Source organism: Agelaius tricolor, unplaced genomic scaffold (genome assembly GCF_023055355.1).
Source record: "Agelaius tricolor isolate 1412-34295 unplaced genomic scaffold, bAgeTri1.0.p SCAF_9, whole genome shotgun sequence".
In the NCBI taxonomy this organism is placed as follows: domain Eukaryota; kingdom Metazoa; phylum Chordata; class Aves; order Passeriformes; family Icteridae; genus Agelaius; species Agelaius tricolor.
The window spans coordinates 2,601,470-2,673,558 of record NW_027269269.1 but is presented as its reverse complement, the minus strand read 5'-3'; the positions used below and the strand labels follow the sequence as shown (position 1 = coordinate 2,673,558).

At 41.5% G+C, this 72,089-nt stretch overlaps 1 protein-coding gene across 2 annotated transcripts; it reads right to left on the bottom strand.

The window, feature by feature from the left end:
* Positions 1-35,471: 35,471 nt before the first annotated feature.
* USP12 (ubiquitin specific peptidase 12) lies at positions 35,472-68,433 on the bottom strand. Of its 2 annotated transcripts, XM_071434020.1 has the most exons (9): positions 68,093-68,433; positions 57,222-57,302; positions 51,634-51,847; positions 48,396-48,622; positions 43,277-43,353; positions 43,014-43,097; positions 40,471-40,668; positions 38,634-38,712; positions 35,472-38,092 (listed from the first exon to the last, which is right to left on the bottom strand). In XM_071434020.1, exons 1-9 carry the CDS (start codon positions 68,138-68,140, stop codon positions 37,991-37,993), a joined length of 1,110 nt encoding a protein of 369 aa, XP_071290121.1. In that variant the 5' UTR covers positions 68,141-68,433; the 3' UTR covers positions 35,472-37,990. The 2 variants fall into 2 exon arrangements, with proteins under 2 accessions (XP_071290121.1, XP_071290122.1); XM_071434021.1 differs by lacking the exon at positions 40,471-40,668.
* Between the last annotated feature and the right edge of the window lie 3,656 nt (positions 68,434-72,089).

Genomic DNA, 72,089 nt, shown 5'->3' with positions numbered 1-72,089 from the left:
TGATCAACTACCCTCACGTTGTGGTACCTCTGGATTGTGTGAACTTGCTCTGCTCCTGTTTCAGGTTGTGTTATTCTACAGAAATACAAAGGTGCTTTAAGTGCTGGCATTTCATGTAGCACCACTCAGAGGAATATGGGCACTCACTCTGTTGTGTGGCAGCTCATGGAAAATGCAGCAGCTGGGGTGTCACTTTGTGCACACTACTGCCCAAACCCTGCGTGGGTGGCCTTTCAGTGAGCCTCGGCACTGAAGGTGACTGTAGGTCATGAAACTGCTGTTCCAGGGCTTGCTCTTGGAAAGGATTTGAATCAGCTAAAGTAATGAGAAGGACTGGAGCCTCCTGCTCCCAATTACACTGCTCCAACCAGGGACCTCCACGGGGGAGATAATTAGGATGTGGGAAGACAACATCATGTTAAACTACCTGCACGAAAAATTCTGTGTACCTGAGTGACAACACATGCACAAAGATCTGCACACAGAGCAAGAGGTTTGGAAAACTTAATTTAAATAGGTACAAATCCTGGACTGGACTCACCTGCAGTTTGTCTTCTGACCACAAGACAAAGGGTGGTGCTGACAGTGCCAGGCCTGCAGAGCTGTCATGAGGGCTGCACCCTAGAGCAGGCACACGAGGCATCCTGCATGAGCCTGTGCAGCCACAGCATGGGTGTCTGCTGCACCGTGGCTTGGGACTTCTGGAAAACCAAAGTGCTGTGTGACTGAGGGTTTATATGGGCCCTATAAATCAGACAACTGCAGACTGCTGACTGTTCTTCACTTATCTGTTCTTTTCAGCTCTTCTCTCCATCCCAATTCTAAGAAAACTGCTTCCAAAGTTAACCCTTATCCTTTCCTGTTTCTTTTACTCTCTTCCTAACTCTTCCACTTCTATACTTTTCATCTGTATTCTTCTGCACTATGCCCTCTGCTAACAAATGTCATCAGTTGCATCATTGCCTTCTCACAGATCTGTATCAAGGGAAGAGCAGACCTATTTCACCTATACCCCCAGATGTCCAGCACAGTGTAAATCATCTTCTAGCCTTCAGGAACAGCCCAAAAACACAACACAGAGAGTGTGTGGCAGTCAACACCTTTGGTGCACACTAACACCCTCATCCCACTCATCAAGAAACTCTTTCTTCAAGATCTAAAGACAGCTCCAGGGACAGCTTGGGGGAAGGTTTTGTAACCTTTGTGTCCCCACTGGACACAGGCTGCTTTTTCTTAGGCACCAGAGAAGCCACAGAGCAGAGAGCTGCTGGAAGCAAGCTTTGTTCTTGCATTCATAAAACAACTCCTAATTGCCCTAAACTGTTCTTTCCTGGGCACACAGTGCCTTTATACCTTATTGACTGCACAAAAATAGCCCTTTGCTGAACAATATATATATATATATATATATAATATCTTAAAGATTACTGCCTGTGATGTAGTTGGTAAAATGGAGTAGAACTACAAGTTAATTATGATCGTTATCCTTAATGAGTAAAATTTGCTCATTGCAAACTCCTGAGTAAGACTGAAGAAGACAACAGATACATGCATCCAAAGTAATTCAGTCCCCAAAATTTCAAAGGATTTTGGGATTATACACCCAGTGAGCTGGCTGTAAGTAATGAAAAGACTTTTGTCAATAGTATGCAGCCTTCCTTGTCCCATTAGTGTCGAGTTCCTGCACAGAGCTGTCATTTCTGCAAAGTGCAGGGATTTGAACTGGCAAACCAACAGAGGAGGCTCAAAATTGTACTGGTCTTCCACATGTGCCAAAAAGAAAAATCAATACATCCCTTTCCTGCTCCTATGAAAGTCACACCTTTCCATGTTCTGAAGAAAGAAGGATTCCATCCTGATTGCAGCACACTTTTCTGCAAGGGCTTAGCCTCCTGAACCAGAGAAACTCCACTGATCTGTCTCCCACATGATGTGGCTGGTGCCATTCCTTAGAATTGCAGGAGATTTTAATGAGTTTCTGGTACTGAAAAGAAGGAACCATTTCCTTCATTTATGCCCTCTTACTTCCCTGAGTGACTGCATGATCATGCACTTACTGTAGAGTCACAGACCCATAGGATGGTTTGGTTTGGAAAGGATCTTTGAAGAGTATCTATTGTATTTTCAGTGGCAAGGTTACTGGGTTTACATTCCTAATTCCATTTCTTTATGGATTTTTTTAATGGGACACTTTCATGAGATTGGAAGCAGACACATACCCTGAGATTCACCATCAAGAAATGACATACAGGATTCAGCAGAATACTGGCTAATCAAAATGTTTGACAAAATGGTTCTGACTCCTCTTTGTTTTAAATTATCTACAATTTAGGAGAGCATGAATAGAACAACACTTGAATTCTTGAATTAATTCAAACTTGAATTAAGTTCTTGCTGAAGTTCAAGGCTTCAGCAAGTCATAAAAACTGAGGAAGAGCTTCCAAAGACCTGAAAAAAAATTATTAATTACTTAAAGACCTGTGGGAGAAATCTTTTCTGTGTGCATGAATCTCATAAGATTTGGGGCTTTGGAGACTTCTTGTGTTTGGCACAGTTCACTCAAGGCAGGGCCTCTCCTTGCACCATCCCCAGTGACCTGACTGCTTTTCAGTCCTGAATCCACGTTCTTGCAGATAGCACATCCACATGGCCTCCTTATCACCCAAGGGAAATTCACCTGGCTGCTTCCTGCTCACCTGTGTCCCTGGAACTGCCCACTCCCCCTTGGCCGATGGAAGCAGGAGCTGCTCCCTTTTCCCAAGGAGTACAAATGCGCGGCCGTGCAAGGCCCTGTATCGCGGGCTCTGAACCGGGGCCAGCTGGCTGCCTGTCAGCACCCAATCCAAACACTGGCCAAGGCTGTGCTGCCTACAATAAACCCCTCCAGGGCTGCAAAACAGGTCAGAGATCTCAAAGAGTACGGCTCTGCTTGGATAATGATTAACAGCAGGGTGGCAAAAGTCCCTGAGGCTTTGGCTGGCTCTGTGTGTGTGCAGGCACACACGAGCCTGCGTCAATGGGGAAGTTTATCTGTCCTGAGCCCAGAAAACTCATTGCAGGGGCAAAGCCTCTCTCCTAGTGGGCTGTGCATCAATCCTTACTATGGCCCAGTATTCCTGATTGTCTCTTGTGTTTTCCTCTCTGCACTGGCAGAGAATTCCCTGCTGCAGCATTTTAAACAAAGAGCAGAAATAATTACAAGGGACAGGTTTAGTCTTCCTATAACTTCTGTAACAAAAATTTTCAGACCTCCTGAGAGAAAAATCTGCAAAACTGACCTGAAGAGACAGAATATAATCAGGAATGTTTTGTTCTGTGCCAGTAAATGTCCTTCAACTCAGCAGTGCTGTTAAATTGCTACATTCCAAAGCAAAATATCTTTAAAATTATCTGTGTATCCTGTGCAAATTTTGCCCTTCTTCTTAATTTCTACTTGTTATTTTTTAGAATTATAGATTGTAGGATTTTTTTTTCCCATGGTTTACAAAGCACCTTATAATAATTTTTTGAAAAACAGCTGTTTAAAAAAAAATTCCAACTTTACTATGTAAGCAGGTCACTCCTGGTGTATAATCTGGAGTGTGTCTGCATGTATCTATATACTCATGTAATGGATCTATAATGGTGTATAAATGTGTTTTACTGTTAGATGGACAACTGTTTGAACGAAGAATAACACTGGTCATGCTTTGGTTGAGGGGACCAAGAGGACCCAGCAAGAACAATGCTGTCATTCATGATGAACTCTCTTCTGAAACTTTTTGCAGTAGAAATTTTCCAAGCATGGTGATGACAGCCACTCTGCAAGTTACAGCGGACACCTGCTGCCAGCCTGAAGCACCTGGAGCAGCCAGCTAAAGGGCAGCAAGCCCTGCCAAGGGACAGGGAGCTCCATGAGGAATGCCAGGTCAGGTCCCTTGTAATCAAGGGCCCTTTCCTTCCTTTGTCAGGATCTTGACAGGCAATCTGATTTTAGCTTGAGTTTCCTCTATCCCAAGCCAGTGTCAATAGAAAAGCAAATGGATCAAATGTGAATGGAGACTACAAAGCTCACAGGTAATAGCAGATAACACTCCTTGACCTTCCCACTCATAAAGTTGCATTACTTCCTCCTCCACAATGAAGATTATTTTTTATGTAGTATTTACATTAGTTTATATGGCTACATCCTCAAAACCTTTATTCAGCTATGTAAGGTCCTGCCAGAGGCCAGGTGTGGGTTTGCAGAAGCAGTGGGAGATGTGGCCCCCAGTTAACACAGCCAGCTCTGGTTTGTGCTCTTGCTCATGAGCTCAGGAGAGAGACTGGAAGGCTGCAAGGAAAAGAAATGCCCAGGTCTTAGACAATAATTGGGGACTTGGGTGAATTCAGCTCTGGGAGAGACCACTTCATTTAGCTTAAGCACGGCGAGTGGGGGGAGCAGGAAAGCAGCTGAACCCAATTTCAGCATCAGAATATTTTATGCACATTGTTAAAGTCTTCTTTTTTGTGCATATGAAAGAGGAAGATCAGAGCTGAAGGAGCAATCACTGGAATTAGGACTCCAGCTTTCCAGGTGCTTTCACCAGCTGATGAAAAACAATGCTTCTGAAATCAAGGGCTGATGTGGGTGTAACACTGGAGGGAAAAACATGCTTTCCAAATGACTTTCCTTTTATTCTGTGCTCATCTGTTGCAGGAATATCAGAAAATTTCTTTATTCTGGAGAAATAAATTAAATACTGTAAACATTTCCCCTTTTAAATAACCATTCTGCTAGGGATCTGATTTGTTTTTTAAACTCTGCTGACTGGTTTATCTCTGAGGAAATAAATGGTTTAACATGCTTTATGCTGTTACTTAGATTAATTAGCTAGTGTTTACATGGCTCACTAAAATATGTAGAGCTCTATAAATGTTCCTACTCTTCAAATAAAAATGGCTCTGGGATCTTCCTGGAAGCCAGGTTTTATACCTTGCAGTATCTGATGAGCTATGAGTAACAGCCTCCTCCTTCCTTCCACAGCACTGCTTGTGTTTTCCTCTGCTGCCTGTATTTCACACTTTTCAGCCTCTTCTTAGCAACACATTTTCAAGGCAACAGAGCCTTCACTTTTGTCACTAAGCCTCGATAGTGTCTCACATAGAGACACAACCACACAGTTGTGGGTTTAGCTGATCTGTGTTGTGGTGCTCCTCCTGCAGATGCATGAAGGGAAGCAGTCTCACCTGCAGTACAGCTGGGCTCTGCCTAGTGCAGATGTCTGCAACAGGTCAGAAAAGTCACTCCTATGATGCCAGAAGATTTTTATTTTCTATGTATTTTTCACATATTTGTAGCTCTGTAGACTATTATTTATATAGTTAACTATATAATTATATATAGTTAACTATATTATTTATATAGTTAACTATATAACTATGTATTAGTTATATAGTTTACATTCCTGGAATCCTATTCTAATCTTGCTTCTTCTGTGAACCAAGGCCATGTCACTTTTCTATGTGTTTAGACATAAACAGTGTGGGGCTAGAAGCAAGGTGGAAGGCTTCAGCAGGGGGCTAAACCAAGAGGGGAATGAATTCATTAAGTACTTCTAACTGGGGATTGTTGTCAATTATGATAATTTGCCAAAGCCCTTTGTCATGGGGGCACTCTGCCATAAGTGCACCTGAAGGACCTTCAATAAACGGTAACTGCTTTTTTATAATTTTAATCTTTTTTGGCTTGAGATTTTAGGGCAGAAAAGGCATCACCTAAAGAAGACTCTTTCCCCTCTAAAATGCTCAGGTGACCTAGAACTGTATTTTGCATTCTTCTCCCTTCTTATGTACACTGACTACCTGCACAGCAGGCAACACAGACCTCTTCTGGCAAGATGCAGATGTGGATTGAAACTTGTTGAGGCAGGGACTGAACTCATTTCTCCATCCTCAAGGTGTGTGCTAGCCACAGAGCTGGGCAGGAAAATTCAGGGAAATTATTAGAGGACTTTGTCTGTAGTTCATTAATTCTGGTGTCACCAGCACAAGGGGTCCAGCCTGAGCAGCAGATGTCCCCTCTAGCTCTAGGAAGGAAAAAAAGGGGCTATGATTTGTGTCAGTTTTCATAGCTATATGTTTCAGTGATGGATGTTAAAGAAGAAGGTCACTATTCCAAGGACTGTGCTAAGAATTTAGGGGGACCTGATGTTAGGATCCAGGCTGCCACATTAAATGAACACCGGACCCCACATATCTGGAGACTTTCCCATGTATAACCCAGTCCCTCTGTGAATTTAAGACAAACACTTAAATGTTGCATTGTCCTGTGCCTGCCAGCCCAGACTCTTTGCATTTCACTGCACACAGCTGGATACTGCAGAGTGGCTTAAGTCTTTGACTCAGGCTGTGTCCATTGCTTGGTTCAAGGGAGACCCAGAAGTGTGGTTTGTTACTCTAAGGATATGTCCAGCCTTTCCAACATTTCAGACATCTCCCTCCCAAGGATTCAGCAGGCAGTGTCCTGTGTTCAGTACACAGAAATTTGCATTTGTTATCAGCTGTTTGAGAACGTTGTGTTTCTGTAGGTATGAGAATTTGCTCAGTCTCTGGTGCTGCAGATTTTCCACCTGCCACACTCTGGTCCCCACTTGTGTCTGTTTGCTCTGAATCCACCTCAGTGGGATACAAACACCTCCAAAGATTTCCCTTGAGCTTAATGATTGGCACATGTTGGCCTTACTTAGCATTTACACAGTGCTATTGACAGGTGACAAGGCACATTACTTTATGGCTGGAAAGATATGGAGAAAGCTGACAAAGGTGAACAAAAGTACAGAAAGTCTTCTGTGTATGGGAAAAAAAAAAACCAGAGAGAACTCTTTAGCTCCCCAAAAGACAGGAAATTATTCTGGCAGGTTATAAATTACAAACAACAGGAAGAAGGTGAAGAAACCACCCATCAGCCTTTTCTAACATGGGAGCAACTCACACAAAACCAGCAGGCTGCAATTTCAAGGAAAACAAAATGAGATTAATTTTTATGCAGTGCAGAATTTATGGAGTTGCACAGTGTTTAGATCTGTGATGTTCCCTGTGAGAGGACTTCATGGATGTAAGGTAAATGTGCATGGGTTCACATATGGTTTGGACATCCTCAAGGAGATGAAATCCACTGAGGTGTCTTAGGTCCCTGAGCCACAGATCACTGTGCAATAGAACAGATATTTTTGAAATGTCTCAATATACTTGCTTGGTTCTTCTATTTTCCCTTGAACCACTTCTTTTGTTTTTTTCCACCAGCGATGGGCATCAACACAACTTCAACAAGACTAAAATAACCTCCTTCTCTCTTCAGCCACTTGCTGGGGACAGGGTGCTGGGCTGGCCTGGTAAGGCTGCTCCTATGACCTCACCATCATCCTTGTGCCATCCTAGTTTAGTGACTAGCTCTTCCCAATACTTTGAGAACTGCTCCAGAGCTGGATCAGGTAACTCCCATCATACTCCAGCTGCTGGATTTACACACAGCTAATTGCAAATAATCACACAGTTGAACAGGGGACTGAGATGCACTCTTGGAGCTGCTCTGCTGCCAAGGGTCTGGCAGTGCTCCTTGAACTCAGGGATGCTGAGGATTAGGAGGAGGAATGCAACCCCATCAACCTGCCCTTCCACTTTTTCACCTCAGGAAAACAAAGGGTGAGTTTCTTACTAGGCCATTTCATCTTTGCCACTTGACCACCTGTTTTTCCCTTTCCTTCTTTCCCATTTTCCCTGAAAGCAAGCAAGTCCTTACAACACCACCAAAATGTCGGCAACACAGTAGCATTTTACCCTCTGAGCTCCAAACTCCTAACCATTAAAGCCACTCGAGCCTGGCCCCTGGTCCTGGCTCCACAGTCCCACTGTTCAATGCTGACTACCCAGCAGCACTCATGTCCAGCAGAGCCAGCAGCAGCATTGCCTTGCTACAGGGTTTCTACAAGTACACTTGCTGCTTTCTGTTCCTCTGGACCAGTGTGCTGTGTTTCACCCTGTCTGAGCTGGGGTTAACCCAGCAGAGGAGGCAAAGTGGTTGTGGGACAGATTTGGAGCTGCTGTGCTCAGCCCTGTGCCTCCCACAGCCTGCTTGCCTACAGACTTGCCTTGTGAGTGACTCCAGCATCAATGGCAATAAGCCTGGCTCCAGCTCTGCTTTTGTCTGGAGGGTTCACAAGAGCTCTCACTTGTGCTGGTTCCTCAGTGTCTGACAAGCCATGAGCTCAGATACAGCTTTTGCTCAGAAAAGTTGCTGAGAAGGGTCCTTGTCTCTGTCTGGCTATATGCACTTTCATGACATTTATACAGACACAATTTTCTTTGAAAGCTCTGTCCCTCTGCCAGGTCAGACTGAACTCAGCCAACATTTTACACTCAGCATGGAGGGGACATTGCCAGCTCAACCTCTCTGTGTGCTCAGACCAAAGAAGGAAATAAGTAGTTACCAACAATAAACTTCCCATCTTGGAGGGCAAGTGAAGAAAAGCCAATATGGGTCAGCTCCAATTAGATATCATCCATGGGGTCATTTATAGGACAATGGGTAACAGTTTTAAACTAAAAGAGGGAGATTCAGGCCAGATACAAGGAAGAAATTATTAACTGTGAGAGTGGTGAGGCACTGGCACAAGTGACAGGGATGGAGATGTCACAAACTCCTGTGCTTCCTGTGCAGAGGGCCCAGGCCTCACTGCTCACACCCAGCCTGGTGCACAGCGAGGCTTTGCTGCAGAGCAATTTACTTTTGAAAATAAGACACTTTCCCCAGCACAGTGATGACTCCAGGGAAATTGTAGAATCCATATGTATGTCAACTGCAGGCCATTGAAAAACAGGGGAGAGAAAGTTCTGTCAGAAGGCAGGCAAGCCATTCTATCCAAGCAGACAACTTACACTAATTAATCTATTTCAGCCTATTATTCTTGATCTCTGATTGATAAAAAGCAAAAATCTTCTCTTTTTTTTTTTTTTTCCATAAAGGGACATAAAAATATCTGATGCCACCTCTTTCTATTTGACTTTGACTTCAGGAAATCATGATCATGCTGGGAACTTCTCTAGTAATTCTCTTAGTGCTTGGAAACCAAATACCCTGATGCCTTAAAAATGCCATCATTGGGCAGGCTAAATAGGTAAACATGTATTCATGAACCAGAGAGCTGGCAGGATGCATTGGGTAGAAAACTCTTTAAGGGAGAACCTCCTTAATAAAAGACAATTATAACAATATGTGACCATAGCAACAGCAAAGCTGCATGCAGAATGGAAGAGGCAAATATTCCCTTTAGCAGATGGATGTCTCTCCTGCCTCCCATTGAAATTATGTGCTGAAAGACTAACATCAAAGATTTGTTCAGAAAATTGTTATCTTAGAATGCTCTGTGCATACACCACTCCCCTGAGCCTCGGAAAAACCTTTTTTTTTCATTTTACAGTGCAAATGCTGTTTCATGGGATGGATTTGGATTAGTTTTTAGAGAGCAAACCTGGGAAATCTACAGGACAGCAGCGTTCTCTCCTGCTGGATCTCCTTTGGAAGTAATGTTGGATTTCCCCACCATCCCTGAGCTGATCCCTGCAGTTCACTCCTTCAAGTAGTTTAGCATTTCTAAGCTGGTGTAAAAAGAGGAAGGTTATGAAAACAGGGAAACAGAATTCTTTGAGAAATAAATAAACAGCTGCCTGTGTTTCTCCATGCTGCATTTGTTCTTCTTGGAGTGACAGAGGGCACAGGAGTTTCCCTTCCCTCTAAAAAGCAGAGCCACCAAGCAGAAAAAAACCCCATCCCACTGGCAAAAGGAGGTCCTGACAGCCTTTGGTTTTAGTATTTACTCTTCCCTTTCGATTCCCTGCACGAAGAATTTCCAGGTGACCCTGTGTGAGTCAATAAATAATATATCATCCCCAGGTGAAAAAAACCTGGCTATGTCACAGGCGCCTCTGAGTCTGAGGCTGGCTGTGGTTTATCTCTTACCTTCAACGGGCAGTTCAGAAACATGACGACAATCAGATAACCAGAAATGAATAAGCACTTCGATGGCTCAGTATCTCGCTCCACAAGTGACAATAAAAAGCTCATAACTTTTCCAGTGGCACATTTGTGTGTGCAGCAGGCAGGGGAGGCAGAGTGGCAGGGGCTGCTGAGGCCAGAGGTGTGGCACGCACTGCTCACCCACAGGTCACACATCTGCTGCTTAAAGAGGAACCCACAAGCACAGGTCTCCACAAAATATTTAGGCCTCCCTGTAGAGCTGCAGACCAGGCCTAAAGCTGTTTTTCTTCATTAGATTGCAGACAAAAAGGGCTCCCATGCTCTTACCCTTTTACAGGCAGAAAAAATGGGGGTGATGTAAAGGTGTGGCGGGGACAAGGTTAGAATCCACAATTTGTGAGCCCTTCCCCATGTCCTGAGCTTGTCCCTCCATTTGATCGGCCTGACTTCTAATGGGGTGTACAGCAGAAGTTTTAAAGTTTTACACAACCTCAGGGGAAATGAGGCATGTCTGTTCTACTGGAAATGGGAGGTGGTGAGGTGCAATAGGCACTGGTGTGAACAGTGGAGCAGATCTGCAGCAGCTCTGCCGGTGGGGACTTTAATTTGCCTCTGAGTGCAAATGTGCTGCATACGGACAGCAAGATGGGAAGCAGAGGGGATAGAAATCTTACGACTCTCCAAGAAGTCTTCTCCAGGAGTGTGCAGGATGTGACTTCAGTCAATTTTTCCGTGGTGTGAACTTCATTAACACCTTTTGGGTGCATTATTGCTATTTCCGTGCTAATCCTCCACCGAAGGAATCATTGTGCATGTTCTGCAAGCAAGCACAGACATTGCTCTCCAAGGTTTTTCAGGATTTCCAACCCTTTTCAGACTTGAGGGAGTAGGAGAGGTTAATGACTGCTTGGGCAGCAATGGGGACCGGATTTTGCACATCCAGGGAGGATTGAGGAAGCAGCTGTGCAGGGCTTGGCTGCCCACTGGGGTTAATGCACGGCGCCCGCAAAGCGTGTCCGGGCGGGGCTCAGCCGTGCTCCGCTGACCGGGAGGAGCCGAGGGCACCGGGAGGTGACACCGGGCAGCAGCAGCAGCAGCAGGAGCCGCCCTGTCCCATCAGGTGGCGCTGCGACACCGAGCGAAACCTGCCCGGGCCAGGCGGACACCGCGCTCCCATCAAAGGTGCGGCAGCTCCCGCATCGCCTTCATCTATGGATAAACCTGCTACGGAGGGCGTACGGGACCTCTTGCTGTTGTTTGCCCAGCTGGGTGGTGGGTGGTGGGGATGGGAGTTGACTGTGGCCATGGCATGCTTGAAGGACAGCCAGAGCAGCCAAGGCGCTGTGGAAGGGCTGGGATGTCCGGGACATCATGGTTACAATTTGACCAAAGGGAGAAGAGTGAGGAAGACAGGGAAAAAAAAAGAATTAGGAAAATATGGTCATAAGGGGAGGGCAGAAAATGTTTCCTGAAATCATGGGGTGGGGCGAAGGCTGGGTGGGCGTGGGAAAGATGCAGGAAGGCCAAGAGCTGGAATTATTGAAGAGGGATTTCCTAAGGCATGGGGGCGAAGCAAGTGGCTGTTGTTGGTAGTTTATCCCTCCTCTTCCACCCAAAAACTTTATGCTCTGTGGTACTTCTTAGGCAAAACAAAGTGCCAGGGCATTGGTATGGTCTGTAAGTGTTGAGATACTCTTCTCCTCCCCAGGACACAGGTCCCCATGCACCCATCTAGGCTGCACCAGCACAGAATTAGACCAACACAACTGCAAGTGGGAGTGATTGAGAGCACCCGTTTTTTAATTCTCAGGGACTGTGTGTCCTTTCCTTTAAAATTGTAAAACCTTGTTGAAGAGAAGGCACATAGATGTTATAATCTGTCTTTCTGCCAGTGCTGAATTATTCTTAGTGAACATTCTTATAGCTTTATTTAGTTACATTTTATATGGCAAATAAATTCACTAATCCATCTTCCAGAAAGCTCAGCAGATATAGAGCTTAAGCTCTCAAATGCATTTCTTGTTTTCTTTAAGATGATTTGGGCTAAAGTTTAAGCAAAACAAGAACAAAAAGGAGTAGGCTCATAGGTCTCAGTCAGTGTGGACTTTCAATATTGGCAATAGACTGCTGCTGTTTGAGTTCAGTCTGATGCAATAACTCCAGCTGACATACAGCAATATCTCTAAAAACATTCAGTGTTACAAATGCAGCCAATAGGAGAATGACCAATCAAAGAAATACTCTGACTGTCAGGTTTGTACTTCTTTGGGGAGTTGCCTATTAGCATAGAGATTGCCCTTTCTTTCGTACATGATGTACTTTGAAAACTTTGAAAAGCCTGAGAGTAAGTGGACTTAAAATTGATACACTGAGGAATCAGAATCTGAAGAGTGATGTGAGAAGTGAGAGCCTGGGACAGAGCCTTCCTGGACAAGCAGACCCAAGCTGATGATTTGAATGACTTACAGAAAGGGTGAGGAGCTTGGCAGCTGCAGCAGGAGGGGATGTGCTGTAGGACTCTGCTCCTGGACCCACTCAGATTTGCCAGTTAAAGCATGGGGTTACTCAAATGAGGAATGAAACAAGAAAGGGTTGTTCCTTCTCTCTGAGGAATGGAGAGGAGGTTGCATGTGTGGTGGCATTTCCCAGGTGCTCTCAGTGTTCTCAGCAATGTCTACTTTGTCATAGGTCTTGTAGCACAATGGTGTGTACAGCCTGCTCCTTCCTCTCTCCCTTCTTTCCCTTTCCAGAGCATCTATGAGCAGTAATTCCCCTCTGCTGAAGCCCAGGAGACTCACACAAGCTTTCCTGAGGCTGACTGTGAGGATCTGTGGCCAACAAGCTGCTGCAGGACCCACAGGGACACCCCTGTGCCAGTGCCCATGTATCCCGACTGCTGGCTGAGGGCAGAGATGTTGCTGGTTGCCCAGGAATGTGGAGAACTGCCAGTGCTGGCTCCTGTTCCAGGTTTCAGGAAAGGGGTGTGCTGTGCTGGTTACAGGCTGTTCTCCATCAGCCTATCCCCCCTAAGGTAGCGTGACCCTTTCTGCCCCTGCTGTCTCCAGTCTGTCTGTCTCCTCAGGCCCTGCTCCTCCTCTCCCCATACCTCTTATCCTTGAATGAACTTATTTCTGTTTGGCATTCGAGCAAAGATACTTCCTTTCCCTCCTTGCCTCTCTGTGCCAGTGGGAGAAGTATCAAAAGCAGACAGCTGAGAGGCTTTCTGGCCTCTGGTCCATGGCATCCAGGAGCTGAAATAAATTATTGCTGAGAAAGCCCTGCTCTGGCATTGCCCTGTGGAGGAAGCAATGGGTCAGTGTCCCCTGGAGATGGCCAATGTGGAGGGCAGGCAGTGCACAGGGAACAGCAGGCCCAGAGCTGGTGTAAAGCATCTGCAGAGAGGCTGGATCTGGAGAAGTCTCTGGGGAGCACATGAGATCTGAGAAAGCAGAGGCTGATACATTTCAAAAGCATTCATGTCATGTGGTGGTGTTTTGAGACCAGAACCTCTGCTGTTATGTCCTGCAATGTATAAAACAGTGATCTGCAAAACATTTCCACCTAATTTAGTTCTCAGAAACAGCAGACACACCACAGTTCTGTTACTAACAGGAGCTCAAGGCAGGCTACCTGCATGGCAACACTCCATTCAATCATACCCACTTGGCAAAATTTTAAAGCCACCAAAATCACAGGGATGGCATAAATGAAAGCCTAACATACACGTGACACCACATGGAGCATGTTTTGAAGTGGCAGCTACAAGTCTGCTAGATAAGCTTGTACCATCACATTCCCTTTCCTTGATATCCACTAGCAACGAATCAGTTATAGCAATTGTTTAAATCAAAAAAACCTAACAAATAAAGGATGTTTTATTAAGTAATCAGAAAAGCACATTTTCCTAAGTTGAGTCACTCCAGCATGACTCTGACTAACAAGGTTCTCAGGCCACAGCATCCCTGCCACAGCATCCCTGCTCCACTGATCTTTCTGCTGCCTTGCTCATCACTGCTTTGTCCCCTGCTGGCTTTCATGTGTAGTGATGACTGAAGCAAGGCCGAGGGATGGATGTGCCTGCATTGAACACCAAATGTGGTGTGCTTTGTGGAGGCTCTTACCAGTCAGAGGAGCTGCATTTTCTGGGTGTGACTGAGAAAGAAACAACAGAAAGAAAATAAGCCTAGTGCAAGCCTGTGTCTGGATTCTTCTGCAAATGCAGCACAGCCAAGGAGACAGGGCAGAGTGGCATTGCTCCATCTGCATCAGTGCAGTTTACATATCTCCTACCTGTTCACTTATGGAGAGATGCTCTCCAGCTCAGGATATTCCATTTAGGCAAGGCTTAGGGACTCTCCCTACTGTGTAGACATTTGCTGCAACTGAGGAGTTTATTTTTTGTCTAAATTTATCAGCTTTAACTCTGTGTTGATTTTTCCAGGGTAGGTATGAGATTCAGGTGGACTTGGAACAGACTGAGCCAAAATCACTCTGCTCCACTTGCAAGCATGAAATAAGGAGAACTACAACAGTTTTGAGCATTAGTGGCTTCAGAGGACCTGCCTCTGGAGAAATGCCTGTATTCCCCAAGGCTGCTGGCTGATATTTGGAGTTCTCATGATGCTTTTGAACCCCATGAAGCTTTGCCCAGCTTCTAGGCCTTAGTTTGCTGTTGCCCCCACCTCCTCCTTCTAACCCAAACCATTCTGTGACTTCATGTGATTCCATGAAAATGGCTCAGTGAGCACTTCTTCCAGCTTCCTCAATATCTGAGATGGGCAGTGACTATGGCAGTGTGTGGTGGCTGGGGAATAGTGAAAAGGATTGAGAGGCACAGGAGGAACAGGAGTTTCCAAGAGCTGTTGGTATAGACGGCCCTCAGGATGATGGCTGCTGATCTTGTCAGGAACCTGAATGTCCTTTACCTTGAGTGGATTTGGTACATGTTGTTTTTGAGTAACAGTTTTTCCCAAATGACCTCTCAGGGTGTTTTCTTTCAGGCCTGAGTGTGGTGGGCTGAGTTCTCTTTAACAGGGCCAGCTTTTCAAGGGACAAGATGTACTTTCAACTAATTGCCTCTGTGCTCAGGTTCTCTCTTCATTTCCCAACTCCCTGAGCAGTGCCCTTATCAGGAGGGCAGAGGTACTTGTGAGAGCTTTCAAGGAAATGATACAGAGAACAGACTGACAGTTACCATCCACAGAGAACAATCTGTTTAAAGCAACATCACGAAAGGCCCAGGTTACTAATTACACTTTATTAGCTGCCTGATATGAGTTTTCTGAAGAAGCAGCTTATGTAAAGCCACTGTTTATACCAAATCCACAGTGTGAAGCATTACTACAAATACAGTGCTAGCAGATGCTACAGACTAAATGTAAAGGCTGTCAGTGGCTACTGAAAATGTGGCCTTTTCTGAAGACAGATAAACCTTATTATTTTTCACCATCTTTTTCCCCACGCAGTGGAAACATCAGTAGCAGTTAAAGATGCAGGCACTGGGGACAGCCTGAACTGCTGGAAAACCTTGACTGGTGAAAAGGAGATGGCTGGTTACTGAGTGTGCTAAATAAGCCCAGCATCTCATAAATAAATCTCTCTCCTTGTATGAATTAGAAGTATTTTCCATATGAGTGAGAAGTGTACATCTTCCAATAGCCTGTCATGCAATCCCAGGGACTCCTCTTTGTCTGCCTAAGGTCTGGGACTTAGGGGAAGTCTGCATGTCACACTCTTCTCAGGTCTGTGGAGAATCTTTGTATCTGTTTACCTGTAGGGGCTCCATTCCCTGACTCCTTGTGCATCCCTTACCTTCTCCACGGGGGCTGAGGGAGGCAGCAGCATGGCCATGAGGGTGGCTCTGGCTCCCAGGACCTGTGAGACCCTAATGGGAGGTGTTCCCTTCCCCAAGGAGATGATGTAGAAGGTGGTTTGGGATGAAAAGCCCAACCAACACCCCCTGAAAAGCCCAGCCCTTGCCCCCTGAAGGCTATTCTCCATCCTCAACCCCCTCCAATATGTGCCCCCACATGTCCCCCACACTGCCCCCTCCCTGCTGCCTGAAACAGAAATGGATTTATTTGCCTGCACAGTTTTGAGCCAGCCCTTGGATTTCCAGAGCTACTGAGAAACCATTTCTTACTGAATAGATGTGCTTATGAAAATAAAACCATCACCTGAATCCCCAAGAGCTGAGACACATGCACAGTTTGAAGTCCACTGGCTTGTGCGTGATGTGCTCTGCACCTCCACAGAATGTGACTCTGAGCTTATTTCTGAACCCAGGAAACTCAAGGGAGTATTTTCCATGGCATCATATTCTTGCAACAGCTACATGCACTCCCATCCTGGGCTTAGCTAATTCTCTTTCATTCTGCTGGTGAAAATGATTACTTAAAACACAGTTAAAAAAACCCTCTAAACAGATGAATGGAAGAAAAAGCTACCCATGACATCAGCAAAACAGATACTAATAGACAGATATCAAAGGGCTACTGCCTTCAGCTATACACTTGAAATACTCCTGACGTCAGTCTGGGGCACATTTTAGCCTCCTATGCTTTGCATTTAGGAAGCTGAAGTACATTATATATAATTGGTTCCACCTACATAGGATTTGTTGAGGATAAAAGCAACAAGATTGCAGGTTCTCACCACGTCTGTAGGCACAAGACATATTCCTGACACCCCAGCAGCCATCCTGCACCCACGGGGGGAGTACAGGCAGGAGCTGCCACAGCTCCCAGCCACCACCTCCTGGTCCTTCCCTACCTGAGCTGCAGGCAGGGACAGATTTTGGGGAGTGCACAAGAAGGACCACAGCCCCATACCCACATACCACATACAGCAGATGGCAATGGCAACGTAATGCTTTACAACAGCCTGCAGTGACAGGACAAGGGGATTGGTTTTAAACTGAAAGAGGAGAGGTTTAAATTGGATGTTAAGAAGAAATTCTGTACTGTGAGGGTGGTGAAGCACTGGTTCAGCTTGCCCAGAGATGCTGTGGATGCCCCATTCCTGTAGGTGTTCATGGCCAGGCTGGATATGGCTTTAATCAACTTGGTCTAGTGGGAGGTGTAGCCTGTCCTGGACTAAGTGAGCTTTCAACCAATCCATCCTATGATCCTATCTACTGTCACTCCATTTTCAGCCCAGGAGCTGAGTGGGTGCTATCCTGAACACTACAGATTGCAAAAGAAGACAGTGATACTACTGCAAAGAGCTTTACTTCATAGCTGTCCCAGAGCTGATGGCACTGACATGCTGACTCAGCTGCGTGGCAGGAAGTGTCTGCAGTGGACACAGGACCTGGGAAGGAGCAAGCCCAGGCACCTGAGCACTTGGATCCCAGGTTCCTGTGGGATCTCAGCTGGCAGCATTAGCCCCTGAAAAAAATATGTTGAGCCACTTTCTGTGTGTGACTGCTGGCTTGATTGCTCTAATTCAGAAAACAGGTTAATTGAAATAAATAGCAGTGCTATTGTATTTATGGCTGAACTAATGCAATCCCAACAGGCAGGTCAGGACCCCACAGGAGCTGGTGGGAGGAAAGACCCCGAGATCAGCTCAGTTGTTGGGAGCATGGTGTTAATAATGCCAAGGTTGCAAGTTTGATCTCCGTATGGGCCATGCACTTTTACATTTAGACTCAATGATCCTCAGGGGTGCCCTCCAACTCAGAATATTCTGTGATTCTGTGAAAGGGAGCCAGACAGGAGCATGTTGCTAGTCAGGTGGACAGGAGAAGCACAGCTGCTTGGCAAAAGTCTTGCAGCAAAAAAGCTTTGTCTGCCCACGAGTCTCGGGGCTTTAGCTGGTCAGAGTGACCCCGAGAAACATCAGAGAGTCTCTTTTCCCAGCCCGGTGGTTGAAGAAGGAGTCAGAGCTCTTCATTTCTCGATCTCAAGGTTGTTTATTGTATCTTATCTATAAAATTCTTTCTCCTGCCCTGCCGAGGTCTGCTGAGCAAGACAGTCCAGGCACTCTGCCTGCCCCCGGGGCAGTGTTATGTCTTCTACTAAAAACTATGTATACAATGTTTACAATTATTTTCCTATCACCTATGTTAGACCGTGAGCTTCTACTCTAAACCAATCCAAAAGTGCCAGCATCACAGCAGAAGATGGAGGCCCAGAAGAAGAAGGAGAAAGGCTGGACACGCCCAGATTCCGCCATCTTAGCCCCCCAAACCCCCATGCTAAAACCTCAAAAAAATCTATTTTTCACCCCATGACAAACTAATTATTATTCTACTTATAATTTCATGGCTTGCAGATCCTCATATAAGGTTGGTAATTTGCTCCAGGGGTCATAATCAAAATCACAGGTGTCTTGGGCTCTGTGCCAGGGTCTCTGAGCCCCCTGGCAGGGGTTCTGGCAATCCAGGACAGCCACAGGGATGTCCTAAATTCTCACACATGAGCTGTGTCTGGCTTGCCAGAGCCCCCACCCTCCTAGGCCAGAGCATGGATGTTTTTGCACCCCTCTGGCGCCCTGTAAAATCTCCAACCCTGATCCAGCAGCAAATTTGTGTAGCAAGAATTATTGTCCCATTCTTGCTGTGCTGTCCATACTCCCCTTGTGGACAACATCAACAAAACCCTTCGTGTTTATCTCTTGACTTGGAGAAGCAAACACTCGGTTCTGAGTCAGTGCTGCTGAAGTCACTCCCCTAGAGAGGCAGGGGGTGCTGAAGGGCTCTGTAGAGAGCTAGCAAGAAGACCTCCTGTCTTCCTGCTGCTCTGCTGCTCCTCTGGATGTAGAAGGATATTCCACCTGTGAGGTCACGTTTTAATGCCCCTCTTCTCTCTTTCCTCTTGCCAGTTGCATTTTTTTCCCAAGAAGAGCCTCTCCAATCTCCCAACAGCCTTTCATGGAAAAGACACAAGAGAGGTGATTAAGGGAGCCCAGCAAGCACGTGTACTGAGCAGACAGGCCCTAGTGCTCACATGCTGTTTCTCCAAGTTATTCTGCAATCCCCACCAGAAATAACCCCAAAGGCCCACGGCTGCCTCTCACAGCACCCACACCAGCAGAGCCAGCTGCTCCTTCCCTTCCCACTCCCATTCCAAGCAGCCGCACATGGATGAGCACTCCTACACCTTTCATACCCTTTAGTGCAGCACCACAGGCAGAGGAGGAGAACAAAGGACAGCCCTGAACCAATCACTGAACTGGATGAACCTTTGCTCTGTGTGGATCTCACATCACAGCTGATTCCAGGCCCTTGCAGACCTGCAGGGAAAAGGCTGTGTGTGCAATGTGCTGGCACTCTGGTTCTTCACACACCCAGGAGCTCCTGAACTTTGCTGGAGGCAGCAGGTGGCACAGCTAGGTTGGGCCCTTGGAAATCAGATCTTTTACCATTAGACTGTATCTAAAAGGAAGTTGGCCTATATCTGAGGACAGCAGGCAGAGGAGGGACAGACAAAATTACATTTTTGCTCAACCTGACCTACTAAATCAAACGAAATTACATTTGTGCTCAACCTGACCTACTAAATCAAACAGCCCAGTGTGAGTGTTGCAATGTAACATCTTTGCTTCCTATAGACTTGGATTTAAAAAAATAAAAAGCATTTCAGAAACCTTCCTGTAGGTCTTACTGAATCTTTTACTTGTCTTAAAATAAAAGTGCTGTTTCAGGACCCAGGCTGGGTCTGGCTGGGTCTTTGGGGAAATTCTGGTTGACCTCCCAGAAGGGCACATTAGCACTGCCCTCTCTGCTGGGGACATGAACATCCTTGTCCAGATGAGAGCTTGGCTACTGAATCCTGGGCAGCTGGGGCTCTGCAGAGGGAAGATGCCAAACAGATCCACCCATGGCTGTCCCCAGCTGCCCAGCATTGAGCTCCTCAGGGCTTCTGTGGCTGCAGGCAGCACCTCCTTCCCCCCCACAGGGGCTCACTGCTGCACTGCCAGGCCTCTCATTCTTTAATTACATACCTGAAATAAGAATGTTTCATGTGAGGTGAGAGGAATTCACTGAAAGGTCTGCTAAGTGACTGAGGCACTTGCAATGCAGCATCTCTCCCTTTCTATCTCTCATCCTCCACTGGAATAAAATACCCTACATGGTAGCATTGACAGAGCAGGCAAACAACTTAAAAACCAGTCTTGCCATCTGAGAGAGAGCTGCATTGAGCAAGTCAGCAGAAAATGCTGCAGAGAGTAAGGGACTTGGAGATGGAGGCCTTCTTCATATCCAAACCCAGGGACTTTTAATCTCATTCCAGATCAAGCTGATCTCTGTTCAAGTTTCAGTATCACTGTTAGGACTGCTTGCAAGCAGGTTTTAGCATTTTCAGAGCAACCTGATTCTCAGAGAGGCTCTAACTAATGTGGGAAAACACGGCTGGCAGCTGCTGTGCTACCCATACACCCCCTGCTCATTGCAACTCCATGTACACCCACTGCTCATCACAGCCCAGAGGCCTCTTCCCACCTTCTCTCTAGTATTACTACCTTGAATAATAGAATCATCTTTAGGATCTACCAGTCTCAAAAACATCCATTAATTATCCAAGAGACTGGTTAACCACATGGACCTGAGCCATCATGATGCCAGTGTGCCTCCCTGCTAGGGACACTCTCACCTTGCTGCCCGGAGATTTTCTAGAAGCACTTGCCAGAAGAAGAGGTTATAATTTCCAGGGTTAAAGAAGAGAGGGATGGAGTGTTTTCCTAACAGCAAGCAGCATGCAACCCTCAGCTGCTTGGGGAGAGGGGAAGAGCCCCAGTCCCCACACTCTGCTCACCAGGTGCCCCTCCTTGCTGCTGATAACAGCAAGATGACAGACTTGGCCTTCCCTGCCTTGTCAGACACACTGGAGGGCTGACACCAGCTCTGTCCCCAACATGGCTGCAGCAGACCTTGCTGGGAGAGATCCTCAGAAATTGAGAGTGAGGATTTGTGACTGAAATTCCAAGTCACTGCCTACTCCAGACAAGCAAACCATGGCAGAGTGGGTGAATAATTCTTATTAAGTGGAAGGATATTCACAACACAACCACAAAACCTTTTCCATGGGTGTATCATCAGCTCTAAAAATAAGCCGCTGCCTACTCAAGTTCTTTCTTGCCTTTGATGACAGCTGAAATATTTGCGGGACTTCAGTACCTGTGTCTAGCCTCAAAGCAGCGAGGGCTATTTAAAGGCTTAGACGAGCACCTACAGAAATGCAAACGCTGCCGAGCTCGGAGGATTCGGCTGAGCCGGCTCTGGCTTTGTGCGGAGCTGGAGCAGGGCAGCACAGCCCCGGGGCGGGCGGGATGCTCCCTGCACAGCTCTCTTTAAATTTCAAGGACAGCGGCCACAGCAGAGGCACTGGCAAACTCCTGGGGTATTTTTGCTTACACCAAAAATGTGCCCTAGTTTAGGATGTTTCTTAAGAGAGTTACAAGCCAGGTAAGCACTGCAAAGCACATTGAACAGAACTAAGGCACTGATACTAGGGTTAATACTTTCCTGTCATCCGTGGAATTAAAACATCCTGCCATGACTTAACCCTGCCCCACCCCTGGCCAGCCTCCTTGTGCCAAGCTTTGAGGGCCCCTAAAGGAAACTTCAAATATAGTGAAGGACTATAAATAGTTTGGAAAAATGAGCCCTGGTGTGTGTTTTGATAGAGATATTGGAAGAAGAATCATTTTAAAAATACAAACTAAGATGGAAAAAAAAATGAGATTCAGCCTACAAAAACACATGGTCCCCTTGGTACAGGAGCAGTGCTGTTATAAAAACCTGAACTCTGAGAAGCTTGGGAGGGCAGTGGTGTGAAGGAGACGCCCCTGGGATTTGGGTAAAGTCACTGACACTTGGCAGGGAGCTTATTTTTTTCCTCTTCAGCTCTCAGAGATGGTTTTCACTCCTCAAGAATGAAAATACCTCAAGAAAACCTGTTATGAAAAGTTTAAAAGAGACAACTAGTGGAAATAATTATTTGGGCCTCCTCCTTTACCCATCCAGCATCATGCATGAAGCTTGGAGAAACTTGATGATGAGAGGAATAGTGGATTTGTCTTTACAAACGAGCTGTGGGTCTGCTGGTAGATAAAACTAGCACTGGGAGATAAAAGAAACAATGGGAAGGATTCCACTGATTGATGAATGGAAAGATATTTGCCTTTGCAAATAAACTTTAAGTTTGCTGATAAATTAAATTAGACATTGAAAGATGAAAGAAACAATGGGGAAGAAAATCCCCTAAATTCCATATCAATTAAAAATTAGAAGGGAGGGTTATACATTAGAGGGAAATCTTCAGTATCAGGTGTATCAGGAACCTCTCAAGTACCTCAGCCAATGGGGAAAGAGAGAAGAGAAATGCAGCTGGGAAATTGGGATGAAAAGGGAAGCTGTGTCCTCCAAAAAATTGAGAGACCCCAGGGGAATGCCCCATGGCCTCTCCCTTTATTTGAATAAAGGACTCCTCTGTCTCCTTTTTGGACATTATGCTCTGGTGTTTGTGCATTAACCTAACAATGACCTTTGAGACTCCTGAGTCAGGCATGGGTTTGGTTCAGAAGTTGCTGGAGAAAGAGCACAGGGGGAAGGCTGTGGGTAAGGCACAAAACTGGGGGAAGGCTTTTCCACAGGATGGGCTCTCAGATGAGGAAATATGCCTTGCATCAAGGATTCACTGGGTGTGGAGGATGAGGAGAGGATCCCGTGGGACCCCCTGGGGCAGCAGCTGGAACCCAGCACATCTCTGGGGGCTGAGAGCACAAACCCACTCCTCTCTGAAGCTAAAGTGACCCATCAGCTTGTCTCACCAGACTCCAGGTTCAGCACCTCCTGCCTGCTGTATGCCACTGCTGGATTTCATTGTCACTTCTATGGAAATGTCAGGTGAAGAAGTAAACAACTTCACCTCCAGTTTCCCAGCCTTCAAAGCTTTGGGAAATGTCCTTCTGCCCCAGGGCATTGTTGGCAGCAGAAGCCACAAGGGGAGAGGGTCCTGAGCCCCTGGCAGTGCACAGGGGAACCACGAGCAAGGATGATGAACAGCCACACTCCCTTGGATGTCCCAGCTAATGCAACCTGTTACTAGGAACAGGAATGCCAACTATCAGGGTTTTTATACTAAATTCTATTCAGGGATTTTCGAAAGACGAGGGAGCGATCTAGAAAAGTGAGGATTTTCTAAAGAAAAGCAGTCACTTTCTCTTCCTGCAAGATCTGAGCAATAAATACAGCCTGCAGCCTTTGCAACATGGCCTGCCTAAAGGAGTTTACAGGGCTCACCCCTGAGATGGAAGACAGGGATGGGGAGCAGAGTGAAGCCCTCAGATTCCAAAGGGAAATGTTTAGTTATCCTCATCTGCTACACCATTTAGACACAAGTCTATGGGGCTGGAGAGGATTCATCCAAGGGTACCAAGAGACCTGGCTCAAGTGTTCATCAAGCCACTTTCCATCAGAGAATAAGTTTAAATTAAATATTAGGAAGAAATACTTTACTGTGAGAGCGATAAGGTGTAGGGGGATAGAATATAAGAAAATAAAAATAGTGTAGAAAGTAATCTTACCCCTAAGGAGTTACAGCTGGGCCAATTATCAAAGATTAGGAATGGGCCTGACTTTAACAGGCCATAGCTGTAACCAGTGAGAAGAAGAGTGCTATAAAAGAGAGGGGTGGCTGGGTGAGAAGGGAACTGGAGCAATTGGCTGCTTTGTGAAGAAGAAAGAGTCAGTGCTCTGTGGAGCTGCCCATGAGAAACACCAAGAAGGTATGGAACTTTTGAGATAAGGAGACAACAGTATGGAACCCCTGCAATAAGATGGCAACAATAAGGCTCTGGAACAGATTGCCCCAGAGAAACTGTGGATGCTCCATCCCCAAAAGTGTTCAAGACCAGGCTGGATGAAGTTTGGAGGAATCTAGTGTAGTGGAAGATGTCCCTACCCATGGTGGGGAGGTTAAAACTAGTTGATGTTTATGGTGCTTTCCAACTCAATCCATTCTACAGTTCTATGGTTTACTAGCAGTCCTAGCTCAGTGGGGATGTTCTAGTTGACTGAAGGTCAGAAAATGTGATGCCCATCTCTAAGAAGGGCTGGAAGAAGGATTCAGGGAACTACAGGCCTGTCAGCCTGTCCTTGGTGCCAGAAAAGGTCACGGAGCAGGTTGGTGACACCATGCAGCATGTGCAGGACAATGAGGGGACCACACCCAGCCAGCATGGGTTTGCAAAAGGCAGGTTGTGCTCAATCAATGAGGTTTCATCTTCTTCTGTGACAAGCTTAGTAGATGAGGGAGAGGCTGTGGATGTTGTCTGTCTGGACCTCAGAAAGGCATTCTCCTGGAGAAGCTGGAATGATCATGGCTTGGATGTGTGCACGAGAGGCTGTTAAAGACAGGACCAATGTCCAACATCTTAATTCCACCTACAAATTAGAAAGTGCAGTTTGCTTGTCTCTGCTTGAATTAATACAAAGTAATTAGCACATCCCTTCAGTAGCACTGCTCAGGCACCAGCTGGAGGGACAAATTACAGCTCAGGAGCTGATTTCCCAAACAAGCCATGGCAGGCTCAGGCTGGGGCTGGATTCCAGCCAAGCGAGGAAGCAGCACTACTGCCATCGGCTGTGGGGAAATAACAAGTGCAATTTTCTCTAACTGTTTATAAAAAAGATAGCAATATATTTTTGTGTCTCAATAATTGGAATGAGCCCTCTTGACTTTGCCAGAGACTGTTGGATGTGCAACAGCTTAAAGGGAAAAGGTTTTGCCATAACTTTTTGTGATTATAACTGAATGTCACTTTAGTTATTCATCAGGGGGGAATTGGAAGGGGAGGAATACCACGTTTTGAATTACCACTGGAGATAGAGGTGCTGACAACTGTGCTCAGATTTTTAGTGCCTAATTAGCAGCATGCTGGAACTGCACCTTCTCTCATTACTCCTGATTACAGACTCACTACATTTTGTAAAAAAATAGTGCGATGTTTATAAAACACTTCCCCCAGAGTTTGTGTCTGAGGGCTTTGGTGTTGCTGCCAAGCTGCTCACCTCCCCTGGGGGCACAAGAGCTCATACACTGACAAGGAAAAGGGAAGGGGGTGCTGGGGAGCCATACCCCCCCGGGGGTTGGTGTAGCTGTGCTGGGGGAACCACTGGAGCAGCAGCTGGGGAAGAAGCTGCCACCAAAGGCAGGAGCAGCAGCATCCTCTGCTCAGCAAGGGGCTGGGTAAACTCCATTTCTCTCCATCGAAAACCAGCGTGTCAAACCGGGCTGTTGTTTGGATGGATGGTTGACAACTTGCTCCCCATCACTTCTCAGGAGTCTGTCCTGCAGCCACTCATTACTTGTGGACAGAAAACCAGAAATTCTCAGGGCTGCCACGTGCTCTTGGCTAGGCAGAAATCATCCCTGCAAGCTTGGTTTGTCATTGCAGAACTGAGGAGTTCTGGGCTTGCTGTTAGATCCAGGAGAAGGAAGACAGCTGAGGGCAGGAAAGCTGCTGTAACACAGTTTTATCTCAGCGTTTCCTTCTTGCCTTACCTGGCAGCTGCTGGGTTTCAAGGTGAACCAGTTTGGGCAAGCTGCCCTGTCCTGAGGCTGGGGGTCACAGCAGGGCAGCTGGAGCACTGCACCCCACTGCTGCCTCCCTGGGACCCCCTCATGGCCCCAGCTCCACCACTGTGGCTTAACCACAGCAGCAGGAAAGCCCAAGGTGTCTGCTGTGCAGGACAGGAAATTAAAATGGCAATGCATTACATGCAGCTGAGAATCAGGAACCCTGTGTAATTAATGTCTCCTGCCACAGATAATTATTGCTGTGGTTTACCGGTTTCTCCGGCATGTAGGGACCCAGCCCCACTGAACTGAGGCTGTATGAACTGGTGGAAATAGCCTGACCCTCCTACAGTTTCAGGATAACACAGCAACTCACTGGGAGATATAAATGGATACAAGCAGTGCAAATTCAAAAGTAGAAAATGAGAATAAATAGGATATTTATTAGCAGCAGACACAGTACTTCAGATAATTTACAGGTATTCCAAGGATAATTTTTCTTAAGAAGAAGATCATGAAGTGAAGTCATCTTTCCAATGCTTTTAGCTTACAAATTACTGAATCTTAAGCAGAGCCCCCATAAATGGAGAGGAAGAAAAAGTTATTGTGACTTTGCTAGGAAAATGAAGCTGGCATGGCTGCCCAAGCCAAAGTGCAGATAGAGACGAGGAGCAGACCTCTGACAGGCAGGAGATCTCAAAACTGCAATGTGTAGCTTTGTATGGTACAACAGAAGCACTGCACAGGGGTTTCCAGGCTGAAAACACAGTAAGTGGTAATGTCCCCTCTGGCAAGCAGCATGGCCTGGTCCCTGGTGAAGGTTACCCCATGTGACATGGAGTGCCTGCAGCCTGTGAATCTGCAGCTCTCAAAGGCAGAACTCATGAGTCACAAATTAAGTTCTGGGGTTGGGGGTTAGCTTTGAATCTGCAGCAGAAACATCCTGCTGCTGAGCCCAGGAATGCAAAGGAGCCAAATCTCAGATCTACCCCAGAGGAGAGGGAAGAGAGTAAGAGGAGAGCAGGGCTGGAGCTGGTGGGATGAGCTAGGCTGGGAGTTGAGGCTGAGGAAGACAGAGGGAGGAAACAGAAAACAGAATCATGTGGGTGCAGACATCAGCTCTGAGAGGCAGCATCCACAGGTGGGGAGCAGGTCCTGTGGAACGTGAGACTTACACACAAACAAAGAGACTTGGAGAGTCAGGGAGAGTGAGGTGAGGGCAAACACAGGGAAGAAGAGATGAGTCATGGCAGGGGGAGGAAATCATGAGTTCAACCATATACAAGGTCACATGAAAATTCTGAAGGCAGATGAACAGAAGGGTACTGAGCTGCCCCAAGTAGCCTTGTAAGAAAGCCAGCAAGAGGCGCCTTAAATGAGGAGACATTTACCACTTAGAGGTGTCCCCCAGGAGGAGCAGGATGGAATTTACAGCTCTGTGATACACAAGGGGTCACATTAAATAACAATAGGTCTTTGATTTTAAAACACAGAACATGAAAACCAGGCTATTCTCTGTGATACACAGTGGGAGGATGATTGATCATTGTCATAAATTGAAGAGGGAGAAGTTCAGACTTGCAAGGAGAAACTTTCACAGCGAGCACAGTCAAGCAGTGACACAGGATGCTCAGAGAGGCTGTACCATCTCTGCCTTGGGCATTTTCAAGACCAAAATGGACAAAGCCCTGAACAACCTGGCATGACCAGAGACGCTGTTTGAACACAGATTTGGGAAGGGAATAGCTCCTGCTCTTTCTCTAACCAATTTTAATTCATCACAGTGAGAAGCAAACAAGGGGGTGGCATTGAAAGATAATTCCAAAAACTTGCCATGGGCAGACATGAAAAAAGAGGGTTAAGTGGGAAACAATCCCCTTCAGCCTGGGGAGTCAAAAGATCACTCCAAGGTCACCTATTTTCTTCAAAAGTCTCTGTGAAACTCCCTTGCTATCTCATATTTTTTTTAATACCAAAGTCTTCTGAAGCTAACCACCCTATTTCTTGCTCTATGAGCTCAAATGAGTTTCCTGTACATATCCAAAGTTTTCAGTTCTTCTAGATAGTGATAAATTATCAGCACAATAAACCACCTGTGCTTCTCCCTGTTGTCTTTCAGTGAAATCCAGCCAAGCATGCAAAGGTAGCAAAGGGAGGAAGGCAGTCTCAATCCAGCCTCTCAGTGTGTGCATGTTATCAGGCTTATCAAATCTTTCATCTGAAGTCACTGTATCTTGTGGAGAACTTAAACAAGCACAGCAGACTCAAGTACTTATGTTGTCTGAAACCCTCATGGCTACCCTGTAGTGCTCCTGAAATCTGGACTCCCCATAAGCCCATCCAATGAGTTGGCAGGCAAGTGAATGGATCACTGTCTTCACTCTGCAGCTGTTTCACCAAAAACTGGTGAATTATGTTCCCACAAAACACTTCAATCTCCACAAATCATCAATTTCTAGCAAAGTTTTCTTTGCTGGGAAATTCCTACCCAGTCATAGCTCCGAAGACACAAGTGCACAAATAGAACAGGAGCGGACCCTCTTTGGAAAAGGCCACACGGCACTAATGGATTTTACCCTGGCCCTTGGTGGTTTGGTGATCTCCAATCCACCAAGAGTCAGGGAGAGATGGATGGGCTCTGAGGAAGTTGAGACACGTTCTGTAGGTGCTCTGAAGAGCAGGAAGAGCACAGTGGATCTGAGCCAGTGTCCTGCTGGAAGCTAGCACAGGGCTCAGTGTGCTGGGTGCTGTGTTTGCTGTGACAAGCGCGGCTTGGGAGGTGGCCACTGCACGCTCAACAAGCTGGAACTCCTCCTATGCTCCCTCTCCAGTCCCATTGTTTGCCCAAGCAAATTGCTGGGTTTTATTTTGATGTGGAAAGAGAAACATGTTTCAACAGAACCAGATTCCCTTTTCTCAGAAAGCTGCTCTTGCAGCCCTGCTTTTTAAAAGCGTGTATTAATGACATGAATGCAATTGCTTTTCCTCACAACAGCACTCTAAAGCAAAAAAATCCCTGATACACTGTTAGTCATCAGCAAAATTCCTGATGACATTGAGTATTTAGTACACATACAAGGCACTGCCTTGGCAGGACTGGTTTAATGTGTATGAATTCTGCAGCAGAGTGCAATGTTTGTCCTTCCACAAAACAGCCAGAGCCAGTCCTGGAGCCCAGGTCCCAGGGTATCCTGGTGGGACCACTGCTCTTCTCAGCCACAACCACAACGTTTCAGCCTGCCTTGCTCTTCAGCAATATGAGGCAACAGTAATGGCTGTTTCTATTATCCACAGTGGCTACTATTCCTCATGGTTTATCAGTCCTAATCCAGCAACAGGGAAATCAGTTTTAGGTTTTCATCTCAGGGCACAGCAGAGGCATAGGGATGGGCACATGTATACATCCAGCAACCAAAGGATGACTTACAAAACAAACAATCCAAACCCTCCAGTCAGCTGGCCATTCTTTAGCTTGGAATTGCACTTTATTAGTCAACATTATCATCATCAAGGTTTATTCCAGTACTTTATGAAAGCTATACAAACTGTTTCACAGAATGGCATATATATATATATATTAAATAACTTTGTCATTTAGTTTATAACATATTCTAGCAGGAGGCTGTTCTTCTCAAAACAAAAAACCTTCAGGTCAACAGTGAAAGAAAACAGACTAAGCACAATTTTCCAAGGCTTATTAACTGAGTATTGAAGATTTAAAATTCTATATGGGATAAGTAAGCTATTACTGACATGTGAATGAAATAATTATAACTATGTTTGCCTGCATACTTCACTCAGTTTTAGGCTGAAACTTATTCACTTGAATTTATAAAAGCATCCAAATTTACTGTAAATGTTTTTCCCAAGTCCCAAATGGTATCTGAACGAGAAAGGATAGTTCAATTAACTGAGCACAATAAAGTTATGAGCATAGACTGCTTTCAAAAGCCTCTTTAAAATTGAACTGCTTTTTCACACATAACATGTGAAAGCTTCACTGCTGATGCTAGTCTTTTGTATGAATAGTATTAATCATCCATAAACACAAGCCCTTGCTCACCCAGGTTTAAATATGCCACACTTAGGACACCCCTAATGCTTTGACCATTGCTATTTCTAGCTCCAGTGATTTTAAGAAAACAAGGATTTTTTAATGCAAATATTTTTTTTTTCATCACCAGGCACAAAAGGAGTTCGTTACCTCATGTAAAACTACGGAAAATTTCTATTAATAAGTCAGGCCAAAATTGCCAACTCTGTATAAAAAGTTAAGCTTCCAACTCCATATTAGGCACCCACATTGTAATGACCTTTCCAAAGACACTGGGATTATGCAGCTCCTTTTCATTTCAGGGGACTTTTACTGTTGACACTGAAAAAATATTCAGAAGACAAGCAGGATTTTAAATCATATTGCAATGATTAGTTTCAGGCACTTACATTTCATCAGTTTTTGTTTTTAAATACGTAGCCTGATTCCCCATTCAAAAGCAGCAGTTTGAAAACAGCCACGTTTAGATACCACACTTTAAGCATTTGCACCTCTACATTCAGCCTACATTTGCATGAATATGTCAAAACGTTTTTTTAATTCCCCTTCACACTTTAGGAGAAACATTCAAGAACTGACAGATTTGTGGAAAAAACCCCTCAAGTTGGCCATTAGCAAGAAGTCAGTGATTTACATATAATTATCTAGACATCCACAACAGAGCAATCAGCCAAATAAATGGTACATTAATGTGACAGCTGAATTCTGATCTTCACATCTTCCTTAATATAATTTAAAAAATAACAGCAACAATGGGAAACCAGCCTTGATACAAGGTGACTTAGAACCTTAATTCACCAAATTTAATCATCTGTAAGAAGGATTCCAGTAAATCATTAATCACAAAACATCAAAATGATTTTTAATGAAAAACACCTCAACCCCCCAAAATTACTGTAGACCTTGCCTGCAGAATAGGAAAAATACTTCATCGCTTTTCATTTCACCAGAAAAGGTAAGATCTGCACTGAATCAGCATATCATATAATGCTCAGAGAGAAATGTTGTTTTTTGAGGGTCCAGATACTCTTAGGGAGCACTTGAAAAGGTTTGTTCTCTCAGATATTCAAGGCCACAAACTTTTATCACTCCTTGCTTCCACATGAAGCATGCCTTTTTTTAAAACATGATCTGTTTTCCTCATCAACAAAAATTTTTAAAATGTGTAACTCCTATTAAAATTAGTGATTAACTGGATTTTTGTAACCTTCCTGCATGTTGACCCCTACAATCTTACCCAAACCTTGAGGGAACCAAACAAAAAACCCCCACATTTCTGCTCTTAGTACTTAGGTAAACAGGCACAGAACATCAGGAAATGTTTGATATGCATGCCCAGCCAGAAATGGAAATTGGATTCAGATCATGGTTCAACGAGATAATTTCCACAAGCAGATGCTAAAATGCCCCTCAGTTAAAACCACCAAACTGAGCAAGTTAGAACAAGCTATGAAAACCACTGAGCATGTGCTAAGCCCTTGAAGCTGCTATGCCTGTTGCACACAAGAGGAAGAGCAGGCAACCAGTTTGGGCAGCTTTCTGTCCAGGCTTACCACTAATTTTGCAAGGAGTGTTTTATAAGATGGAATTTTTATCGCCCTTCACGTAGGTGGCTGCAAGACTAGAACATAGCAGGACAAGTGCCAGGCAGGCCAGACCTCCTGAGATGTGTGGCAGCTGTTTGAAGCACATTTTCTTGATGGAAAACACTGAAGTGGGACTGGAGTACTTAGGACTCAGCATCCCCATATAAATCCGAGATTTATCTTTTTGTGAAGGGGACACTTGGCAGCTGCAGTCTCACGTTCCTCCTTCTCTGTTTCCAAAATGGAAGCTGGCATTTGTGCACTTGGAGACTAACATTGCTGTGCTGTCACTACTACCCCAGCTATGTTCCTTATGGAAGTTTCCAGCTGAACACACAGCTGTGTCTCCTGATGTGTGCAGATGTACCTGACGTACAGCAAAACCACCAGGAGATGCCAGTTTGGGACACACGGATTCTCAATGCAGGCTGATAACTGGTGTAATACAGACTGCCCCATCAGCCAGCCTGTCACTGGCTTTAGAGATTTTAAGGCTCTGGGGCTTTTTTCCTCTCACTGCAATCCTTATTAACAAGCTTTTGGTATTATTTTTTATTATTTTTTAATTTCATTATTATTTTTTACTATTATTTTTTAAATTTACCATATTTGTCCAAAAGCAGCACTTCACGGCTTCATAGTCTCAAAAAAATTTCTTTACTCAATGAAACACAAAATTATCATGCATTTACTTTTTTTTAAATGGACAAGTTATTTTTCAATTTTTTTTTTACCTCCACAAATATATATTGACTTGTACACAATCCAATAACGAATAAAGACAAAAGACAACTTAGGACCTGTAGTAATTTTTGTCTCTTTTCTCCTTTGGTGAATGATGAATAATTCTACATGCAAAATACAGGAAAAAAAAAAGGCTAATTGGTGTTGTGATATATTTGTGGAACACACCTGTTGATCTCAACTTGTAGTACCTCCCTTTAATACTCTCCAATAAAGGAAAAGTTATCAGAATGAAAAATAAACAAACAACACCCCCGCCAAAAAAAACAACCCAAAAAGGAGTGAATACACAGCCTATAAATATTGAAATTGTACATTTAAAATGGTTTGTCTTTCTTTTAGGAAAAAAAAAAAAGGCAATGGAAGAGAGTCTCAGAGTATTGCATATGCAGCAAGTACAATCCTGATTGATGCAGTTTTTCTCCCAATATTCACTGAAGGTTCTTGGTGGCTGCTCTGCAAAATTTGGGTCATGTTAGACTGGGATTAGCAATTACAGTGACATCTCTTTGGCATCCAGCTCCTAACAGGTCTTCATAACCTGCTTCTGATGACCCCTGTGTAACATTGCCTTGCCATGCAACCCCAAAAAAAGCTCAAAAACAACTTAAAAGGCATCTTCTGTAAAACAAATATTTCATTTTTCAAATATGTTTTTGATTATGTAGCAATCTTAGGGAGAAACACTGCATGCCTTCCATAGTCTCCTTAAAAAGAGGAGGAAAGGGGTACACCAAGGTTGCATTTGTTCAATCCCATGATTCCAATTTTCTTTTTTATATTGAGGAGTACTTTCACCCCAGAGACATGACAATTTAGAAAACAGAAAGCACCAGATATTGTCAGTGCAAATACTTTATATCTCATCTCTGACATACAACTCAGTGATTTACCAAACATTGTCTGAGGCTGTGTATTGGCAATCTTCCTTGACATGGAAGATGCAGAGAAGATGGATGTGACACAACATTGGGATAACAAGCCTCCAGAAAGCCAAATAAACGTGCAAGCTTGGAAATAGGCAACTCCAGCTGAATGCTGTTAGCACATCTTGTAAGAGCTGATCAAGGCAGTCACTGCAACAAAGCAACACTCAGTGAAACTGAGTTGAAGCACATAACAATCACACCTCAAAGCAGCTGATGCACATCACATTGTACTATGACCCAATGACACTCAAATTCAGCTGATGAACTCAAGAGCAGAGGCATCCCTATATATTGAATCACTTAATAATACAACTAATGAAATATTCTGAGACCTTCACTATTTTTTTCCTAAAATCAGTTACAGAAAATACACAAATGGGTCCTAATGAAGAGTCAGAAAATCTTTGTAGATCAGACCACTAAAATATTACACTCCATATATGCATAAATTGTTTCTGGAGGAGCACTCATTAATACAATCATATCAACCTTAAATATCTGTGTTCAGACAGAAATTTCAAACAGCAAATTAAACACACACACAAAGGCATGAAAAAGTCAAGAACAGCAGGATGTTTTGAGCATCCCCTAAATTCTCCAAACACCAGAAATCTGCACTAAATACAATATTTTGTCTTTTGGGGGAATGCTGCTTTCATATCTGTTGTGTCAGTAAATAATTGTAAAGCTATGTCTCTCTACTTCCAGATGGATTCCTGCTGTGCATTCTCTCTCCTGGATTATATAACCTGCAGAATGCAGATCAAGGACATGACTGATGGTCCTTCTGTAATTAGAGTTCCCTAATGATGCCAACATGGATTCTATAACAATGACCCGAGTACAAAGTACCTTACCCTCTTCTGAGCCCTTACAATCTCTTATGCAGGCAGCAATCACAAGCCACTAGAGACAGAAAGAATAGAATTCATTTGTACTTTTATTAAGAAAGCCGAAGATATTACTCTGTTAATTTCAAAACTGGTGATATCTAAAATTTTCCCTATATATCCAACACATTCTTGTAGAAGTAGAGAAGTTCCCCAAAGAATATATTTTAACAAATACCAAAGAAAGTTCATTACTGCCTCACCACACTCTATCATTAAAACAGGAAACAATGGATTTCAGGGATCTCTGTATTTATGAAGCTTGTGTTTGTTTGCATGGTAGTTGAATTGCACAGTTCATTTATAGCAATCAATCAGTGGCAAAGCTGCTGCAAAGTGAACCACCCTTGAATACAGATTATGCAGAATATTAATTCAGTAATAATTGAGTTCTTGGAGGCTCACAGGTAAAGAAATTAATGTATTATACATCTCACATTATGCTGTGAGAGGTTAGAGGACTTTGAAGCCTTGTAAGACCAAAACCATTAATAGCGCATATTGCATTGTCAAGAGGGGAAAAAACCCCTGAATTTCCAAGACACAAAAACTTAAGATCAACTCAGACGAATGTGGGGGAAAACTGGAAACCTTACGAAGTACAGCTACTCTTTGGAAGCAAACAATCAATACCTGCACTGTTTAAACTTTTAGAAAAGTCATAAAGGTACTGTCAGTGTAATACTGCAGCCCACAGGTAATTAACATGCACTGAAACGTTTTCTTCTTTTAGAGACAAAGGTAACCAAAGAGGTGGTTTCATCTATGAATACAATTTCAAGAAACTGCTCTCAGACAACTTTTAAAAACCCCAAACCAACGACAAAATGAAAACAAAAAACCAAACCCACAGATGCAAACCACCCAACCACCATCCTTTTCCACAGGGAACAAGTTAGGATGTCCCACCCAGCTTCAGTCCAGAGGGATTCAAATCTGTAGATCCTACATTAATCTGTCAGCCCTGTGCAGCTGGCACAGAGTGTGCTGCGGGGATCTGAAGTGGCCCCAAATCCCTATGTGCTACCAGAACCTGAATGCCATCTAAATTCTGAAAACACACCTCAGTTTAACCATTCATACATGTACCCCAACACCTAAAAGTCACCATTTCTGGGCAATGGAAGGCTACAGATACAGTCATCACAACTACAAATATGGCAGGGTCTGAGCTGTTTGTGAAACCTCATGTTTATTTACTTGCATTACAGAAGAAGAGTGGATTCCAAGTGAAGAAAGATCCCAGATGATCCATGGATACTGTAACCAGCTACAGCTTGTATTTGTGAGCTGGACTCCTCTCCTTTGTCAGTCTCTCACATGTCAATGATGTAAATTCTCCAGTTTTTACTTCCTTCTGTTTTCCCTCCCACAAGGTGGCGACCCAAGTAATCCATTGGGTAACTCGGACACATATTTTGTGGCAAGGTACAAATTTGTTTTTAAGGGAGAAGAAGTCCAGGAAGAACAGTATTTAAAACTCCCTTCTCTTCTGGCTCAGAGAGCAGGGACTTACCAAAAACTACTGCTAGAGAAGCACACCACCCCAAACACAGCTGCCACCCTATGACTTCCCTAACAACAAACTAAGATACTTAATGCAGTGTATTTAAACACACCTCTCTGCCCAGGGCTCAGGGCAGTTGGCCTCATACAGCAAGTTCCACATAGATTTTTTGTTTGAAAACATTATAAAGTACAAAAGGCAGCTGACTGACCATCTGGGCTCCACAAAGGATACAGTATGTATCTTTGGAGAACATAACTTTATTTAATAGAAGTTTTTTGCTCCAATATACAAAATAAGGGACTGCAATCCCAATTGACATTTACATAGGTACACAGCAAATAAATTCCACCATTTACAACAACTGACAACTTTCCCACACTCCTCACTGTATTACAGTCAAGAAAAAATCCTATAATGTTTTACATACCAATCAGTTATATTTCGTATTTCTGTCTCTTTTAATTCTGTTTTAAGTTGCAGTTTCTGACATCAGTTTAATGAAGAACTTATAATTATTTCAGCTGCGCTAAAGGAAAAACGAAATATATAATTTGGAATACTATCTCAAAACCCCTATACAAAATAAAAGTCAGTATCTTATAAAAATACATAGCAGGAGTAAAACCAGTGAAACAACAAAAATGTTTTTAATTTTGTTAAAGTATAAAACATTTATCAACTAGCCTCAGCTTTCAACTACTTTAAAACAAAAGAAAAAAAAACCAAAAAAAAAAAGGAAAAAAAATGAAAAAAACCCCAAACAAATTAGCAAAAGGTAATATGACAGTTCTTTTGCAATACTGTACCTTTAGTATGCAAAGGACTTCATCCTTCTAACATGCACCATTATTCAACTGATTTACCCCTTAAACCTTTTTCTATTGAAAGCCAAAAATAGATGTTAACATTATTTGAATCCTTTCAGAAAAATCCAATCATATTTTTCTGCACCTCCCAGAATATTTAGCCTTTACTTTACAATGCTGGTAGTTTAATCATGATACATAATCTTCTATAAAAGAATTCTAGCCAAACCAAGGCGTTAGAAACTCTGCATCTTACAAAAGCGATTTGTTATAGTATGACAGTTGCTAAATAGCCCAATTTATTTAGTGACCCTGTTAAAGATTTGTTCAACTGAGTGAATAGGTGAAGTCATTTCCTGAGCTAAAAGATACAGGTAAGTAAATAGTCAGTTATAGCAGCAGACAGGAGACATTCTTTTTAAAAGTTGTAACAGTATCAATAAAATAACCTTAGAAAATTACAGTAATGTAAAAATCACTAGCTGACAAGGGAGTGACAAGGGCATCCAAGACCTGATTGCCATAATCTGGAATGCACATCCAATGACCTTCCAGAAATTACATTCAGCTACTGTCAGAAAATGTACTCCTAAGTGAAGAATGTCAAATAGTTCACATTTCTTACAGATCAGGTGTTTTGCCAAGATTTAATTCTTAACGCTGTTTCATAAGCCTAAAGCAAGGTAAACTACTTAGTTTCAAAAATTTCCACTATACAGGACTTAAATATTATTACTTTCAGAAGAATGTGGTACCTTCAGTCTCATGAAATTCCAAACCTATTTCTTCTTATTACTCAGACTTAATTTAATATTTAACAGACTTAATTTAATGTTTAACAGATCTGTTTTTAGGAGAGGAAATAATATTCTTAAAATTATTTACTTCAATCCAAATCATTCTAATTTGCCTGGAGTATGAACCATCAACAAATCATCAAAGAACTACAAAGACTGGTATACCACCACTGCACCAATATTTTCTTATGATTTAAGTCTTCCACATCACTTTTTTCACCCGTTAATGGGAAGAGTCTATTTTGATTTTATTAAATAAAGTACCTGAGTTAGATACCAGTTCCTCCAGAAGGAAATCTTTCTTCTGCGTTAAAAATTTTTCAGATATTGTAGGCATCGCTTTTGTAATTTTTATTGTCTCTCCTTTAATATTTAAACATAATTAGTTTAAATTCAAATGAATATATAAAATTTCCAATACTTGTTAGAATAAAGGACAATACACAAGATCCTAAGTTACAATAATTTATAAATAAAAAATAAACTATTACAAACCAAATCTTTCCCCATACGGAGATGAAAAGCCATAACCTTGACTGATTGTTCCCGATCACACGTTATAAATAATGTAAGCTTCTCCAGAGAAGCAAAGCATCCTTGCCTCCCTGACACCACTTTACACCATCAGTTAAACCACTTCCATCAAGAAGGCAATTGAGTTGGGCCCAGACATAACCTCTTGCTTACATGTTAACCTTCCAAACCTCATTCTTTCAAACCTAAGCACAGGAAACTAACTTCACAGGGAATCCTTTACCTTTTCTACACAAAGTCTGTATAAAATACAGATTTCTAATGTTCCTAACTGCACCAAACCTGATTCAAAGGTCACTGAAGTCCATGGAAGGCTTCAATGGGCTTTGAACTAGGGCCACAGAGATGGCATTCCCCAAAGGAAAGCTCCTGCAAGAGTGGCTGGTATCTCTATTTTTGCTTTTGTGGGATGCAGTGGAGATGTGTAGTCAGCATGATACCTGAGCAAATAAAATGAAAATGATATAAACATTTTAAGAACCCCAAACTCTTTTCTTAGTTGTGTGCAAACTGTGCTATTGCCCCTAGAGCTCCCTGCTTTCCTTCTCTTCAGTGCTTGCTCCACTCCAGGACAGAGAAGATGTGAGACACAAGAATCTCTCTTCACCACAGCTCCCCCTCAGTCCCGGGACTGATAGAAGAGGATGTAACCAGACTCAGAGTTCTTTGAGATGTCTGATGTCAACCCGTAGAATTCTTCAATAGCTTGTGCATCAATTTTCTGGATGTAAAAACACAAAAAAATTGAAGTAGGAATGTCTTGCATAATATACACATAAAATTAGGTTCCACTCTAAAAGTTATTGTAAAACCAAATTAACTTTCACATAATTACATAACACAATAAAATCCAAATAATTCTTCAACTTGTTATGTTTCAGCTTTTCCTCAGCCATCAACTGCACAGAGGGTAGCAGCTATGTATGTTTTATATATAAATTCTTAAGTGTTGCTGTAAGTATTGCATTAAGTTCCTATGTATTGTAAACTAAAACCCAATTTATCTATATCATTGTTTGTCTTGCCACAGAACAGTTCATTAAACAATGGTGAAAGACAGTGGTCATGAACAAAAGAGTTTCTTTTTAAAAACCTAAATGGAATTCAAAGCATTGTACAGTCAAATTGTAAGGCACAGCTCTGCACACACAATTATTGCCCATTTGGACTGGGGTAGAGGCCTCTTTTCATCAGCACACCAGTCATTCTACTTTAAATAATCAGATCCACAAGAGAGGTGCATGTGCTCTGGTTAGGCTTACCTCAACAATATCATCATCAAAAAGCAACCAAAAATCATGACTCTTCACTATTGCAATATAATGTCCTCTGTTAGGGCCACTGTAAAATAAAATGGGGAAAGAACATAAACCATAACTTACATATATGTGGAGATGCATTCCCTTTAATTATTTTTCTTGTAGAAAAGCAGCACTTAACAATAATTAAAATGGCTACCACTACAATTTCTGTTTGGATGTGTCTTGTCTTTTTTTTTTTACTCTCTACTTACATCATCCTCACAATACAGTCTTACTTATTATGCTAAAAAAAGTATTACAATTTCAAATAAGGAATGAGCAGCACAGGCACTGACAATATAAATGAAATCTTAAACAGAGACAGAGAAGTGAAATCAATAAAGCATTCTGATATTTCATAGAGACAGAACAGATCCCAAACTATTTCTGATCTTCAGAAAGAAAAAGCCTGTAGAGCTGCTACTCATCTCCAGTCTCTTTATCTGGTCCACTGTAAACAGAAACTGAATTAAATGGGCAGTTTAGGAGTCTCAAGAAGCTCAGCAATGAGAAGGGCTCCAAATTAAAACTGTCACAATGCTTAGCCTCTTTAGTTTTGGCAGACAAGAAATCTCTCCACGACTATGCCAGAAAAAACAACCCACCAGAACTTTAGGAGTGCCTTATTTGTCATCAGGTTTCAAGTAAGGAAACAGCACAATTTCTGAAACAGCTGAACCTTACAACTGAAAGTGCACAGCCGAGTTGAAGCAGCTCTGGAACTGCCACAGCTGGCCAGCAGCACTCCCATGGCTTTTGTGCCCAGGTCAGGGAGGGAAGGTGCCACCCCTGAGGGAGATATCTGTGCACCAGACCACCATGAAAACAGCACGGGCATCTCCTTCCTGCCCATGGCCCCGAGAATGGCAAAGTCCCCAAGAAAGCAGAAATGGTCAGAATGGCCAGAAAGACTTTCCCCTATAATCCAGAACAAGACTGTCCCAGAAAACTACGGCACAAAGGCTTTTTTTCCAAAATCGTCCAATTTGAGATCTATTTATCTTAAGTCTACTCTTTAGTCATTGTGAGAAGACTGAATAAGTGGAGCAAATTGTCCAAATAGAAAGCGAAATTAGGATTCCTAGCTATGAAACTGTGACCAGTACAACCTAATCTAATGTCAAGGTTACCCTGCTTTGAGTTTTAGTATTTGACCTTACAATATAAATTATTCTGTGATTCTAGATGTCAAATCTTAATTTTCAAGTTTTCAACTTAAGGCTTTTATCCACTCAATAAGCAGTTTGTAGAACAAGCTGGTTTTAAGCCTTGAAGCCACAAGAACATTTGTTGAATATAGCAAAATCAAATACAAATCTAACAGTCCTATTTTGAAAGCAGTGAAACAAAGTAATCAACAAAACTCATAATATATGGATATATTTCAGAAAATGTTGCTCAAGCCTTAAGGAAAAAACCACACCCTAAAGGAAATGCTTTATAAATTAATCTTTCTATAATGCTTTCCTTCCTAAGAAAGCTGTTTTCCTTAGAAACTGTTTTAAAATATTATTATATGATAATGTGTGGTTTATGTTGTTTTTTTAAAACACAGTTAAGTTCATATAAAGATCTGTAATGTGAAATACAGTCACCATGTTTCACAATGATCTCTCAAAGCAACAGGGCCATAATTTCTGTCAGGACTGATAGCTTTTCCCCGCAACACTTTTTTTCCTAAAAAAGTTTCTTTTTAAGAGGTCTTTATTTGATTTATATGACACTGGGGGCTTTGTGTTGTTCTTTTAAGCACAGTTATGTTTATTAAAAAATCCCCTGTTTATAGCAGAGTAATTACCTTCCACAATGAACTACCACAGCAACAAGGTCATACATTCTGTCAGGATTGGTGGCATCTCCTGAGGTGTTAAATAAACGAAGCTCTAAAGGAAAAACTACTCTATAAGAGAGTTTTGTGTACCGATGCAGCTGATCCATGTACTTAAATCTCTTCAAATGGAGAGCTAAAATCATAGGCAGCTTTTTTACTTTCATCCTGAAAAAAAGAACAAACCCAAAAAAACCCAGCAGTATTTCCAATATTCATCCTAAACATTCAGTAGGCATCAACAACCAAGAAATTTGTTTTACTGAAGTCTGTAAAAACCTTTGCAAGCATTAAAAGAAACCAAAAGTATCAGCTGTTTAAAAGTATATTGTGTTGCTAAACTAAAGGAAGATTTTTAACTGAAAGAGAGAGAGAACTGAAAATGTATTTGAAACAGTAAGATGTACTACATAAAAACAGCTGTGATGAGCTCACATAATAATTTACACATAAAGATCACATAGCACAGAATTCAATTTTTAAGTTTATCAGTTTTTAAGTTTAAGTTTACCCATAGCTTTCCAAAAGCAAAAGCCAGATCCCACTTGATGTACAGGGCAGGTATTGAAACAGAGCTAGTTCAGAGGTCCTGTTCCAGCTGAATTTCCTAGTAAACCAGCCAAGTCAAACAAGCTCTTTAAAATAAGCTTTGTTACACCACTTTGTCACATAAGTATTACTCCCAAGTTTTCCTAGCCATTCATTTCCAAGCCATTCATTTTAAAATTTCCAAGGGACACAAATAGCCCACTGTTATGCACCTACCTCCTGCTATCCAAACAAGATAAGGCTGAGCTCTGGCACAGAAATTTGGTACAAATGTTGCAGCAATGTTTTACAGCAGTCAAAGCCAGAAAGTGACCTAGTTCTACTGAGGGCTCAATAGCCCCTTTCCCTAGCATGAGGTATTGGTGTCTCACATCAGTGCCTACAAATCCTCCTCAGCCAACCATAGCTGGCCTGGCAGCATCACAGATTTCCAAATCTTTGGGCAATGAATCTGCCCATGCTAATAGAACCACCAAACCAGAGCTCTCTGCTTCTTGGCACAGCCAAGTGCCTTAGACCAGCACAGTGCTGCCTTTTCAAACTTTCAGCCCCAAAAGACAGCTCAAAAGTCTCTGCAATACAGCCCAGGTTTCAGACGTGTCTATTAAGGCCACACTTTCAGAATATCAGGAAATTTGTAAAAGACAGCCCATTTTCAAAAGATAGGGGACTGTGGACAAATTCCTTGATAACTCACCTGCCCACAAGGGAACCAGGAAATGAAAATAGCTAGAGCAGGGCAGAAAGATGACAGGAGCAACTATTTTTTAGGGTGAGTTACATTTTTATTATATTATGGCTACAATTTCTGCTCTCTTTTCAAAACTAAGTCCTCTCCTTACAATGTAACTGTGTTTAGTAATTGGAGCTCTTTCAGTGGTGAAGAAATTTGGTACACCTTCTTCGCGAGCTGAGTAGTCCCCATCACAGATATAAACTGTATTATAGAGATGGAAGAAAAGTATGACTGCAGTGAAACTGAGCCTACACCCCACGTGAAACCCAAAACATAAGCAATCAAAGCTGTGTTTTGCCATGGAAGTGCCTACAGTACAGGTTTATGCCAACCCAATTTATATTGGTCATGGCTCACATTACCTCCCACACAGAAAAAGAGCTCAGGCAACAGAAAACAGGCCAGGCCTGGATTCACAACCTCTACCAGACACCAATTAGTAAGCTGAGGCAATGTGTGAAGGCAGACTTGGCAGATGAGATATGCAAAAGCTGTGTGTGCAATCCATGGTAAACCAAATAACCAGCAGCAGTGGCATAACCAGTAAAGCATGTCAGAGCTCCCACTCCTTCAGCCAAATACTTTATCAGATAATAAATAACCACACAGTACACAAATTGACAGGTTTTTCAAAGGTGTAAACAAGACTAGAATTATTAGGCAGACAAGAATTGGTCTTAAACAAACATCATGGTTTTCAGGCTTCCACAGAGCTTCTGATGATTTTCAGGAGCTCTGTCGAGCAGTTTAGCACAACTAATCGAACACATTGAAGAAATCAGAAACTCAGTCAACAACAATAGTTACAAAAAGTGCTATCAAACTGAATCTTTCAGCAACTGGAGAAATTAATTCATTTTCAAAACAAAACTGAGTTTAAGAAGTCACATGCAATCAATGACTTCATCATTGCCAATTATTTTTTATTAGTCCCCGAGAGCTTGTTTTGACTTGGCTTTTTAACTTTTCTTTGGTCTTAAGACTATTCATTTTCTCATTTGTAAAATAAATAATGATCAAAGGAGTCCTTTACATGGATTCTCTCTACTCATGGAAAGAGACACATTGAATTCTAGCAAGAGGAATGAAGGCAAGCTACTTTTAAGTGGAAGAACAGTAGAAAAACTAAGGGGAAAAGGGTGTTCCCTCCTTTATACACACACACACACAAAAGCAGTACCAGAGTATTTTCACTGATTATTTGTCTCCTTCCCCAACTGTGCTGTACCTTTTATGTGCTTCTTGCTTACTGCGACACTCTTCACAGTAATACTTGTATTCACTGCACAGAGTTTCTGTGTTGCTGAAACCCCTGAGTAAAAAAGACAAAGCTGTAAACACTGATTTTTTAATATGAAATATCCTTATAATGTACAATATCAACAAAACTTAATACACTTCAATCTACATAAGATAGAACTGGCAGCTTATTTCCTGCTTTCTGGGTAACAGGTAAAGGCAAATCACAAAAATTTGGATTTTTGTGCCTACCTTAAACAGTGAGTGATTGAAGTATTCTGCTCCACGTCAACTGAAAGATCTAGGAAGTCTTCATCCTTGCTGCTTACCTGGATGAAAAGAAGAGCCAATAGAACATAGTTAAGACAAATAATACTAATTTACCTCTGTTTTTCAGTACCACTTTCTATTGACAGAATGCATCTTTTACCCTATAATATCCTTTTAAAAAAATTGGCAAGCGGCCTTTCTATTTCAGAGATTTGCTGTATTTTCTCTTTTTTTTTTCAGGAAAGGTGAAGTGTGTGTGAGTCTCTGGGTGTATGTAATGCCAGCTGTCACTATGCTGTGATTTCAGATGAATTATATTAATGCCAAGTTTCTTCTACACCTCAGATTTTTCACAATAACAGAATCACTGTGACTTTTCTGCTTAGAGCTCTCACTTCTGTTCTTCTCTGACTCCCTTGAACTGAAAGTTATGTATTTGCATGTCACAGTGTACCCAATAAACAGCATGATTATTTTGAAGCCTCTTCCAGACTAGACTCATACTCTTAAAGGAGCAGCAGACAGTAAATTTGGCAAATGAGAGCTTGGAGCTTGGTCTGACAGAGGCAGAATAGCAGCCAATTCTCACAAAAATGTAAGAGCAACAAAAAAGTATAACAGAACATTCTAGAAGCAGAAAATAAATTCCACCACAAACCCTGACAAACTATGAAAAGATCCATAGCTGCCCTGAAAACCAACTATGCTATTGAAGTTTTAAAAACCAGTTATGTGCAACCTTAACTTTTGCCTGCTAGTGTGTCCTCTCTGTATCTAAATATTCTCAATGTCACTCATGACAATGGTCTCTGCCTAGATACAGAAGTAAATGCTTTTAGAAAAGATACCTGGCTGCAGTTTCTTGACTGAATGCAGGAAAAGTGAAATAGGTACAGGGAAATAATGTAAGCTGAGTCTTTTAAACATATGACATTTATGTTCCCTTTTCAGCTCAGAAGGGGAAAAAAAAAAGAAGTGGAAATTTGTTTTCTAATAACCAAGCGATGAGAAACACACAGCTCCTAAGGGCAGCGTACATGGAGAAAAAAAGAAAAAGGCAGATGGTCAAGACAACCATATTTGAGCATTAAAAACACAAGGCAAATCCAAACACCCAGGAAATTAAGTTGAAAGCTTCTGTTAATACCTGTGAGAAAACTGGGCTCCCACTCTTCTGTCCCTAGTCTTTCCAAGAGTAAGTGTGCATCTCAAAAAACACCACTAAGTCAGTACACATAATTTCTACTGCTATATTCAGATGCTCAAGTATAATGTTTGTACTTTTAGAGAGATCACAGAACACATATGGAAAACTTCCAGAATGTTTAGAGTGGGGGAAAAAAAAGTCACCTGCGCTTTCAGTGTGCTGCACATTCCCTGTATTCAGGGATGTATTAAGGTTTAGTTGTGTGGTCAGTTCTTCAAAATATCCCCTTGCAAATCACTCTTGGAATTATCAGACCTGCATTTATAATACTAAGAACTCTGGTGGAAATCACTGTAACTGGGGATTAGGAATGGCTCAGGAAAAAAAAAAATCAGTTCTAGAAAATACTCTGCTGCTGCAGTCTTCAGCTAGGACAGCTGGAATTAGGGAGTCATGTGATCAGTGTTATTCAGACATGCCATTAGATAATTCTTCCTCTTTTGGTCTAATCAAAGAAAATTACATGAAACAATACAGATTTCACAGGCAGCTTTATCCCACACAAAAGCTGTAAGGGCAATGGAGAGGAGGGAAGGGATGTGCTCTACTTTGTTAAAAAGAGATTGGTACTGAAAACAGAAGTTTGCAAAAGGACAATTTCCATTCTCTGTGATAATATGGCCTTAAAACACCTCACTCAGGTTAGACAGTCCACTGTGCACTTAGGACCATGAGGAACCACTAAAGGTTTCATTGCAAGAATAGGCAAGTGGAATTTTTTCCATTTATGTTGGTGATTTAAAAATTGCTATTCTTAATTTTTAAGATTCTTTGAGCCTTAGTATTTTTCTAACAGATTTTAGATAGTATTTTTAGAACAGATTTTTCTAACATGAACTCATACAGTTTTAATTAAAAAAAAATTAAAAGCCACTCTGGAGTCTTACAAGTCTCCCCCCCACACTTTTTGTAAAGGTTCTGTTTCAAATACACATCACTACAATTCTCAGATTACAATCAGCAGTGCTATGTATTTCAATCATCTATAGAATGAAAAAAATGATGGGCATGATCAGAAAACCTCAGCACTTGCAGGATCGAGCCCTGAGGTGTTCAAAAAGCTGTCTGAGTGCCCCTAACAGGAACATCTGAGTAATAGTGAGGACTCTGGATGTTCCAGAGCTCTGGCTGAAGAGGATGGTGTGCTGTTCCCATGTCAAGGACATCATCTGCACCCACACAGCTCAGCTGTACTCTCTGATGACCAAAGCTGCACAGAACACAAAGCTCAGAAGGCTGAAACTCACAGAATCCATTATTTCTTACACTTGGGGATTTCACTGGCAATGTGAATCTGCTCACTGGCAAAAGAGCTCTTGCAGCTATAGACTGCCACGTGTGCTAAAACAGAAAGCAGTTTTAAAAGAAGCTGAAAGAAAGTGTGTGACTTATCTTGGTTAAAAAAAAAAAAAAGAGAAATGAAAATCGAGCAGAGCTAAAGGCTCTGTAGGACTCATATGAGAGAGAACACTGGGATTTTACTTATTGCCTTCTCTCAGTCCAAAGCAGAACTGAACCAAAGAATTTTATGCCTTGTAGAGTCATTTGAACCCAAAAGCAAGACCATCATCTGGAGACTGATATGGTGGTTTTGACAATTTCCTATATTTCTCTGTAGAAGTACTGGCCACATTTAGCTCTTTGAAATGTAATCTTAATGGAGCCAATTATAATACTTTCTGGTTTACTGTTATCCATCCTTAAACTATGAGAGAAATCCATAAAACCAATTAACTTCTAGATAGTTGCTATAAATTAGCCCTAAAATTTACATTCACTTCATGATTCTGCCTCTATCGAGGAAGGGTGAAAGCATTATACAGAGAAACCACATTAAAAACACGTAAAAACAACTTACAATCCTTTTGTAACATATTCATTTAATAAATTGGCTTGATTCACAACACAAATCTTTATTAAAGAATCATATCTACGTTCCTTATACTCCACTGTCCATACTTAAACTGAGGATGCATCTTCAGATAGTTCAGTTTTTATCTTTAAGATGGGCTAATGAAACAGTGCATCTGGAAGGATGCTCTTTTCCACAACCAGGACAACCAAAACCAGAATAAAATTTTGCTCATTTTAGGAACATTGAGGAGGTTTGTCCCATTAGAAGATAATGACTGTCACTTTCAGCAAAGATATATGTTATGCTTTATATTTAAATATGCAATAAATTTCCAATTTAAATTAAAAATGTACTAGGGCTATTGTCTTGTCATTAAGAAGCAGAAATTCATCCACTACTGCTTGTAATCTTGTACATGAGCTATTTCCAAGTCCTCCTAACATTTTAGCTTATATTTCTAAACACAGAAAGAATCTAAATGCCAACAGCTCCTAATAAGCATCAAAACTATCATATATACTCAGTATTTTTAAAAATAAGACACTATTCACAGTAATATTGCCCATTTAATGTGTCCAAATGTGCTTCTAAGTGCTCATTTCCAGGTCACTCTGTTTTAGACACAAGCTGACATACAAAAATGACAGAAACTGATAAAATAGTTTCCAGATTACTTTGATTATTATATTGTTCAGCAATAGCTGAATATTTCTATTAGCTACAGCTAATAGAAAAAAACAACTAAGCAGTGTTAGTAGAATTCTCAAAATTGTGACAGACCTGATAACTAATAAAATATGCTGGCAAAGAGCATATCAGTGTTTTAAAATTGCATTAAGGATGATGCCTAGATCAAAATCCTGACAGCAGTAATTCATAATGCCACAGTGAGGAAAGGTAATGATGCCAGTTGTGTCAAAAGACTCAGGCTAAACTCATGTTTCAAGGAAAAAAAAAAAAAAAAGAACAGCTCAAGAAGTAGAAGAGAAACAATTGACAGTTGCCAAGAAATACTTATTAGGGAGAGGAAATCTGCTAGAAAAAATATGGTAACGTGGAAGAAGCACCTAAATTACTCATAGTCTGCAGTTACATTATACATGACATTATGAAACTCTTTTCTTTGAAATAAAAAAGATGGGTATTTCCAGAAGACTGAGAAAAATACATGAGAAATATACAGATTTGATTAATTCTTGCCTTCCAACGTCATGCTGACATATCTGCATTATCTAATTAAGTTAAAGAAAATTGGCGTTAAGTTATACAAAAACCACAGCCATTTAACTTTTTACAATCTCTAAGGAATAGACCATGACAGAATTACTGTAATTTTAAAATTGTGCTGCTTTTACTCTTTCTCAAGCTGGTAAAATCCAATTTTAAGTTTTTATGAAATACATTCTTTCTCTTATTGTAGAACTTCTCAAAAATATTTTAGTATAGCATACTCAGAGAAAGAGTTTATTTCTCAGGGTGTAGTATTAGAAGAATTCCTGTGGACAGATACTTAGGGAAGGATTACTTTTCATGAACATGAAGGTATGTTTTTTGAGAATCCCACTCTACTACCAAAGTGCCAAAAGCCAACCATTAGTATCTTGATTTCAACGGCTTTAAATTTAAAAACTAGGAATCCATGGAAACTGATTCATAATACTTAATTATGAGATGTATCAGTAAGCACAACACTAAGTTATTTAGACATTAAATTTGAGAAGAACCTCATACCCTTAAATCACAGAGTTTACTCTGTTTAAGAATACACCACTTTAGAATTTTCTGATCTAAATTTTGAAGGTGATTATGATCACACTGGCAAAAAATCCAACTGGGCATTTTCCTAATATTGATCAAATGTCTCTTCCTACAATTCATGCACCGGCTGCTGGAATGTTCTTACTAACAAAGAAAAGACACAACTATAAAGATCACTGAAGAAAGAAATTAATATCCTGGTCTGCTGGGAGAAATGAACCATGAAGCACGCAGCTCTGAACGTGGCAGCGTTGGTGTTTACAAAGCCCATGAGAACTTACAGTTTCACAGGTCAGACACCTGGTTTCATTAGTTAACGTTCCCTGGAAGATCTCGTGCACCCAGGTGGGGTCTGGGGGGCTGTTGCTCTCACTGTCCACGTTGCCATTGGGCAGGCGCCCGTTCTGCTTCTCCTGCTTCCTCTCCTCTTGCAAGATGTCCGCGATGGTGTTCAAAAGGTAGTTCAGGAACTCGTGTGCATCCTGCTGCATGTAGTTATCAAACAGTTCTGTGAGATAAAACACAAGGCTTACTAACTGATCAGTTAGTGCTGTGCTACAGAAAGGTTTTTAAGAGAGTCAGATTTCAAAACCAGTCCTTTCTTTCCCATCTTGAATCATTCACGGCAATACGACACCAACCCAAAATGCCTACTTGATAAACTAAGCCAAAAAAATAGGGGGTGGGAAGAGGGGACAGCAAGTCAGCTTGCACTGACAGAAATCACTCAGCTGATTGGAATTACCTGAAAACTGAACCATACTGCAAGAAAACCAGGGCACAATTCAATGGCCTAAACACAGGTGAATGTGGGGTGCTGCCAGAACTGGTACAGGTCATTCTGCCCAGCCTCCAGATGCCACTGGATCTCCTACAAGGGGCTATGCTATCACTGCCAAGCTTAGGTCAATGTCTTGGATAACACAGATTCAGTAATAGTCACTTCTTTTCTCTCTGACCATGAATTGCTAAGAGGAAATTTACCTGCCTATTTAAAAAGCATTCTATATCCCCAGCTTGTATCATGCAAATCTTTTAATGTGCAATTATTTCACTTTGCTGGCAGTCCAAGAATGTTCTAAGAGACAGGCCTTCAGTGTACAGGGGTGGATAGATGAATGAAAAAGATACTCAGTGAAATTCAGATTTTGAAATGCTAACAGGCACTGTAGGGAAGCTTTACAGTCATTCACCTGATGGCATCCAGGAATAAACTTCAAATAGAAAAAAAAGGTCTAAGGTTATTAGCTAAGTAGGGAAACCTTGAGGCTAATCTAGGTCATTTGGAGAGGTTAAGTAGTGCAATAGGCCAGGCAAGAGTAGGAACCATGTAGTTTATTTAATGAACTACTACACTATTTTTGAGACAAGTGAGTTCAATCTAGCCAATTGCAAGGTCTTTACTTAATCAAGTAAATCAAGGCAGGGCAAGAGCTGCAAGTCTCTTGAGGTAAAAGACTTCAGAGGTTCTTCACAGTGTAATACCACAGGTCAGGGCTTTGTGCCCAGTCAGTAATAAGCATTAACTAGAGCAAAGTGAAAGCTACAGATTGCTCATTTTACAATTATAATAACTTTATGCAAATGTAACAGTACACCTCCAGCTGTCTTCAAGCCAGCAGCTGCTTCCCAAGCAAATAAACTTTAAGGTCATTAATAGAGAAACACAGAATTGCTTGGGTTAGAAGGGATCTTAAAGATTATTGAGTTCCAGCTCCCCTGCTCTGGACAAGCATACCTTCCAACAAGACCAGGTTGCTGAGCCCCATCCAACCTGGCCGTGAACACTTCCAGGGATGGGGCACCCACAGCTTCTCTGGGCAACCTACTCCAATGCCTCACCATTATCAGCGTTGGTAATTTCTTCCTAATCTCTAATCTAAACCTGGCCTCTTGCAGTTTAAAGCCATTCCCCCTTATCCTGTCACTACACGCCCTAGTGAAAAGCTCCTCTCCAGTTCAGAGATGTACAAAATATCCATGCTGTATTCAGACATTGCAAATAAAGCTCGAGCAGCAGCTTTGGAGTCTGGAATACATTAAGACTGTCTCCTCAGTCATCACCCTGATATAGCTGGATACTGACTGAAGAGACTCTAGACTGGTGTTGCACACCTACCTGGTTCCTAAACTAACTCTTCTTTAAGGCTCAAAATCATAAACCCTTACAATAAGCACTTAATAGCATATATGATACCCATGAAATTGCAGCCTGAATGTATCTATTTATTTGTACAAAAGGTGAGAGTATCATCATTAAAAGAGGCCCAAAAATACAAGGGTTGAACTTCTACATCTGATCTCTCTACTGTAGGTTTTCCAATTGCCTTGCTCTGCGTAGAATTTTAGTGGCATGACATAATTACACACTGCAAAGAACACTTTCTGTAATGAACTCAATGGCTCCTGTGGTTTGCTTTCTGCTTTCCATTGGAATGATTCTCTGCATTTGTTATAATGAACTGTTTCTGTAAATGTATCAAACACAAACACACTTACCCGAGGATACGTGCCAAAGAAGGGAATGAGTTTTCTGCTCTGCACAGGCAAGTTATTGTACAGTACCCAAGAGCTTTTTTTTAACAACATCATTACAGCTCATGGAGTGCATTTGCTGGAAGAACCATGTCAAACTAGGAATGTCATCATAATATTTTATCTCTTGTTTTTACTACAGAGATAGTCATCATTTACATGTTTTTTCAATCTGTATTCATGGTCTTGGAATAGACTGCAACAGTATGAACACATCTATTGCAGCAGCATTAAGTATGGTATCTCATACTGTTTATTTAAATATAGTAATTACTCCTTAAGGAAAAAATGTTGCATTTTTACAAAAATGTGTCCAAATTGAGTAGTAGATTACAAGGCTTCATTTATATTTTAACATCAAATAATTTTCTAGAACATTCTGATGTAATTAGCCCTGCAGATAAGAAACAAGAAATGTGAAAAATCCCTAGAAATTTCTTGATATTTAGGATAATGATGACGTTCAAAAAACAATTTGCCAAAACTACTTAGTGGTTTTAAAAGAAGGTCAAGTTACTTATTGTATAAATTCTAGGTCAATTTAAAAAGGTGGGGGGCTTTAATCTAGATTCTTATGGGCAAATCTTTCTACAGACTCAATTTGGGAGACTGATTCATCCATTCAAATTTTTTTTTTTAAAAACAAAGAACAAAGGTTTAACAGTGAATTTTGATTACAAATATTAAACTTCCAGAGAAACAAAACTAGCAAGCAATTTCATAAGCAGATAGTGACAATATGACAATAGACTTTAGCTCTATTTGAAGAGACAGAAACAAGGATTCCCTCTCAAAACTGCTCCAGGGTTACACCCTTACCCTGGGGCTACCTCTTGTTTATACTACAGCACCAAGAGCACTTTCTATATAGGCACTCTACAGAGCACAAATACATAGGCATTTAGCTGGCATACACTGTGTCAGCTTCAGAATCAAATCATAATTGCTATAATTGTTACACAAGATAAAGAAAAAAAAAGTTACCATTTTCTTTTCGTAATCTTGTTATAAATTTCTTGGGAGGTATTACTCCAACTTTTTTCTTCTGGGTGGCTATACTGTGGAAGAGATCAGCTAAGCATGTAAGGAGATTCTCTTTTTTTCTTGGCTGACTCTTGTAGGCTAAGACTTTGTCTCGAAATGGTCGACAAAAATAAAGTGCCTGGAGAACTGAATTGCAGTAGCACGTGTTCCCAAACTACAAAATAAGAGAGAGATCTGTGAGTTTGCATTGCATTGCATTACTGTAGAGAGACAAAAATAATTCCAAGCTGTAAGAGAGTGCATAAGCAGAGGTCACCTTTCTGCAAGTCATTTCTTTCTGACTTTAAGGTAGAAAACATACTGATGTTGCACAAAGGATTACCAAGTACCCTGTATGTAAGTGCATGAAACACCTAGGCTAATTTGAACAATACTATTTAATTTTGTCTCACCTAAAATTTAACTTATTGGTAATATTTTCTATGTATTTGGGTCAAAATGTTCAAAAAATACCCCCAATGTCACAACTCCCAAAATAAGCCCAGGTAAAAATATCTGTCTGCCACACATCAGTCACAACAGCAATGAACATGCACAGCATGACCTTGTACTGCAAAGAAATTCAGCTGAAAATGGAGAGTGCCTCACACACTTCAGGAATTAGATTCTCCAAATCTTAATAGCTGCCATCGAAGTCCAAAATAACTACTTTAACCAGCTCCTACATTTTCAGTTCTTGTTCTAGGGTGACAAGATTTGTTTAAGGAAACTCCTGAATGCCAATGTGACGTGGCCTGCTTAGGATTCCGAGCTATGGCAGTTGGTAGCTTGAAATCAAGATTGCAGGGAAAAGAGAACACAACTGGGATGTGCACACTTTGAAGGAGACAGGCCACTGGACTGAAAGAGGAAAGCAGGATCAGCAAGAAAAGTGTCCATAACCCACTTTGTACCAGGTCACCCCAGGTGGGACACTCCAGATGTTCCCTTCCTCAGACTCCTTTAGGCACTGAGGTCACTGACACTGTCTGCAGCTCACCCCAGCACTGCAAACATCCCCACCACTCCTCTGAAGGCATGGTGAGCCATCAGTGGATAAAGCCATCCTAATTTTAAGCTGCCCTCCTCCAGTGGAACCTATTATCCAACACTGAAAGTGTGGGAAAAATCTTTACAAGGCCCTCAGCAAGTAATCCAACCCTTCAGCTGCAGTCACACAGCCTGCAAATTGAAGCATGCACCTATTGCACACATTCTGCAAAATGTGGAAATAACATTCAGATTTATGTTATACAGAGACAGCAGCACATCTAGGTAGCAAATTCTGAGAGTTTATTGTTGTGATGGGGATATAGTAAAGACTGCCTTCAGAGACATTTTAAGAGCATGTTCCTTCAATAGAGAAAAAGAACTAAAAGCTTCCACATCTTAGGAATAACAGGGAAGTAACTACTTTTGGCTCTCTCACAGTTAAGACAAACAAGAGGACCATGCAATTTAATTACAAAACCTAAAAATTAATTACTTTCCTCTATTTTAAACAAATGAAATACAAAGAAATACTTTCTAAACAACCAAGACAAGGAATAAGTAAGAAGCATATTTAAAAAAATATTAAGATGCCATTAAGGTATCCATATTAAAAAGTGATGAATTTAACATCCATTATTTTTCTTGATTTAAGCTAGGAAAATGCTTTTATTAGCTTCTTTGTGGTCCAAATCTGCAAATAAGTCAATGAACTTAAGAGACAAACTGGGCCTTTTTACCTTAAAGGAAGCTGATGAAATCACACAGTAGCTTCAGTCAAAACATTTAATATTGTAAGCTGTTTAGGAGTTTATAATTAGAAACAGCCAGAAAAAGAGAGCTACATTAAAGTCATTAAAGTGTTAAGAAAGTTCTTAAAATTTAATCAAACTGGAAAACTGCTAAAATTTCTACAGCAAGTGTTAAAAGATGAAAAGCAAGCAAATTAGAATTTTCATAAGATTCCAGTTTTAAAAAGGAGCAGTCTGATAATAAATTAATTAGAATGGCAACCATGTGGTGAGAGACAGACAAAATATGAAGACCTCAGAACACAGAACAAAATTCAGATTAATTTAATATGAATGTATGTTAACCTACATGCCTGTATGAAATAAAAGCAACCAGATTAAGTTCATAAAAGGCCTTCTCCAACCAGATTCAGAAACACAGCAGGCAACAGGAGAATGTTTGAAAGCAAGCCCTGAAGAAAATTTAATTAGTTCACATTTGTTTTATCTCTAAAGCATCAGTCTTTATCACTTCAAAACTCAAAATATTTTTAAAATAAATGCTTCCAATCATGAAAAAAAATTCAAAGGCTGTACCGGTACTGAGCAACAAGTGAAAAATGGTTGGGAGGTTTCTAGACTACACAACTACTCAATTTGCTAAATGAACAAATGCTGCTCTTACCACCAGTGTTACTTCAGTTCCCATCTTTAGAGAAACACCCAACACCTGGCTCCAGCCTCCCCATGCTCCCACCACCCACTCACACTCTGCTTTCTAATCCTGGACCCTCAGCACTGGGCTGGGCTGCCAAGAGACACCTTCCTCCTCCTCTTCCTCACCCCAGCCAGCACTGCCCCAGAGCCACAACACCTGGGAGGGCAAGCACTGCACTGTGGGACTTCATGCTTGTCCAGCCTGCCTCAGAACAGCAGTAGAAAATGCAAAAAAGACCTTGTTGCGACCATCTTATGCTGTGCATGACTAAGAGATGTAAAAAAACCCACATTTTTTCTTTGTATCAGTTCATTCTGCTCTTCTTGTTTCCTTTCTCTAAAATACTGCATTCACTATGTTTCACACACATACCCCTTTTCTTGTTCTCATTTAACTTCTGAAAGCAGAGTTACAACACCCCAACCTACGTGGAAAAACGAGACAGTAGGCAAAACAAAAACACTGTGCAACAAAACCACTGTACACCCATGAACACTTACAGTCTTAGAGCTTACTCTTCTGATGCACGTACAGCTGGGAAGAAATGTGGCTGTTGAACTCCATTTAACAAAGAGATTTACAAGAACTTAGATCTCTTTGGAACACTGAGCAGCTCTGGGGTTCCTCCCAGCTCTGATGCACTGGCAGCTCTAACAACTTTTCATCCTTGCAGTGATCCATTCCAGTGAACAGGATTTCTCCAAAACACATGGATCCACTGCAAGAGACTGAATAACCAAACCTTCTGCTCTAGGAATCTGGTAAACTGCTGAAGAGTTTCCAGAGCAGCTCTCTGAGATTAAAAATCTTATTTCATCCTCACTGGATAAAATGATTGATATAATTTGTGAAGCACATAGATTTGAACAGTCTGCATTACTGCACTGAAGAGGGAAAGAAGAGTGATAAGCAGCCTTGATGCTCCTGGTTATCCAGATGCATGGGACATCACACTCCTAATGCTTTCATCTTACTACATATCTTAGATATTTCCTGCTGATTTAGCGAACGATAATGTCCCTTCAAGTATAAGCTGAATTTTCTATTCCCATAAACCATCTGGTCTTCCATATGTTTCCCATAATTGCCCTTTCTTAAGTCTTTTACCTCTCAAACTGCTCTTTCAGCACATCCTCTGAACAATCCTTAGACTCTACCACAAAGCTGGAACAGAGGTAAGACAGTGCTTTTGCCTCCTCCTCTTTAATGTTACCACTGGATAAATTGACAGATCTCTATTTCAGGATTGTCATCTTTATCTAAAATGCTTTTCTGTATTCCAGACAGCTCAAATGGCCACCTGTCACATAATTAGAAGAAACCTACTGACTTCCACATAATTTCCCTTTTACCCATTACCCTGGAGAAAGTTAGGACAAACAAAATCAATAAACAAATTTGAAAAACTTAGCAGTAAATGTTAATAAGCCTCTAGGAGATTCACTTCCTGTAATTGCTACAAATAAATTAGGGAAATCAATGAAGGCAAAAACTGTGATTTCTATCACTTCTCAATCTAATAGTACTAATTTATTATCTAATTATCTAGTATTTCTTTCATTATCTCTGTCATTCTTTCTAGTCATTGGCCATAGGTAGTTAATTTCACTTTTCCTGGCAGATTTACATGCTGCAAGTTTATTACACATTTATAGTGTGTATGTGCTGTGCTAGTAAACACAACCTGTAGAACAGACCTGAAAACCATTCAGGCATCAACATCACTGAATTTCCTTTGCCAACCACTGTACCTGAAAACCAGCACCAGCATGCCATAAATGTAATGAGATCCCATTTTATTATTTGTTACAATTCAAAGAATTTTAGCCCATAAAATTTTATTGTTTGAAGCTAAAATAAGCAACATTCCTGTAGTAGAAAATTAAAAGCACTCTGATATATTGTAGCTGCCTGCCTCCTAAATGAGTGCAATGACAGATACCCACTCAAATTTCTACTCCCCCCTGAGTACAAAAAGCCAGAATTTGTTGATCTTCATGACATATTAGAAAGGTTGTCTTTTACTGAATCTTCTCCTAAGGGTACAAACTATGTAAAACTTTAAGATTAGGTGTACAATACAATTTCACTGTTAAGTCTTAAATCCTCTCTGGACTTAGACAAGAAATTAGGAAAACAGTTTATCTGTCAACAGCGTAATAGATTTGAGAAATCCTGTCACTGGAAAAATGGAAAGGCTCAGCTCAGCTGCAGAACTGACAGGCATTAACAGGGAAACTGCTGCATTTCCTCTTTGAGAGAAGTAATGTGGCATTTGGAGGGGGTTTCAGCTTTCATGAGAAAGGAAAGAAATCACTTGAATTTAAGAGATGGTGTTTTGAGATGCATGGAAGTCAGCTTGTCAGTGTTTACTGACTCCACAGTGCATGCTCAGACTGCAGACTCTCAAACCAGGTCAGTGCTAAGCACCTGGAGGTAGAGACATGTTACAGTACCAGGACAACATTTAAATAATCAGTTCCATTGAGAAAAGCAAGACAATAGCTCTGGTTAAATCAAGCTGTTTTAACTATGCCGTTTTTGAAGCCCAGTTAATTTAATATTTCACATCAGTGTAATTCAATTTCTAACAAGATACACTTTTCATCAGTAATATCAGAAACTGAAGTTTAAATCATTCCTTAAAAATAATTATTGATTCAAGCAATCCAATATATTTTTTCTGCTTTCCTCTTTGGGCTGTGTTTTTTTTAATCTTAATATAAATAGCAGATATAAATACTTCATAGCATCATAGTCTTTCACAAGATTTTTTTTTCTTTTAATGTATTTATTTTACTTTATTTGCATATTATGAACAATAAGCTACATATTTTAAATAGCCTTCTTTAAGACTTACACATTTTAATAACATGAAAGTGATGTAAAAATTACCCAACAACTAATAAAACAAAAGTATTCAATAGAGAGCCCATTTCAACAATTCAGTAGCATATTTCAACAAATACACAAAATACTGAAATACATTTCAATAGTATGAATATTCGATGATTATATCTTTCAGAATTTTAAGTATTGACTCATCCCAGTCTTGTTTAACCAACCCATCCCTGTCCTTCCAAAGCAGTAAGTTCTAGTCTGAGACTCACATTAACCAAACCAAAGTAGTGCTCATTGACTGGAAATTGTTCCGGACCAATCTCTTTCTCCAAAGCTGAGGCATTGGCGCCCTAGGAAAAAATCAAAAGCAGCAAAATATTAGTGTGGCAACAGTGAAAGCAGATGAAGAAAAAGTTTTTCAGCGAGGATAAACAAAACCAACTAACCATCCATTAAAAAGCTCTGCGAAAACACCTGATTACAACTAAAAATTACCTTAGAGATGTTTCCAAATATGTGCTATTCTAAAGCACCTCAAAGTTATACACTTTTTATGTATTTTCATGCAATTACACTGTTTCAACATTCTTTACTTATTATTTCCAGAGTCAAATTACTTTAGTAACACTTGCACTAATACAGGATACAAAGCAGGTCATACAAGGCCAACTGGTCAGCTCCTTCTAACAAGCATCATTTCATAATTTTCATACTATAAAGCACATTCCAGAAAAAGTTAAGAGATGCAGATTGTTCACAGGAAGCAAAGAGACTGGTCTGCTTCACTTACACTGGAAATATAAGTTGTTCAAAGTGCTTTGCTAAATGCCTTGAACTTTGTAAAGCTAAAAGAAAATGCAGTATAGCTAGTGCTGGTGTGCATTACAAATGCTGCAGCCTTTGCCCAAAAAACCTGTTTGGTCTGATCCTCAAAAAGAAGTCAGAGAATGTGACTTTGGTTACTCTGTGCCTGTTGACTGAACTGGTGCAGTAAACACTGTGTTTCAAAGAAAAGCATTGTTTTATTTTTTTATTTAGAGACAGAAAAACTTGTATGCTGGAAAATTCAGAGAAAAAACCCATGCTTTGGATAAGCTCTTACACTGATTGCTTTTAGAGAAATGGAAATGTATACAACTTTTTGCACTCAACAAAAATGGTATCTATATATTTATATCTGTTTATATATGTCCCCAGTGAGACTAATACATGAGCATGAATATTCCAGCAAGTCTAAGTGCAGCTAAAACAGAGCATAATACACAGCAAAGAACCTTAAAACCGGGTGCAACTCCATCCCAACTAGTTCATTTTTTACACCAAAGATATAGCAAATAGCCATTACATGGCATATTACAACAACTAAATGACATCAAAATCATGGACTGCACCAAAAACAGCACACAGGATTGCACAGATTAATTACAGACAGGGAGAAGCAAAACAGAATGAATATTAGAACTGTGTTAAAATGTATACCATTAAAATGGAATTATGATGTGGCATGGTACTGCAAAACTTTACACAAACTACCTTAGCAGTTCTGAAACTGGAAGCATGTGCTCAAAGGCCCATGAGGAGTAAAAGCTTTAACCAGAATATGGCAAAAGCCAGGAAAATTCCACGCTTGACACAACACAGTTCTGCTCCATTCATAGCACAGCCCTAGCTGCTGTCATCAGTCACATCCCCTCCAATTACCCAGTTTGATAAAGCCTCTCCTTTCCTGAGGATTTAGCTGCAGGGCTTATTACTTGAGAAGGTGTTTTCAAATGGAGATTATAGTGGTGCGGAAAAGGGGTATAAACCTTCATTTAAGATTAAAGCACTTTGAGACTCCAAATATTAAGTTTTGCAGCCTTATTTAAATGCACCCACAAGCTCCAGCAAGGTGAGTATTAAAAATAAACTATGAAAAAGAAGGAACTGTGGGGGACTTTAACACTATTGTTAAAATCTCTACCTCTTTAAAAATAAATATAAGAGCAGGTTTAAGGAAATTTTCTCTTTTCAAAGCTAGGGTGGAGTAGCTACTTAACTCCATCTTTGAAAGGTAAATATTATGCTATAGACATTGATGTTTGTGTTTGTGCAGACCTGAACACTGTATTTAGTTTTGCAGCACAATAAAGATCCGACTTGGCAATAAGAAAGACATGCTGAGATAGCACCAGACTGTCACGGTTTTCTGATTACTCAAAGAAGCTTCATTCAAGGCTCAGACTTTCACATGACTTCAAAGCATGGCATCATCTATGTTTAAATGCAGTTGTTTATGAATGTTATTACAAACCAGCACGGATGTTTTACAACAGTGTAAAACTCCCCGAGCTACTCAGATTACCCTTTACAGCTCCCTTTTTGTCTGTCATAAAGGATGCTATCTCTCCCTCCAAAGTAATCATTGATACTGTGCACAGTGTACTGGTTGCAAAGAGCAGAAACACAGCAAGAGTACACTAAAATGTGTGTTCACAACTGACCCATAAAAGCTATTTTAAAACCTAATTATCCCTTGCTTCAAAGTGTTTCCCAGTCATGATTACAGTCCACATCATCAGTCCCAGCTGACTATTCCATTATGCAAAAACAGATGCAGGGGGGGGAGCACTGCAGCAGCACCAACTATTATGGTACTGTATCATCTCTCTTGGACATGAGGAGGTTTAGGGCAGAAGTGGGAGTGCCTCTCTTTTTATCAGCCAAGTTGGAGTTACTGGACTTGGGAACCAGACTTGGGAAATTTCAGGCTGTGCTGTATCCTGTGGAGTAGAGAATTTATTCCTCTGCCACCTAACTGGGATCCCCAGGGAAAATCCCCCAATAAAACTCTTTTTTGAGGGGCTCACTTAATAACAGATATAACAGGTGTTCAGTCTCCAAACTGCAACCTGGCTTTGGTATTACACAGGGGACAGAAAGGAACATCATCAAGTTTGGACAGCACATCCACCTCCAATTTCCCTTGCTCTTCTGAGGGGAAGCACACATGGTCATTATCTAGAAATGAGAAGCAAGAAGTTCAGAAGTTCAAGATGATGACAATATTGCTGCAGTTCTGGGATTTACCACTTTTTGCATAGCATCAGTGTAAAAGCTGTATAGCTGCACAACCAAGCACTGCCTTACATTGACCCCCTTCCAGCACAGACACAATACTACAGGCAGGGAAAACACTCATTTCTTATGGTAGACGAAAAACAGCTTTAAATGTGGAAAGTTCTGCAACTAAGTTGTGTTTACAAGAACAAAATATGAACTCAAGATTTGCTTTTTATTTGTTACTTAAAATTATCAATAGTTACACAAAAACCTTCACAAACCTAATGAAAGTTAGGTGTAAAACTGAACTACTACAGATTTCATCCTTCAAAATGACAAGTAATGTAACCTTTATTTAATCATGTTCAAATCAGTTGAACATAAATTGCTTTATCTCCTCCATCAAAGGAAAGAAAAAAGCTGTACTATTGGATTTATAACATTTGCTTTAAATGCTAATTTCTTAATGAAGGGATAAGAATCTGTGTTTGCCACAGAAGTCCCTTAATTAAGGTTCTGAACTTTTTTTTTTTTTCAAGACCTTGAGTTTTGTATAAATCAACATATTTAACACTAACTAGATGAGGGTTTTATTTCAGTTTAGTGGAATCAAAGCCCAGGAAAAACAGTGGAATAGGAATGTGTATTATCTTTGAAATGTGTATGGTTGTATTTTCCTGATTTTCATGTTTTACAAATATACATCATCCCAAATTTCTAAAATAAATTAAAAAGCTCACTGATGCCATACATTTCATGGAAAAGGGCAGAAAAACAAAAAGCACAGACAAATGCAGATGCGTTGTTTTATTTGTTTAGTTTTTCACTTGCTGAAACAGTATAATTAAATTCCATTTATGACTGCCATTTCTCACAGCCTCAGAGGCCACACTGTTGTGGTGTTTCATGTTGAACTAGTCCTTCTGAGACACACCAACAGCTGACACAGGGATAAGATAACTGGAGCCAATCTGTAAAACAAATCAGTTGGTGCTTAGGATCTGACATACACACCTTGGGCTTCAGAGCATTCTTGCCAGATTAGTTACAGGCTGGTTTTGTGACTGAACACCAGCTGCAGCTGATCTGTGTTGTCTGATGTAGTTTCCTCCAAAAGTCATCTAATTTGTGAACTCTAAGTCCGCTCCCAAAATGCAAACCAAAGTGTGGTAAATTGGGATGCCACCCTACATTAAAAATACTGTCTCAAAACATGTCAGCAAGCAGGCAAACAATTGCAGTTTTCAAGTGTCCTACCTGGTCATTAGCATCCAACTGAGCAGGCAGAATTTCCCTTACAAAGCCTTGATTCATAACCAGCCTAAGGTGCTTGGAAGCTTACACACCTTATTGGCCTTGGATAGGGGGGTCTGATCCATCCCTTTCTAGAATAAAGATCACTTGATAGCTTGGTGGGTCACCTTTTCAGATGTTTAACACCTTTACCCTCTACTTTAACTAAGCTGTACATTTTCTGAGTAAAATCAGAATTTCACCTTTAAAACAATTTTCTTTTCTGAAAACTTACATTTGTCACCAGCACCCTGAAGATCCATTTCTCCCTTCACACGTGCACCATGCTAGATCCTTCCCTGCAATGCTCTCCACCCCACTCAAGAAGCAAGAACAACACTGATTAAAGGTGACTCAAATAAATAAACCATGTTGCACAGGTATATCTAAGATAAATTTTTTAAACATGACCTTGGCTATAGGTGAATGAACCATACCGCCACAGAACACAGAACTATCACTCTTTCTAGTGACAAAAGGGCATTACAAGTAAAAGGAAAACCCAGTAATCAGGAATTGCAATGTTCCTGAACAAATGTAAAATTAATGGAATTATTTATAATTTGCAAAAATAAATCTCACTACAGAAGCACTCATTAGTGCTTTCACTTTTTTTTTCTGATTAGAAAGATTCTTCCTTGTCTATGCAACAAGTGAAGATATACAGAATTTCACAGCCCAATGCACTGTGACAGGAATTCTCTGCTAAAGAAGAAATGCAGAATTCTACTCTTCCAGTTACATTTAATCAGAATATGTGAATGCATACATTTCTGTGTATTCACATGAATCAGGACTAAGAGCAAAGAGAACAGCTATCTTAAATCAGCTTATATTTGTTGCTTCACTGGCAACCAAAACTGAAACACAATTCTTTTGATACTGTTTCTAGTCAAGAAGTAGCAGTGAAATATGAATGGGATTCAATAATCCTTGTTGTTCATTTCTTTGCAAAAGAATATGCATTATTAATACATTAAATATTTGGACAGTTTCAGTTAATGCTTTTTAAATACTTCCAAATAGTGTTATTTTATTAATCAGTCTAAGACATAGTCCTATATACTCTTATCATGTGCAGCTAAGACAGAAGATTTTCTGAGTATGAAGTAAAAACACTTCTGCCTGGGTAAGGAAAATTATACTAAAGCACAAAATTAATTTCTCTTCACATTTGGTATGTCTACTAAACCCATCTATTGGAGCCCCACTGAACATTCACAATGTATTTTCCTTCAGGCAACTACATATAGCAGCATTTGGTTGTACATGAGAAGCGTATGATGGTGTATCCTTTTGAGTACTGAAGTCAAAGACAAGTTAATATTTCAGACAAATTAGATTCACCTAACTACCCAAATGCAGGGTGAGTGGGGAAAACACATTTGCTCAATAGTTGTTTTTGATAAACTGCATCCTGTGGTGTGTTTCACATGCTTTTATTACTTACATAATTCCACTTTCAGAAAACAAATATATTGCTTTTATAACTTCCCATTTTCATGGAATCATAAAAAGAATTTGAGTTTATAAAAGATGGTAAAAAATGTTTTCCTATTCTGGTCTACTTAAGTTAATACAACCTTCTGATTTTACACTACAGAAAATATCTAGATTCTTTTTTTCCTCAACTGAAAGATCAGATAGATCTTACTGAAACAAACCATTTGTTAAAAGCATTTTACTTTGACAATATTCCTAAGCCACGAAAACAAAAGTTAGCCCTTACACAGGGCTTTTATACACCTCTTCCCCTCAAGAAATTTGAATAGAAAAGCCCCTTTTGCCACATTTTTACAGAATCATTCCCAGAAGTTTTAATGCAAATTAGTTGCATTAGGAATGTAAAAAGTAAATACAAAAACTACATAACTGACCGATCTAAATATTCAAGCCTTGTCTAGTAACAGGATCAGTTGTTCCCATTGACACAGCTAAAAATTCTGCTGCCAAGACCAGAGTCCAAATTCATATTTCATTTTTCCTTGTGCTTAGAACATGCAAGATGAATATACACATGTGTGTAAGTAAAAAGAAAATGGAACACTTGCATAAATCACCCAAGTAAGTAATATGTCAACTAAATAATTCCCTGTGCTGGTACAAATACTGCTTTACAACTGGGTAACTGAGAATTTTTTCTTTGCGTTTCATATTTGACAATTGTTTTATATTAGAGTCAAATTCCTATTTTGATGAAAATTGAAAACAAATTTGTCTAAATTAATTATTATACTAAACAGTGCCACAAACCCAGTATTAAAAAGACCAAATATAAATATTCATTTATATTATTTTATTGTAGCATGTTACAGCTAGAAAAATGATGATGACAAATGCTTGAATTTTAGTGTCATGTTTATCATCCAAGTGTCTCCTGATAAGAACTCCAACAGACAAGTGGATTTCCTCACTGCGGTGCAAGCTCCTACCCCAACTGCCTTACAAATACTTCTCCAAAAACTCCTGGGCTTGCAGCAGAGCCACCACAGCAGACACGTGTCTGAACACTCCGGTGCCCAGAGCACGGCAGATCCAGGTCATGGTGCCAGAGTGAAACGCAGTGGCTGAGACACAGCACATGTTCCTTCTTGCCAACTCTGCTACACGAGCAAGCCAGCCAGCTGGATAAAGAAACCCCACAATACTGTGGTTTCCTCTGTGTTACTTTAGTCCTTTCCTTCTCTGCTGTTTCTTTTTTTTTTTCCCATCACCTCCCATTTTGAAGCTGTTTTCCCATAACTTTTCTTTCCTTGCTGTAATTCAATTCTCCTTTCTTCCAGCATGGGCCCTCTGTATACTTTCCCGGGGAATCTGTTAACCTGATCATCAATTAATGTTTAAGTCTTATAATCTGTGCTCTAGAGGAGACAGTGCAATTAGAGGGACAGGACTGAGTACATCATAGCCATTGCTGGCTGGCTGCAGACTCTGGCAAACATCAATTTACATTACGTGCAGATTTCACAATCAGGTTTGAAACCCTACTGTAAACAAACAATTCCTGAAGCAGTAAGAAAGCCCATAAATGCACACCTCTCTCACAGTTAGCTAGAAAATGTTCCTGCATCTGGGAGTTTTTATAAAGCCTCTCTGCTATGACACTCAAGATAGGTGAACTTCAGCCTTCCCTCAGCTGGAAACTTCCAGGGTCTGTTTCCTCTAAAGATGCTTTTCTCACACATGCTTGTTTCAACTCTAGTACCTCTGAAACATCTTCACCCTTGTGAAATGTGACTGAAATGGACATAAGTGTGCTGGTGACAGTGCCCCTCGAGGGGAGGCAGGCAGGAAAAGGACAATAGCCAGCCATTCGGAGTGACTCCACACGTCTTAATCCTCTCAAAAACGGAACAAAAATTTGCATTGTAAGATAAGCAGAGGTTCTCCCGCAGAACACACTGTTACATCACACAATCAACACCTAACCACCAACTATGTTATTTGATGTCAGTGCTGGGGGGCTGAAACGATCACTGAAGACATTCAGAGACAGACCCTGCATGCAAGATGCTGAGGTGGCAGACAGAGAAGGGAATACAGAGACTACAGAGACAAACACCCAAAACATGAAGAAGATTTTGATGTCTAATGTTACAGCTTCTAGATTAGCATAGTTTTAAAATATTATCACACTTTTTCAGGTTGTGCCAACATCATCAACCACTTTGTAGAAGAAACACTGAAAACAAGTACTACCGCCATTTCAAGTTCCTTGTGGATGTCTGAAACTGGCATCTTAGAGGCTTTTCATAGCTTGTCAGCTACAAATGTAATTTCTATCTTCTCTCTGCTTCAGCTACTCAAAGACTTGATGCCTTTTAACTGCTAGCAAGCGTTTCCTGGATTCTAGACAACAGAAGCAGAAGTACTAGATGCAATCTGTGAGTATAGCATGGGGCACATCTTCATTGCAGTTAGCCTAGGTTACTTTATCCCTCCTCAGCCATGCATAAAAATCCCATACAGTTCAGTCAAGTAAGGCTTTGACTGCAGTTTTACTCATGGATGAGGGTAAAGACCAAGTTCTACTTTTACTGCAAAGACTTTAAAAATAATTTAAAAAAGCAGACCCCACAATTTTAACCTCATCCATTTTGCAACAAGAACAGTGGCTAAAGCACTCAAGGGCAAAGGTGTTTTCAGAGCTTTTCCAGAATCTCCAGCCTTGTAATTAAGACTTACTACAGCATAAGGAAGCATGTGAATGGTGATATACAGCAAAGAATTTTAAGGAAGCTGAAAGGCAATACAACACTAGGACACATTACTGTAGAAAGAGCTCTGTTAACATTGGAAGGAACACTGAGGTGTTTGATCAATGAACTAATGCATCATATACAAAGGTAGCAAACAACACAGACAGGATGTCCTCTTGGAAGATCATCCCCAAAAGGTACCACAGATAAACTAAACATACTGGTTATCACTCTTCACACAACCTGCCCATACTATAAAACATAATATACTACTTTATAATATACGGGGCTTGAACAACAGTGGTAAGACACATAAAATGCAAATGAGTCAGCAGAAGCTAAACTTGAATTTGGATTAAAAAAAAGAAGTCATGAAAAGCAGAACTGCAATGGAAGAGTTTCTTCAATACAGTTCTAGACTGCTCTGTTACAGACTGTAAGTGTATATGCATGCTAGGTATGTGTAGGCACAAACTGTCTCTTGACAAAAATTGCCTGTTACTGGTTTTGTACTAACAAGAACTTTTTTCTTCACAAGAAGACACAGAACAGTCTGAGAGTTCTTGTAACAGGCATGGGAAAAGGCAAGAAAAACTTGTAAGAATTCTTAGGTACTTGTCTGGCACTTTATCAAAGTGCATTTACACAAAGAAGCATTGCCAGAAAAAAAATAGTATTACTCAGCAATTATAATCCTCTTCAATTTTGTAAAACATATGCTTAAACGTAAGTATTTGACTCTTGTTAGAGTCAAAAAGATCTGTCTCCCCTCAACCACATGGTTCTGAACAACACCACAGTAAATACCACGTGCTCCTTCACACTATCTTTACGGATATACTTTTAAGCACAGTCTTATATTAACTGCTGAAAAGTTTTTACAGATGGTATCCTATGCTAGGTGTCCCATATCACAGTATTATTAAAGCTTATGGATCAAAAAGGCCCAGCAAAAATCTTATGCCTGGAGTTTATCCACCTCAGTGCACATGACAGTGATTGGACAGATAGTATTTAATTGCCATCAGAATTTCAGCTTTATGGATACAGACACTTCGGTCAGTAATAAGATCTTTGGTTGAAAATTTTCTTTCAGGATTGACCTAAATCTGAGTGACATAACATAATTTCTAATAAACATACACACAGAATAACCTTAAACTATCTGCCTGTCCAGAGCTATGGTTTGTATGCAGTCCAGAAGCAGAGCAGTGAGGTCTCACACTTGACCCAAATCAAGAGGCCAGCACTGAATTTATGCTGACACAAAGGCCAGCAGCCAGCTCTGGGTGAAAAGATGTCAGCTAGAATTGCAATAAAAGATCTCCCCAGCTCAGGGAACAATCACACTGATTCCTCAACAACCTAAAACCTGCCTTCAGAGAATGGAAACTCCTGAAGCACATGGTACATGTCCTACCAATCTGGCCACATCAAGACGTCAGTATGACACCTGATAAATATACAGCTGATAAATTCAAGAAGTCGGACTCTTCCAATTCCAAACTAAAATATGCCATCTCCCATGTCAAAAAACCCCCAGTGACTAAACACTACCTGAGCAATCCCATCCTATGGGCCTACAGATATTCACTCAAAAGTCTCACAGGCCACCTCTAAAATATCCGTTTGAGACATTCAAGCCTCTTTGCAGTACGATTTATGAAAACCATAAATCAGTTTCCAATAATGTGAAACGTAAGCATTTCCCACTGTTTGATGAGACATAATAATGGGAGCAAATTAACAGAGTAGATGACAGAGCATGTTCTTCCCCTTATTCATCTTTTCCCTTCCCCGTGGAAACATATTTGGTAACAAGAACTTTCACATGGCCATGGAATAGGTAGAAGAGAGCACAAATGTAAGAACTTCTGCTATGAACCATCAGCACATCTCTTCCATTACAAGCACTAACTTCTACTGACTAAGGGATATTTCCTTCCTTAAATTCATCACTCCTCCATCAGCAAATGTACTGAGCTCCCAACCCCTCTTTAAAACAACCCAAGAGAGCTTTATCACATCTGTGCTTCTGCTTATGGCTCTAATTCACCACGAGAGAGAGAGTAATGAGAAAGCAATCCCAGGGAGAAGCCTCCTATCGGGACCTGGGTCGATGCGCAGATCACACGGCCGGGCTGGGATGCCCGCACGTGTCCGGGTAGCCCGGGGAGCACCGCCCGCGGATGGGCGATTCCAGCCCCAGCTCAGGAGCGCAGCACTCGGAGGGAGAGCAGGGACGCTACGGAGTGTGCCGGGAAAAGGAGGGCGCTTCCAGAAGCCCGACTGTAACCCCCACACGCCTGCAATGGACAGCCCCGGAGCGGCGGCGGTGCCCCAGGGCGCTGCCCCCGCTCTCGGGACACTTTGGGAAGGCTGCGCTCGGTCTCCCCGCGCTCCAGCCCCGTCCGCAGCCGGGACCCGGCTTCGACCCGCTCGGCGCCCGCATCCAGGCTGAGTCTCCCAAAGCCGATTAACCCCGCTCCGCTCCCGGCCGCCTCCCACGGCAGCGCTCCCGCCCCGCGCCTCCGCCCGGCCTCCTCTGCAGCCCGGCCCGGCACCCCCAGCCCGGGCAGCCGGCACAGCCCCGGCCCCGCGCTCACCATGGTACAGATGGAGGCGATTTTGGAGACTGTCATTAGGATTTCCATCCGCCCAGCGCCATCTTCCGCCCAATCACAGCGCCGAGCCGAGCGGAGCCGGGCCGGGCGGGAGCAGGAGGGGAAGGGAAGGAAGGGAGGAAGGGAGGGAGGCAGTGAAGGCGGGCAGGCAGGCGGGCAGGCAGGCAGGCAGGCAGGCAGGCGGCGGGGGCAGCCCCCCGCCCCCGCCGGCGCGGGGCCCCCGCGGCCGGGCGCGCCGCTCCCTCCGCCGCCGCGCAGCCCCGCTCCCTCCCGCCGCCTCCCCGCGCCCGCCGGCTCCCAGCGATCCCGCCCGGCGCGGCCCCGCCTCCCGCCGGGTCAGCGCCCGGCTCCCGCCCGCCCCTCCGCCCCGCCCCGCCCCGCCCCGCCGGGGCCGGCCGAGCTCGGCCGCCGCGGGAGGCACGGACGGAGCCGAAAGATCCGTCAGCGGCACCAGAGTTTGTACGGAGACATTGAATCGTCAAGGTTGGAACAGATCCCTCAGATGTTCAGTCCAACCGCCCACCCAGCACTGTGACCCCTAAACCACATCGCCCAACGCCCGGTCGAGAGGCTCTTAAAACACATTCAGGGATAGCGACTCCAGCGCCTCCCTGGGCAACCTATTCCAATATCTGACCACAGAATAGGGTCTGGCTAGAAGGGAACACAGTGTGCCAGCCTCAGACATGTGGGAAAATAAAGCTGATGTGCAGAGTAGTCATACCAGGTAACTGAGGGACCTACTTGAGAAAGAGCTTAACCATGTTGTTTGTCTGCAGATTTTAAGAAGAAATCTGGATGACTTGTTCAAGATGTTGATACCTGCACTAAAGAAGCACAAAGCTAGCCAAGATATCTGCCACCCTGTCTTTTTTCATACATAGGAAAGATCTAGTAGATCAAGATGCATTAAGAGCAATGTCAATGCACACAAAGTCTTGATCATAAATACATTTATTCACTGTAAAGTGTTTTAATATCTATAACATTAAATCATTACAATTTCTACGATCTTCAGAAGTAATTGCTCTTTAGCAACTAAGTTAATGGAATAGTAAATTTTCCTTCAGCTGAAACATAAAGAATATGACTTTAGAAAGTATTATAAATGAACTCTACTGCAACCTGAAATATCCTGAAAATGGTTTTATATCACATAAAACCATTTTATGAGATACCTGTCATCTCGAATTGTATATTTCAAAAGTATAGTAGCTGAGAAAATGAACACCTCTTGGATGAATACATTCTGAAACTGTTGCCACAGAAACCATGGGGGAGGACAGCATCCGGGGAATGAGAAAGAATAGAAACAAAAGTAGTGGATTGGCCATTTTTGAGGGAAAAAAGCAAGAATGGGTATTTAGAGGATAGACGTGTCAAACCTTCAGATATCCAACAGTTCATCTACTGAAATACATTTGCTGCCAGAAACATCTCCAAAACAATCCCTTACAGTATTAATCAGACCCACCACAACAGATACTCCTCTATCATCCACAGCAGACCAAATTTCAGAACATGACATGAAAAAAATAAGGCAGCGTGCTGTCTCCCTGAAGCAGAAAAGCACAAAAAGCAATTGCACTGTTGCAGAGGCTGATACCGTTATCTGGGAGATAATTCAGTTTGGAACCAATTATGTGGCATCAAGTGGAACCGTTCAGGCCAGAGAATACTGCAGGAAATTTTGAAAGGCACTCAACTGGAAAATCAGAGATTGCCTAGAAGTTTCTTCCTGCCCATAAATTAGAGAAAGAAGGTAAAATATACTTGTTGTGAAGTGTTCTTTCTGTCTCTAGTTCCAAGGCAAAAATTCAGTTATTTTGGAATTATTTCAGTTATTGTTGGATTACTTTTCAAAAAGCATGGAGAATGTATGGCTGTGCTGGCCTCTATCTGGCAGGTAAGGATAATTGTGGTCAGAGACTAAGAGCAGCTGGGAAGATGCTAAATTAATAATATACAGAGAGACTGATTTTGTTCTGTGTAAACTGAGTTGCTGGGTTATAAGCAAACTGAACTCACACCACACAGAATGAGGGGAAATACAGAAACACTTTCTGTATGATCAACCATTAAACTAGAGTAAAATATGAGGAAGTGAGGAATGGAATTGAAATTCATCCCATAATTGTCATCACCAAGCCCTTTGGGGCTAATGGAATTATTCAAAAATGAAGTATATTTGGTGAACTAAGGAAAAACAGGGTAGGTAGACCAGGACTGTGGATGTGTTTGTGTATGCTTGAGGCTACAGTGTTTTGAAAACAGAATGACTGTAATTTGTATAGTTCAGCACAGTAACCGACCTGGCCTAAGAAAAGATATCAGCCATGTCTTGTATCGCTGCCTGACAAAAGGCAACCAGAGCATCTTTGCCAACTGGCCACCAATCTGCTGAGGAGAACTGTAATAAGAAAGAAGAAAGTTTCTTGATCACAAATCATGGGTTTGGGGATAATTTTAGCCTGTCTGATATCTGCTGCAAGTATCACACATTAGGATGCAAGCAATCAAGGAGTTTTCTGGAAGGCATCAAGGATAACTTCTTAATTGTGGCTGAGCCACCCAGGAGTGTTCGGCAGCTGGATCTGCTCTTCACTACGAAGGAGAAACTAGGGATGTAGTAATCAATCCCTTGGTTATCAAAGCCTGAGTTGTAGTGACTGAGGAGTGGAGTACATGATCCTGTGCAGGCTGAGGAAGGAGTGGAGGAGATTATCAATCCTGGATTTGGAGGATCAGGCAAGTGTATTCAGGAAACTGGTAGATGGGATGCCATGAACAGCAGCACTGAAGGGTAAAGTTACTCAGGAAGCCTGGCAGGAGAGTACTGGGCTCCTAACAGCAGGAAAAACAAATAGAGGCATTAGTATTTTCAGCACTGAGAAAGCAAAATTAATATGCTGTCAAGATAGAAAGAGTAGCTAAATGAGAAATTAAATTTATTCTGGGATCATTGTAGGATCTGCATTGTTTGGTAAATTCATCCCATTCAGATACATTATATTTCAATATATTCTCAAGTAGAGTCACTTAAAAATACAGTGAGCAGATCACATCTGCAGGAGATGGGGGGCTTTGGTGTGCACAGCAGTGACTGAAAAGAAATTTAGAGTGGCCAGGGGCCAGTCTAATGCTATGGTATAAGCAAATAAGTGAATTCTTGCCTATATAACAAGGGAGCCAGGGATGTGGCAATCAGGAAGAGACATTATTTTCCCGTCAGATATGGCATTGAACAGATTTTTGTGGTAATACTGCACTAGCCTCTGGTGTCTTTGTTGTCAAAAGAGTGCTGAGAAATTATTTGAGGCAGGAGAAAATTCTTTATATCGAGAGACTTAAAGAGCACAAACTGCTTGACTTTTCAAAAAGACTGGAAGGTGTCTACAGTGATCTTTAATCTTGCAGAGTGAGAGGCATAATATGAAAAATACCTATAAGCTGAAATGAAACAAGTTTTAATTATAAATGGCACACATTTTTTAACAGTGGGAGACATTAATGGTTGGAATATGCTGCCAAGAGAAATGGCACCTACACTACCTCCTAAGGGCTTCACTAAAGACTGGATTCTTTTTTTACAGAGGTACATCAGTTGAACAGATAGAATTATTTCCCTGCCCTGAAAATCTCTCAGAGCATGAAGTTGTGGTTATTGCGTAGCATTTGTACTGCCACAACATCTAAGAATACAAGTCAGAGGCCCCAGCACTTGGCCTTCTCAGTCAATATGTGAGACACTAAGAGAAAACCCCATTCTATCTTCTGAAGAACTTACATTGCAAGTGTACAGAGATACAGGGGAGCAAAGAGAAAATATAACAAGGGTAAACTGCTGCTGCTTAACCTGTGCCTCTCCTTGTTTCATAATCTTGTGGTTTGGCAAGCACCCAGCTCACTCTAGGGTGTGTGGGTAGGTTGGCTTCAGAAACTGAAGAGTAGGCATGGTACAGGTGTGTTTGTGCCTGTA

Excerpts from the sequence above, each read along its gene's own strand:
- USP12 (XM_071434020.1), bottom strand. The coding sequence starts at position 68,140 with ATGGAAATCCTAATGACAGTCTCCAAAATCGCCTCCATCTGTACCATG. Across the intron at positions 48,623-51,633 it reads AAGATTACGAAAAGAAAATG|AACTGTTTGATAACTACATG; the intron begins GTAACTTTTTTT and ends TTTATCTCACAG. Across the intron at positions 40,669-43,013 it reads AAGCAAGAAGCACATAAAAG|GATGAAAGTAAAAAAGCTGC; the intron begins GTACAGCACAGT and ends TCTTTTTTTCAG.